A 72,089-nucleotide genomic window follows, 5' to 3' on the forward strand; every position below is an offset into this window, starting at 1 on the left:
AAAAACAAAAACAAACAAAAACTATAATATATGGCTTTCCCTAAATAACTTGGTCTTGAAACTCAGAATTTGATGCATTTACATTCTACATCCTCAGTGAAGAATGGAGGGACTGAATTTTGGGAGATCCATTGATTAGGTTTAGAGTAATTCAAAAAACTTTTTCAGGTCTCTGTAGCATTTGTAAGTGAGAAAATGGTGTTAAGTAGTCTAAAAAGTATTTGGCATTAGCCTATAGATTTAACAAAGCTTGCAAGGAATACTACTGGGTTTCAGAATTACTTTTAATTTTGCATGACCTAGTACAGATCGAGATATTAGAGTTAAGGATCCTGCAAAGCCTAAAACCCACAGATAGAGTGAGTGACAAGAAGTAAGTATCCTAAGAAGAAAAGACAATCCTATCGGGTTAAGAGACTGTTTCTGAAGACTGGAATTGTGCACAGCGGATAAGTTCTAAGGTCAAAATTTGAACAGAGTTTAAGAATTCTGAAGGACAAAGATTAAGTACTTTGCAAGCACTTCAAAGACCTTCTTTCTCCAAAAAAAGAAAAAAAAAAATTCAGAGAGCAACTTGATCTGTTTTTATTTGGTATGTGGTTGCACCTGATTGGAGGGGGAATATTTAAAAGGTTTTGGTCACCTGTAAGAACTTTAGTAAGGTTTTGGTCACCTGTAAGGACTTTAGTTTGCAAGTATAAAAACACCATTCAGGGATTCTACCAAGACTTTGTCTGGGTAAGTGCCAGCATGGTGATATAATGTCTCATCAAGAGAGTTTAGTATAGAGAACTTTTAGTCAAGGTCTTTATTTGTAGCATAACTTTGAGTTATTTTATTTTATTTCTATATGTTTGATTCAATGTAGTGAACACTTCATCCTAGAATGACCATAATTATCAGGCTGCCTGTTTTGTTTTATATTCTAGACAGATTAAAGGATTTCACAGTGTCTGTAGCCACGCTATTCTTGATGGCTCATCTTTACTTACTCAGACAACTGACAGCATAGAAAGAGACAGAGTTAGGTAGTTTAGCTTAATTTCTATTTCCAGACACTGCTTAGCTAAACTAGAAGCTCAATTTAAATTTTGTCTTTAGGTACTGCAATGTTCTGAAAAATTAATCCTCCCTCAAAATAGCATATCAGAAATTTCAACCTTAATTTTTGTTCTTAAAGAACTGGGTAAAGGATCATTAGCTAATTATTTTTTGCATTTGCAGCACACAAAATGCCCCTTATTTGTTTTGCAATATGCTAATGCCTATCTGAGTCTCCAGTCTATTGCTTCTTTTCTAGAATGTTTCCATTCAAACACTGAGACACAACATATATTATTCTTATTGCTATTTAGCAATCAGATAGCAGTAATGATGTACTGAACCTTTATAGATATACAGATTAAATTCTACAATAATCTTCAGTCTGGACTTGATGTTTAACTCTGAAATGAAGTCCATATAGTTATTTGTCATCTAAACATTGTTATGGAAGATTTCTAGTTCTGTAAGATGGCTAACATTGAATTATAGATTAAACTTTGGAGGGTGGGGGGCGGAAATTAAAATATCCCAATATTTTCATTTCTTTCCTAATAGCCTTTTAAACAAATACAGCCTTCACAATGATGAAACATTGTTGAACAGTGTGATACATACTGCATTCCTCCTTTTTGTTACACTGCAATGAGTGTGTTTCCTAGCAACCCTATACTGGAAAACAAAAGATCAAAGGTATAGGGGTCACAAGCTACATTTGACTGTAATTATTTAAATTCTGTTAGTATTTTATGTCTGTTTTTCAGATATAACGTATAAAATTGCATCTACACCCTGACATTCTCCCACTGGCATTGCTCTCTGCCAAAATAATTTAATTAACTTTACCAAGGATAGATTTGGTTTATGGCGGTATGGCAGGGGTTTTCAACCTTTTTTAAGGAGTGTACCCCTTCTGGTGTGTACCCCTTCTACAGTGTACCCCCTTCCAGATGAGGCCAAGGGGAGGGGATACTGACAGCTGGCCGGATGCAAAGCTGACGGCGTGTGGCAGTGTGGGGAAGTGGCAGTAGCGCAGAGTGGTGAATGGCAGCGGCGGGGGTTGGGGAAGTGGCGTGCAGTGGTGGTGTGGAGTGGCAGATGGCGGCGGCAGGGAGCTCACATGCAGTGGCCATTGCCACCATTCACCACTCCACACCGCCACTGTGCACCACTTCCTTGCACCACTGAGCAAACCCCTTGGGGCCATCCCAGGTACCCCATAGAGTATATATACCCCTGGTTGACGATCCCTGGTGTATGGGATTAGAATCAGGTCCTCATGATTGTATTGAGGCAGTAGATGTTGCTAAATAGTTAATTGCATAATACTTTTGCACTATGGGATTGATTTTGAATTCTTACGCTGGTTCTTGATTGGTATTATCACTGATATAATAGTACGAGTTCAGAATTATGGTTTTAGGCATCATTTATGATGTTTCTTTGATGTTGCCTCTGGAAAGCACATTTGTTTCTACTACTCAGCCTCCTTAGTCATGGCTTTTGGTAGTGCTACAGTTTGCACCTCAAGCTGCCTAGTCGCACAGAATGTTTTTATTTCTGTACTGGCATGCAGCCCATACTTTATCCTATTTCCTATCATTTTGAAGGAACATATTTTGCAAATTGAAAATCGTCATTTGTATTCAAATTTTGTGCTGTGAAGTAGTGGCCTAGAGTCCCTGAATTGATTCCTATGGTACTGCTCACGTTGCTGGGTTATATAAGATATGGTATAAGCCCCCTTAACCAAAACCAAATTTCAGCAAAACATTTAGGTAAATGTGTCAAAATATATGCACTGCTCACCATTTAAGAGGGCAATATTTACTAATATCCATGCTGCACAACTGCATCTAGAAGACAGTGGTATTCCCTATTGTCACCATAACTGTTAGCACCTCTAACTCATTAATGATTTTTTTCTATTGCTATCTTCTTTTGCTCTGCCTTAAAAACGTGGTTATTTCACAACACAAAATTCTACCAATGAAATGCTGTAGTAAACTAACATTCTTGTTGACTAATTATATTGTTGTTATACCACTAATACGTTAAGGTATTATATTGTGGCACTAAATCAAAACATTAATTATTAGAAAGGGTGAACTCACTAGACCTGTCAAATTAAATATGCTACATTGTGTGTTATGGTTGTGACATGTAATATTAATATTCTGGTACTAATTCATTCTTTGCTATTTAAGAACTCAAGTCAAGTCAGTCCCAAGGCTGCACTGACTGTTGGGGCCCCGTTTAATGTAGCAATAACTTTCCTCTGTTCTTCCCAGACTTTTGCAATCCTTGTACAATCAGTCAGTTTTAATCCTGTCCAGTCTTTGATGCTGGTGGTCCATCTTGTCCTATGTCTTCCGTTTATTCTTTGTCCATTCACAGCACCCTGCAGGATGGCATTGGTAAGGGTGCCAGGCCTTCTTACATGTCCAAACCACTGCATCTTTCTTATGATTTCAAGTAAGGGTTCGTATTTTCTGACTTCTTGTCTGATTGATCTTGCACAGATTCATTTGTTCTGTGTGCAGTATAGGGAATGAGTAGAAGTCTTCTGAAGCATCGTATTTCAAAAGTCTCAGATTGCTTTTTCACTACTTTAGTGAGTGTCCAGGTGTCTCAGCCATAGAGATTTGTTGAAATAACAACTGCATATAGTACATGGAGTTTTGTTTTCATTGTGATGTTGCTGCTAATCCAGATTTTCTTCAGTTTTGCTAGTTCCCCAATGGCAATGGTTTATTCTTGTTTTTACTTTTTTTTCTGATGTAGCATCTTCTGTGATGGTTGTTTCAAGGTATTTAAAGTTTACTTTTTCTAGCTTCTCATTCTCAATTTTTACTGATGCATCAGCATTGCTACTGGTTGATGTTATCATTACTTTGCTCTTCTCTGAACTAATTTCCAATTCCATATCGCTTTCTGTAGTCTTATGCAGCCCTTCTGTTGTTTCTTTAAGCTCTTCTGCAGTTCCAGCTATTAGGTCAATGTCATCAGCAAAATGAAAGTTGTTAATTTCTCATCCTCCAATTGACACTGTTCCAGTGAAGTTCTCTAAGGCATCTGACATGATTTGTTCCACATATAAATTGAAGAAGCATGGTGAAAGAAGACAGTCTTGGCATACTCCTACTGATGCTGCAAACCAGTCTACAATGATGTTGTCAAGCAGGATTCCACTAATTATATTGTTGTAGAGCTCTTCTATAAGATTTATCAATGTGGGACTGATGTTATGCCTCTTTATTGTCAGCCAAAGTGCTTTTCACCACACCCTGTCAAAAACTTTTTAAAAGTCTATGAAATTATGGTGGAGGTTTTTTTGGTGGTCATGGTACTTTTCACACATGATTCTGAGGTTGAAGATCTGTTCCAAGGTGCTTCTTCCAGATCTGAATCTAGCTTATTCTTCTGCTAATACAGCCTCTATTTATGGCTTGAGCCTATTGAGTATCATTCTAAGAAGCACCTTACTTGGATAACTATGGCTAATGGTGCAGTACTTGGTACATTGGTGTAGATTCCTCTTCACTGGAATAGGGATTGTTATTTATTTTTTGTCTACTGTGTTGGCCACGTTTTTCTTTTCCATATTGTATTGCAGATTTTGTACAGTATGTCAGTTGTCTTGTTTCCTATTTTAACAGTTCTGCGGGTATATTGTACAGGCCAGTTGATTTTCCACTCTTTTATGCTTCTGATGATAGCTTCTTCTACTTCTTCTCTTGTGATGTCTAAGCTTTTATCTTCCTCTACTGCAGAATTACTACCTACTAAGAACTATTACCTACTAATTTCTCACCTGTCAGTATGTCACTCTTTGCCTTCTTATGCACAGAGTATCCCCTCCCTCCAACCTTGTAACTGTTTCGAGAAAGAAATACGGTTTCAGGAACAGTTATATTTTAAGTTAATAGAATCTATCAGATCTGGAATATGTATATGCAAGTATTCAGGTCTATTTTTTCCAGGATTTTGACTTAACATATTCCTCTGTGCAGTAAATGGAACTGTGTTTGCAGGAAAGAGAGTGTGCCTTGTGTTACCTGTTCCCTCAAGAAATCCAATTAGATTTGGTCCCCAAATAAATTTCCTTACTCCTCTTCAGCCACATAAGAGCTAAGGAAAGTCTCAGCAGATATCACTAGACATAATTGGATAGCCCACTGGTAGGGCAAAACACAAAGAGTAGATGTGGATTGGTCCCTTGCCCACCTCCCTTCTCTCTAGAGAAACCTTGGCCAGGGCTGAATAAATGATCTGCAGGAGGGGCAAAATATTGATATTTTTCCTTCTTCCCTGAAGCAATGGAGCACATATGACAGAAGAAACATACTTATAGCAAGAGCCCAGGAAGTCAGCAGTTCTGGATTCTTCTCCCTGCTATTTTACATAGAAGCCAAGAGAGTGGTGTGTGGGTGCTGCTGGGCTCTCCAGGTTTGGGATCATTCATGCGTAGAGCCTTCTCACCTATCGCCACGGTGTTGTGTGCGTAGTGTTCAGGAGCTGTAGACTTCTGGGTCTTGAAAGCAATGCATAATGATCAGTTCCAGCTGCTTCTGCAATACATAACACAGGATCCTGCAATGCTCCTCTCTGGACATCTTGTTTGAGAAGAATATTACTTAATTCTACACTTCCAATATCACAGGCCATATGAGGGGAAGAATAAATTGGGGTAGAGGGGCAGAAAGTCCTTTTTCAGAGAATTTCTTTTGGCAACCAAAGAGCTGAAATAACCAAAAGATGGCTAGCAGTGGCCTGTACTAAAAGAGATGATTGAGGATTTCCAAGAACCAAGTGCCTGGGCTGGCAGCAGGGCATATGTAGTAGAGTACCCCTACAGGCTAGGAAATGATGCACAGTAGGGGAAGTGGCAGTAAACAACATATCATGGACCTCTCAAACTAAGTACTTTTATCCAGCTCAAAGAGAGCATGTAGGGACAGGAGACACAAATTACAGTGCATGCCTCACAAACAACCATTTCTAGTCATAGTGAGGTGGGTTTAAATAGGAGTAATAATATGAAAATACAAAATAGGAATCTAAATCTGAAAGAGGTTATATTTTAAAGGACAGAATACAAAATAGAGTTGGTGCAAAGTTTGGGGGTTTTTTAAGACCTGAGAGAAACAGGGTTGTTTGTCACAGCTGAAGACTGTTTCTGAGTGCTAATAAAGCAGCAGGAAGAAAGGAAGGAAACTTTGAAGGGAAATGGAGTTCTTCCTCAGACCTCTGGAAAAGAGAAAGACTTGTTCAGCTAAGACCATCTTCCAGGTTTATGAACACAGCTGTTAGGTTTCCTCTCACCTCCTTCCTTATCAAAATCCCCATAGGGTATGTGAGCAAAAAGGCCTATGTGTAATCTCCTGAAGGTCAGGAAGAATGATCTTCACTGGATAAACTATAGATAGATAGCTCTTAGATGTGTTAATTGAATGAAGCTGGGGTCCAACTTTAAACATTAAACATCTTTAATGAAGTTGTTTTTCTTGTCTTCCTACAAATTCTGGGACAAAGCACAGTTTGATAAATCTCATGCTTTTTACCTCATTTTTCTGATATGTGGAGTTTTCTAAACAACCCAAGATCCTTACATTTCTAGCCCTTACCATTTCAGAGAGAAGCTTGAAATTTGAACTCTAAAAGTCTGCAAACCCGAGGGGAAATCACAAGAACTCCAGAAGCATTTTAAAACTGTCGTGTTTTTGGGGCGGTGGGGGAGCAGGTGGGGAAATACCTTTATGCTGGAGCATTTCAATGCTGTGAAGTTAAAGCAGGGCTCTTTTAGAGTGTGATTTCTAACTCTAAGTGCCATTATGTAGGGTCTCTGGCTGCAATAAAGCATGTTGGACTTTTTTTTTTTTAATAATGTGGTCTCACGTAACCCCTGATGCCGTGTATCAGCCCTTAGGTATCAAAATATATGCTGGTGCTGTAAATAGAACTAGGAAAACTGTCAAACTCCTCAGGATTGAGTTAATACATTAGAACGGTCTGTTCAAGTGAAAAAGAAAGAACCTACTTAGGCTGCCAATATAATTCACAAAATTAATTTTTGTGATCTGTCAGGGGACTGTTGGAGTCGATATTTGTAGCACATAAAATGTCAAACACTGTGGAACTACACAGCACTATTGCTTGCACTGGTACTCTAGCAAAGGTGACAATTCTTCTGCTCTTTAAAATGACTGTGATAGTTTGAAATTTTAAGAGTTTATTTGTACCAAAGGGTCAGCAAAACATATGATGTTTTTTCCTCCCTATCGAAGGCTGGGCACTGGGCAGAGAGCCAAAAATGCGAGGGCTTAGCATGGAGTTAGAGTAGATATGAAAAAGGCTGAGATGCCAAAAAAAAAAAAAAGAAAGAAATGACCTGAAACTGCAGGAAGAATTACCAACAGGTAACAAACGGCTTAGATTGTACGCTCACGTTTCTGATTCATGAATGGTGATAACCTAATAGAGGAGAATGGATTATATTGGTGTATTAGAAGTAGCCTATTGATCCAGGAATGAGACCTTCTTGCAAAGGTGCATAAGTCTTTGACTCGTAAATATTGCACTTGTCAGAGATAAATGAGAAAGAGGAATCATCTAACTCTGAACAAAAAACACGACTGAAATAGTTCCTGTCCCTCTGCCAAGGCCTTACATTCTTTATTTTCTGTAATGACAAAGTAAAGAAGTAATGACATAGATTAGCTGACAGTATATGATGGTAGCACAGGGTTGCTACCTCTGAAATCCATGCTATCTTTCTTCCAGGTTGTTTCAGATATCTGAGGTTTTGTCGGGTCAGCCTTTCAGTGGAAGAGAAATTGGTGACTGAATGTAGGTACACTCTGCTGTAACTTGCTTTGTTTTAAATGCATCAGTCCAATTCTACTCAGAGCTGAAAGCAAAGAGCAAACCATTTGCTGCTCTTTCTAGTTCCCTGGTTCCCAGAACTTCCTCTACCCCAAAACCTCACATAATGCAAAACAAACAAAAGCATCTTGTGCCTTTCCAAGAGTCAAAACTTGCTCGCCCACCAAGAAAAAGAATTTGAAAGAGTCTGTGTAATAGCTCCACCCATGGCCACCTGCTTTAACATAGTAGTTTATGACGTTCTTTCTTTAATCTATGTACCTCTCTGCTTGCTAATAAGCGCTAAGTACATATACAGAGTATTAACCAGGAATGATGCTTGGCTACTGAGGATTTCTCTTGGTTTTGTAGGTTAATTAGAAAATGTCTATATGTAACCTAATTGTGATAAGACACTTCAGATGCTACTTACAGTAATGTGTTTTAAATGGTCTGTTATTAATACTGTTTTGCAGTTCTTCGTTACCTTAAAACTTTACAAGTATGAATCCTCCTTCTATATAAATCTTAATGTTAATCATTATATATAATCAATATAAAGTCATTCTATCTATAATGACTAACTTGAGTCATACATACAAACATACTTGCATGTATGTATGTATATTATTGACTAACATGAGTCATACATACAAGCATGTATGTATGTATGACTCATGTTAGCCAATAATATATATATTAGTTGTTATATATAGAATGACTAACAATATATTATATATTGAATTAAATTGTATATTTAATCAAAATGATACATAATTAAATTATGTATTTTTATACATTATTGGTTTAAATTAAATATACAATTTAAATGTTGGAAGTGGCACATTGAGTGCGACCACACCCTCCTGGGATATTGGTGGTTGTGTGCTGGTAACAGTTTGTAAATGTTGTTTTATATTTGATAACCTACTACATTAGCACAAGGGAAGGTTCTGGTCATCTTGAATTTATGAATGAGTGTGGATAAGTAGGGTGCGGAGAGCAAAAGATTGTGTATTGTGTGCATTGATTAGTACTGTGTACAGAGAGAGAAAGTGTGGGAAGGCTTACAAGGCAAAATAAAGTAACTATTTTGCCTGGTAGCTAGGCTGAAAAGGCCATGAGCACAGCAATGTGCTGTGTGCACCAAGACTTGATTGGTTGAAGGGATGATTGACATGTGGCAGTTTACAAAAACTTTGTGGTCCTTGTCTTCATGGGGCTTCTGGTCTTTTTTGTCTCCATTGCCTACACGTCTTGTCTCTTGGTCCTCTGCATCTGTTCGAGTGAGAGCCTAGGGTTGTGACTGATCTCATCCCAGTGTGCATGTGTGTGGGTACAGGTGTGATGTGTGCGTGAGTGACACCCTGTCCAGGAAGGGCAGGTATAACAGTTGTGGTGTGTTGTCCTGAGGGCTGAGAAAGCCAAAGGCCATCGCCAAGCTGGGAGTGGATGTACAGAGGGAGCCTGTTGGGTGAGAGTTCCCTTGTGCTCATGTGTGCATCTGTCTGTGAGCAGAGCGAGGGCCCCAGAAGGCCAAACCGCTGGGACACTGACTGATTGAGAAGGTCAGTGTGGAAGGGAGTGTAGCTGCAGCCTGTTGGCTGCATTAGAGACAGAGAGCAACTTTGCTTTCTGGCACCCTCAGGGTTTTATTCTTGTTCAGTGTGGTAGGTAAAGGTTTTGGTTGTTGTTATTGTTGTTATGGTTTGTTCTTAATAATATAACTAATAATTACCCTGTCTACTTGTGTCCTTTGTGGTTTTGGCATGGTTTTCATAGTTAATTATCATATGATAAGTGCAGCCGGGCTGTAGGCCTATACTTAGAGTAGTCTGCTCACCATCTCCAACAATTTCAGGCTAATTAGGGTACTGTTAATCGGTTGGCTTGACTGCCCTGTTAATTGCCCATTAACAGTGTGCAGCTTCGGGAACTTGATCAATAATAAAACCACTGTTGCCTCCATAAATTTGGTTTCTAACAGTTGTATATGTGGAAAGGGCTTATTCTGAAATAATTGTTTTCATTATTCTGTAGATGGAAAGGTGACAGCCATCTCTTATAAAATGATCCTGGGAATAAGTGGAGAAATTTTACAGGTAGTCATTATCTACCTGGGAAAAATGACTTCTTCTGTGCCCTATTCTTGTGCAGAACTTGGGCAACACAGCAGTAGGTATTAAGCAAAAAACTTAGTATTGGTCTTGGACTTTAACCAGTTTGAATGGACCTTGCTGCCTATAAAGGAAACCCACTGACATCAGTGGCACTCTCAGTTGGTCTCAGAGCTGATCCACACAGACATAATTGCAGATCTCTACCTTACAACAGTCAAATGGAGTGAACTTATGCTTCATCTATGTTACTAAATGGATCTCCATTGCCACGAAACTGACAATTTTGGCAAAATTAAAACTGAAAATAGTAGCAGCTAGCAGTAGCAGGTGGGAAAAGAACAAAAGTGTTTTCCAGTTAATCTCTACTTTAAGCACGTGTGTCGTAAATCTCCATTCTCTTCTCTTTCTTCCCTCAGTATTTCTCTAGATGCAAAATGATTTCAGGAGCAAAAGGAGATACAAATGATTGAATTCTCCAGTAGACTGCTTTCCCTTCATTTCTGGTACCAAAGTAATCTTCATTCTTTGGCAGCCAATAATTGAAAACTTAACTCTTGTAGTCTCTAGAGGCATAGCTGAACAACTTTGCTCCCTGAGCAGCCATGTGCCACCTGAGGCTGTGCCAGCTCCTTTAGTGCCAGTCACAGCAATCTAATCAGCTGCCACTGTGGTTACAGGTATTTTTGTCCTGGGCTACTGTCCCAGTTGTTCCCCTCCCACTCCTCCAGTTATACTACTGGTAGCTTCTTTTAACCAGATATTCCCAATTCCCAAAAGTGTTTCCTCTTGAGCACTGTTATCTCCCCTATGGAAAGGTGGGGTGCTGTGCTTTCTTTTCACAGATTAATCTACAGGCAAAGGAAAGGGGTTTTAATATACTTTGTAATATCCTGTTAATGGAACAAAATAGGATTTTCTTATTACTAGAGTTTCTCATATTCCCTTTTTGCACAAAATTCAAGAAAGTTACCCACACGCCCAGATCCTGTAATGAGATTTGAAGGAAACTGTGTAAAGCTAAAGTACAGGTGGCCCCAATACTGATATAATGTGCAGATTTAGAGTGCAGGTTTGCTAGGCATACTAGTTCCTTTTAGCAGTAAGGAACTTCCACTGTATAGAAGCATATTAGCTATGTTACCTTTCTTTTGACCAAAGCTCTGCACTGTTTAGGAGGGGGAAATAGTAGAACATGAGCCACTAAGGTATCTCTGCTTCACCCAGAGATTTGCCTATGCAAGGAGAATCTTCTGCCAATTGTCAAAGGCCATGGTGCCACCAGAAGAGCATGAAAACTGTCCCATCATAAGGGAAGATCTTGATCCCATTGAAAGCAAAGGCAGAGCTTCTAGGGGCTTTATCAGACCCTGAATGTATCTTCTGTTAAAAGACTTTTATCTTTCAAAAAGCTTATCAGGTGTTCTAAAGGTTATGCTTAAAATAATTATAGAAATGCTCTCCGGAAAATCCAATCTGCTATAATAATTTGCATTTTCAAATATCCAGACTAATCATCCTATATTTACATTCCCATTTATTTCAGCAATTGAAGACGCTTAACCAAACTATATAAAGTGCAAAACAGCACTCTGTTTTCTAACCCCAGTCTCCCACAAGGATGGGATTGTGCCTCAAATGTCTTTTTTTTAAAGCACAATTCTAATACTTTTCCTTGCATTATGTAACAGCTGGCTTAAAAATGATGGTCTCTTTAGATTCCCCAGCTTGATTATGGAATAAATTATTCTACATGAGAGGCTGGCAACATTTTTGGGCAGAGTGCTAAAAACACTCACATCCTTGACTTGTAAGATGTTGGCATGCCAGGGGTGGATGTGATGGGCCTGATACTGGTTGTGGCAGCACAGCCCTGACCCCTTCCCCATTGTCTGTCCTGAGGCGCATGTGCCAAGCAAAATACTTTTGCATTCCACACTCTGGCACCCATGCCCTCTTTTAAAGTATTTTGTAGGCTTCAGCATTTGACCTTAACACATTAATAACTTGAGACCATATATTTCTGATTCTCCACTTTTACAGAAGTAGTTGGACTTACCATAACTATAACAACTGTAATTCATTGCGCACATCTACACGTGCTATTATTGCGATATAGGCTTACTGCCCAAGAATGCATCTACACATGCACCCTGTTGGAAGCAAATCCGCTCCCAATGGGAGCAGCCCAGAACAATCTCAAGGTTCCTACAGGGTGCTAGCCCAGGGGCTGGCAGGGGGCATAGGGGCCCATCCTAATGTTCACAGGGCCAGGAGAGCTCTGCCAGCTGTACCAGCAACTGTCTCCTGGCCCCATGCACATTGGGAGGGGTCCTGATGTGCACAGGACTAGAAGACAGCTGCCACTGTAGCTGGCAGAGCTCTCCCAGTCCCATGTGCATTGAGACACATGCCTACCAGCATGCCCCATGCCCATCAGGGCTTCCTCACCCAGCAGGGGGCTTACTGGAAGCTCTCCTACTCCTAGGACACGTGCCAGTGACCCCCAGCTGAGCAAGGAAGCAAAGAGCTCCCCAGTCCCAGTACTGCTCAGCTCCCGGTGGGGAGTTGGGAGCTGAGCAGCAAGAGGATCAGAGGGAACTCCCCTGTCCCTGTGCTAGTACGGCTGATTTGCTCCCGATCACAAGCACTACTGTATTTACAGGTAATAGCTAACTGCACAGTGAATGCCATGTATGTGTAGATGGTGACACTTTACTGTGCAGTAGATTAGTCTACCATTGCACAACAGATTAGTCTACTGTTCAGTAATGCTTCTCGTACAGATGCACCTATTGGGTTAGAGTTGTGGGTTAACATAAAAATGTTATAGCTGTTTTGGAAGGATCCTGATTTTTTGTTGTTGATTTCAATAGATACTCCAAAGACCCACTGAACAATGTGTGTTCTGTACTTTGAAATTGATCTTTGGAGTTTTATATAGATTTGTTTTTTAATGCAAAGTGATTTCAGCTACTAGCAAAATCCAAAGTCATTCCTGTTAGGATAAGAATTCTCAGGATATGGATATTTTAATTGGGCATCAGTAATATACATATCAAAAAAACTTTTCTATTACATAACCAATCATGGTAGAGGTGATATCTTTTTATTAGACTAACTAGATTTTTGCAAAAAGATTTTCTTTAATTGCAAGCTTTTGGGCACAAACACCCTTCTTCAGGCATAGAAGAAAAGATTCTATTCTATTGCATGTTACCCATGCCTATTATGCAAGTTATTGAGGGATATGTCATCTCTTTTCAAAGGACAAATTGTCACTCCACACCAGTTACTTGTGAGATAAATAGCAGTTCTTTTATCTGGATGACTTAGATGGTATATCATTTTTCTTAAAGAAATTGTTGCATGCACTTTATAGTAAAAAGGTTTATCCTAAGCTTAGTACCTACCACAAAGAGCTCCTCATTCTAAGTCATGCTTTTGGGGCCTATTAGATAATAATAAATAATAAAATAATGTAATTGAACTGAAACCATGAAAAGCATACTTGCTTGCATTATTTCCAGTGGCTATTTTCTGGAAGTTCATCCTCAGAATTCTTCTCTCTCTTTGGTGGGCTCCACAAACACAAAAAAAAATATGGATTTCTAAACCTGGTATCTCCATTTAGATTCATAGAAGTAGGGTCGGAAGGGACCTTGAAGATCATCAAGTCCGACCCCCTGCTCTGGGTAGGAGAGAAAACGGGGCTCAAATGACCCCAGCCAGGTAGACGTCAAGCATCCTCTTAAAGACCCCCAGGGTAGGAGCCAGCACCACTTCCCTTGGAAGTTGGTTTTAGATCCTAGTCACCCTGACTGGGAAATAGTGCCTTTGGCTGTCTAGTCTAAACCTACTCTCTAACAACTTGTGGCTGTTATTCCTTGTTACTCCAGGGGGTGCTAGGGGGAATAGGGTCTCTCCCAAACCCTGCTGGTCCCCCCTGGTGAGTTTATAGATGGTCACCAGGTCCCCCCTCAACCTTCTCTTGTGAAGGCTGAACAGGTTAAGGTCCTGTAGCCTCTCTTCACAAGGTCTGCCCTGCTGTCCGCAGATCATGTGGGTGGCCCTCCTCTGGACCCTCTCAATGCTGGCCACATCCCTCCTGAAGTGCGGTGCCCAGAACTGGACACAGTACTCCAACTGCGACCTGACCAGTGTCACGAAGAGCGGGAGGATCACCTCCTTGGACCTACTTGAGATGCATCTGTGGATGCACGACAAGGTATGGTTAGCCCTACTGACCGTGACCTCACATTGTCAGACCATGTTCATCTTGGAGTCAATAACGACTCCAAGATCTTTCTGCCACCGTGCTCTCAAGAAGGGAGTTTCCCAGCTTATAAGTGTGCTGCTGGTTCCTACTGCTCAAGTGCAGCACCCTGCACTTGTCAGTATTGAAACGCATCCTATTTTCATTAGCCCACCCCTGTGACCTGTCCAGGTCCTGCTGTAATCTGTCCTTCCCTACTAGTGTGCCATAATCTAGGTTTGTAAACCTGTAACATATAGCCATAACATGAATGAAGGAGAACAGACAACCAGTACCAACGAAGGACGAATATAAGGATGCAATTTGCTCTGTTCAGGTTCTTATACTATCCTCATAATCATAGCGTCCTCAGAAGTACAATAAGTGGTGTGACTAGCATTTATCACCTGTGATTTCACTTTCTCCTTTCCCCCCTCTCTTTTTCTAAATGACACAGTACCACTTATATCCAGTTGTACAGAGGAAAAGAACAATTTTTGACACATTTTTTAAAGGCATCTAGAAAGCTTTCTAACATCCTGGCAAGCAGAGATGGTTAGAGCATTTATGGATTCATGATTCTGGCTACCTTCCTTCCCCTTCTGGCCAGATCACGTCATGACAGTCCCCTGTGGTTCTCTGAAATTCTGAATGGCCCTTTGGAATTTTATGCAAAAGAAACAGAGAGTAACCTGTCTTCTTCATCCTGCATGGACTTGTAGGTGGCTATGGACCTTTCTGTTGTGATGCTGCACTACAGATGAGAGAGAGAAAGAACTATAAATCACATTCAATGATTATAAACTTAGATTTGCAGCCTTTGGGGTCTAGATAATTCAGGAGAATGGAAATAGGTTTCAGGGGTTTTTTTGGCTCCCATAAGTAAGTCAGAGTGCCTATTTCAGTTGCAGCTGAAGGCTATTTCCATGTGTTAACTGTTTGGTAGCCTTTGTGAATCAGTTGGTGATCTCAGTCGAATTCAGTGTATCACAGAAAACACTTTCAGAAATAGCCCTTGGTATCTTTGCTGGGGTTCTACCACTAAGGGCTATATCAGCTAGTAGAGCATTGTTTTTACTGTTGGGTGAAACTTTTCTTATTTTGATAGCAATGATCATCTTTTCCCTTCTGAACTGAATTTAGAATGCATTCAGGAGAGGTTTTAATGATGTAGAGCAGGGATAAAGGTACTGAAGGTATAACCATAGGGTACTCCATGTTTGATTTACTATTTGTAATGTCTAGGGACAATTTGCTTTACCCATTAAACTGTGGCTAATTCATCCGTAACATTGTTTAATTCAGTGTTATTAAAGACTGGATCTAGGTAGTTCATCTGCTAAAACTCCTGGAGCCGAATACGTTTTGCAGCTTCCTGGGTTCATATTCCTGAGTCTCCAGTGGAACATAAATGAGCAGGGGTTGTAGGGATCATTGATTCTTATGCATTACAGATTACTTTCTAGAACCCATTTGCCATTGAGAGGTATATTAGTAAATGACATGTTCGGTTGCAATTGGAATATTCTCATCTGATCCATGAAAGTCCCAGCAACTATAACAGTGCTAAGTATTTACTTTCAGCTGGAGGAAGTCTCTATTAGCTTGAGTAGTGAAAGTTTTTACTTCTGATGCTGAAGCGTACAAGTTCAAGATCACTAAACATTAATTACATTAATAGTGAGTGCCACCCCATTGTAGGCATTGGCAGTACCAAATAAGGACACTTTATTCAGTCTGACCAGCATAAAGACTTGTGTGAATCACTATTCAGTATTGTAAGGTATATACAACCTGGCCCTACGTTTGAAGGACAGAATTTATGTTTATAACCCATTCACTATACTCCAAGGTTTATCCCATGGAAACTTGCTTGGTATGCATGTATTTCTCCTGGCAAACCAAATGTTTTATCTGAAAGAGCAAATATTCAGACTGGCATGTAGGCAACTACCTATCTTGAAATAAGGTTCTATTATCCCGAGGGCTCCTAAAATCGAAAACAAGTATCAAATGCCAGCTTTTCTTGCATAATGTTTTCCTTAGGCTGTCTTTTCACAGCCTTTATTTTTAATTTCCTGTGAGTCAGTTAGAAAAAGTGGCCTCCAGGTCCCAGTCTAAGAGAGGTCTGAGCATGCTGTTGGGTCAAATAGTTTGTGTCACCTCTAGTTAATATTATATTAATATTTTGCCCCCAGGCAACTCTCTCTCCTGTGAAGTATATTTGAATTACAGAGAGAGAGAACATGACTACAACAGTCAAGAGAAGCAGATTAATATAAAAACATCAGCATCAATACTTACCTGAGAGAGGGGTCTCATAATCACTTTGTTATGACAAGACCTAAAGAGTGTAATTTATTTTTTAAATATTAGAATCATTTTAAGTGCTTGTAAACCATTTTCCCCATGTAGACATATTAAATATACTTTAAAAAATTAAAATACAAGAGATAATACTGGGAAACAGAAAGAAAGAGAAAATGGCTTGAACCCAACGTACCTAAGTTGCTTCCTCCCTTTTCTGGGCCAGCACAATCCCTATAGCCAAGAGAAATACCCTGCAAGTTCCATCTGTGTGCCAAGCCTTTTCAGCAAAAGTACATAGGAAGTCATTTTTAGTAGTCGCTCCTCAGTTCTAAATATCCCTCCCCTTTAAGGCCCACTGGAGTCCAAGCCATCTTTTGTAGGAATATTATAAGATCTTCTTGTTTGGGTAGGGTGACACGGTTATGCTTGGGGTATTATTTAGGAAACGGATTTATCATTCACTATTTAATTTTAATATTTTTATTGGCTTATCTTGTTTTTATTGTAAGCCACCCTGAGCCTTTTTTGGGATGGTGACATAGAAATCATAGAAAATTAGGGTTGGAAGGGGCTTCAGGGAATCATCTAGTCCAACCCCCTTCTCAAAGCAGGACCATTCCCAACTAGATCATTCCAGCCAGGGCCTTGTTGAAACAGACCTTAAAAACCTCCAAGAATGGAGATTCCATCAACTCTCTAGGTAACCTGCTGCAGTGCTTCACCACCCTCCTAGTGAGAAAATGTTTTCCTAATATCCAACCTAAATTTCCCTTGCTGCAACTTGAGCCCATTGCTCCTTGTTCTGCCAAATAAATCAAACACATGCATAAATTCTAAACAAACAGTTGAACAGATTTTTTTTTAAACATGCAGTGAAGTTACAGAACAACGTTCCACAAAACACTACTGTGGCCAGGAGAATAACCAGATTTGGAAAAGGTTTGGACATATACACAGAAAGAAAAAACAGAATTCTAATTTTTGTGCACTAAATTGTGGAATAGGTATTAGTTATCATGCTTCAGTTCAGAAAACTCTCTCTTTGGGTACGCAGGTTATGAAGACTTATTCAATCAAAAGAAATTATTCCATAACTTGAAGGGCTTCATATGCTGTTTCCTAAAGAACCTTGGGCCGTTATAAGAGGCAGAGTAATTGAGTACAGAGATTGCGAGTCTGATCAGGACAATTCCTGGGTTCTGCACTCTCATAGGAAATTCTGTGATGGAATAAAATGTGAAAGTTCAAAAATTCCTGTTTTCAAAACAGTTTTCAATCCATTTTTCTTTTATTTTGATTTAAATATAAAGTACTCAGTATATTTGAAAATAAAAAGGGCATATGGATTTTAAAAGTATAGTTCAGTTCCAAATAAGTCAAAAATAAAAAGTTCAGATAGTATTTAAATATTTCATTTTGACTCTTCTGGAAGAAATGTTGTTGAAATCAACAACTAACAGTAGGAAGATTTGATTTCGATAAAGTGGGATTTTCTGAAACAAATATTCCATCCAAAACATTTATAACCAGTTCAAAGTTTTCTCAACGTGGATGTTGTGACACAGCTCCAAGTAGCTAGAAGCCAAGTCCTAGCAGTAAAATATGTATTGGTTGAATATAACTTCTTCTTTCCTGCTTCAAAGTCTTCTTATTCCTATCTTGATTTTTTTTAATGCTAATTGCTTCACTAGATTGTACTTAAGAATCTGCCTTCCAGTATGTCTGATAGTATTTGACAAAGCAAGCACAGTGTCAAGTACAGTGAACAAAGTCAAAACATTCTCTTGGCTTTTGACCTGAAGCAAGCAAAGTACCACTAGTTACACCTTCTTACTCATCAGGGCAAATCTGCCTTTCGCTACTTCTGTTTTAATCAGACACAGAGGGAGTTCCATTACACAGTATGTTAAAGCACTCAGCATGTCCAACCCCACCTCTCTCGTATGCTCTCCCTAGATCCTATCAGGTTGCAAAGAAGAGCCACATTCATTCTATGGTGCCTGGGGCTCTCTCCCTCCATGATTTAAGGGCTTGAGGAGTTGCCGCTAGCCATTGAAATCAATAAATCAAAGAGAACAGCTCTCCAAGTAACATTTACTAATCTCCCTTGCAGTGAGAATGTCAATATTTCTTGATGAGTTCTGATTTGGAAAAAAGGAAATGAATAACCAAATCAGGCCAGGCCCATGTCCCTACCTCAGCAAAACAACATCTGAACACACACAGCAGAAGCAAATAAATCATGATACATGGCCTTTTTAAAGGTCACAAAATAACAAGCAGTTCTAGACTAATTGGTATTGGCATATCCATTCTAAAGAGGGGAAAAAGTGATCAATGATCAGATGACAAAACAAAACCTACAGAATAGATGCATCATAACATGTTGACAAGGTCAAGGTAGTGACCTCTGATATGAGTGAATGAATGCAAGATTGGGAAGCAATATCACACCCTTCAGGTGGAACAGAGGTATGGGGCATGTTTTGTAATGAAAACTTATTTAAAGAACACATCTTGAGGGAGTTAGGTGGTATTTAAGAGGGAAAGTAGAAGTAAAAACTGAAAGAGTTACAGAGGTGAAAATGTTGACAGATCCTTATTTGAAACCCATCTTAGCTTTGGCTCCAAGCACCTGTTGGGACAGGCAGACCAGGTCAGATCAGCATCTTGGTGGTTGAGGCTATCCCAGCTTTAGGTGGGCAATAGCTGATCAATGAGATCCAATAATCTCTCTCACCAGCAGAGCAAACCCATAGTGTCCCTCTCTTCACCAAATGAACTGGACTTAACTTGCACCTGCTGCTTCCCATGTTAAATCCTCACTTGGAAGATAAAGTGAAGCTGGAGTGACCTCTCCAGAGTGCCAAAGTATCTGGAGACACTGAGTTGCCCATATGCCATCATTCCCCTCTCAGCTTTGCTGGTTTAATCCAAAGGAAAGGCAGGCGCCAGCATGCTTGGAAGCAGCATGGCTGTAGGCACTGCTCGAACAAAGGAGATCATCCATTTATCTGTGTATTGCAGCTCCATTCCTAGACCAGCTGCTGACCAGGGTTAAAGAGCCCATCAATCCCATCATGGAATGGACCTCAGTTCCACAACATTTTGGCACCATTTCCTCCACTGGGATAAGACAAGTACCCCTTTCTAAAATGCTCCTCTGTCCCTAGAGGTTGCCAGATTATTTAACCACAATCCAGCACTCAGCATGAAGAGTAACAGGTATTACTGGGTACTGTAAGTTGCCTGAGCTGACAAGAATGCATGGATAAAGAGGAAATGCCAGTGAAGTATCATTCTTATCAATGATAAGAAATGATGATAATGATACTTGAGATTGGATGCTTGGGTAAAATGATCAATAGGAAAGACATTCCAAGCCTGAGTCTCTTTCTCGGTGTTTCTCCTTCTTACTTTAAAATCAAAAACAGAATGAAGACTGAACAAAAGCAAATGCCAGATTTGAACTAGCTCTGTGCGAGCTCACAACAGCTGAAATAGGACAAGAGCTTTCCATGCATGTTTGCACCCATGTGCTAGACTGATGCATAATCCTTGTCCTCAATGCAAAGCTAATGCTGACAAGGGCAAATTGTCTTTCTAGGCACTTCAAAGAGCCAGAAACCCTAAATAGTCAACCATGCTAGCTCCATGACAGCACACACTAAACAGAATGAAAGGTTATAGCACTTATTACTCTGTCCCCAGCTCTCTTCTGGAAAAAAACTGTGCCTTCTCCAAGCTCTCAGGTAAGACTCCTCTGCATGTATGTCAGTATGGGGGTGCACCAAGAAGAGCTACCCCATCTGTATTAGTGCCCGAAGCTTGAAGAGTGACTGCCATTTTTCCATTGGGAGCAGAAAGCATCTGTGAAAAAGTCAGTGAAATAATTACCTGATATAAGCAAGTTTTTTTAAAGTTGGTTCACATGACTTGCCCATTAAACACTTAAATATTAAATGTGAAGACTTAAATGAAAATATTAAACAAGGTTTTCACAGTACATGCTGAGCTGATCATGATTCAGGAATCTCTGAGGAAGCTTTGATGGCAGCTAAGATTGGATGCTTTGCTGATCACATACAGCTAGCATATAAATTTGTATTCAGTGTATTATTAGTATGCATCTCTTTGATATATTTTCACAGTAGGAATAAAATGAGAGAAGAAGATTGTTACATCTTGCACAGAATATTTCATCTCTTCTTTATATCAATAGCTCCCCTCATCAGACATTATACCTCTTTTCTTTTTCTGTTCATAACATTTTGCCACGTAAGGATATGTACAGGAAACAAAACAAAACAAAAAAAACAACCAAAACCCCCTTGCTTTTAGCACTAAAAGTCGTGTTGATATACAAATTAAGATATTAAACAAGTGACTAGTAATATACCTGCTTGTAAAGAGCAAATATTTTAACAATGATAAGTGATTGTTGCTATGTAATTTTTTGTTTGAAATAGCATGATTATCCCATCTGAGATGGATGTCATTTTCTATCTAGACTTTCATATTAAAATCTTTATTATTTTATTAAGGACACAAAAGCATTTTCAGGTTGCTGGATTGCCTTTTGCATGCCTTGCTCCTGTTCAGTGAAAATGTAGATTGTAGCAAGTTTTTCCTAATGGGAGTTGTACAGATTTGGCCACCATGGATATTAACAATGTCCTAGCAGTGATAGTTCCTGAATAACTATGATTTAATATAGAAATGTGGGTCAAATATTAAAGTAGCTTGGTCAAATAAGGAGTGGAGGGTGGACTCTATGGAAGAAAAGGCAGAAACGCTATGGCAATGCTCCATTCCCAAACATCTTCATGGGCCTGATGAAGGGAGGAGCTATACTCAAGATGGGCTTGGCAATGTGTAAAGAACATGCACTACTTCTGAAGACCCCTCAAATGCTTTTCTTTCAATGCACCACTGAATTATACGAGCCTAGTGCCCAGGCAGCCCTCACCCCCCACCACATACTTGCATAATCCCCACCCCACACACACCCAAACAGGGCAGGGGCCACCGCATGATCTTGGCCTTGCCAGACTGTCTTGCTCCTGAACACCACTCCCAACCCACTCATGGTCCCATCCCACATAGGGAGTTTTGCTGAGTTGTTGTGGCAGGGGGGAGAGGGGGTGATCCGGCCTGTGACAACTCATCAAAACTCCCTATGTGGCTCCTGGGCCCAAATAATTGCCACCCCTGATTTAATAAGCCTTGGCCTTGTTATCTGGGAAATCTCAAACATCCAGATAGTGCCCCCCACCCCAGCAGAATAACCTAGCATCTGATTGTTACAGTAATCTTCTGGGAAAGGGAAGGCCTGAATTTGAATCACCTCAACCAGAGGAGTGAATAGCATATGGCTCTCACTCTAATTGCTAGGTCATTATTTTAAAAGTTTGTACCACCACACACACTCTCCCTCTCCCCTACTTCGACATATTCATGAGTGACTTCTGCTGGGCCTTTGATAGAAATGGTGGAATAAGCTACATTAAGAAGTGAAGTACCTCTCAGGAACCCTGATGGAGGCATAAGGAAGGGTGAGGTATGTGTGTGGGGGTGGGGGGGAGGGGACCAACAACTTTGGACTCGCCCCTCTCCTCAGTGTTTCTGTATTTGATCACTCTAGGCTATTGCCTGCATACTAAATGCTGGTTGGCTTGAATTGCCACACTAAAGTATGTGAGAGCTAACCTCTTACAATGAGCTTGAGAGCAGTACCAGGCATGCCTGTGGTGCCTCATTTCTGGATGGTGCATGTGAGCAGGACTGGTTAAATGAGGCATACTTGAGAGTGGCCCCTGATGGGAGCACTTATATATACATACCTTAGTCTTCCCCAAGTACTGTATAGTGAGCTTCAGTGCCTCACTCAAAGTTGAAGGCTCTCTTCAGAGCCAGACAGCTAATGTAGACCTGGTAGCACCTCATCCTTAGATGCTTAGGTCCTTTACTGGTCTGCTGGTCTTTTTACCCTATCAGGCCTTCCAGACCATTTTTCCCCCTATGTCCTGTTCTTGGCTTTTATGACATCCAGCACTAAGGGGCCACCATTCAGGGTCTTACCTTTACATAAATACTACTACTACTAACTACAACTACTAACCACAGGAGTCTGGTCCTATGAGGTTCAAGGTTGTCATTTATCCCATGCAATTCAATAGACTTTTTCACATTTTAAATAATACAGTTTCAAATTCTTCCAAAGTAGGGCTCTCATTCTGGGATTGTGGGCACCAAAAAGATCAGAACCAAATGAACAGGATTTGCTATGACCCTGTCATTGCTGAGAGGCAAGTCAGTCTTGACTAGATCTGATTCCATGACTGTAGTGTTTCACAGGGACTTCGGCATGAAATGAGAGCCCATGGTTTAGGGCAGGGGTTTTCAACCTTTTTGGGTCAGTGTATCCCCAACAGCCAATCAAGAAGGAAGGAGTCGCCCGATGTCCGGTCAATGAGTGGCAGGAGAGGGGGGTGCAACAGTGGCTGAATGGCGAGGGGGGGGAACGGGGTCCCCCAAAGACCAGTCGATGAGTGGGGGGGCAGGGAGGGTCCCTCAGCAGCTGATCGGCAAGTGTGTCAACAGCACCGTGGTGGCGGAAGTGCTGGCAGCACAGCAGCAGCAGAAATGGTGGCGGCAGAAATGGCAGCAGCACCTGCTGCGGATAACCCCTGAGGCCTTCCCAAGTACCCCTAGGGGTATGCATATTCCCAATTAAAAACCCCTGGTTTAGGGCAGTGGGAACCAACCATTTTGCTGAACATACTACAGATCAGCACCCATTGTACTAATCTGATCCCCTTCCTGTGCTCAACCTGCTGCTCTTCTTTCTGCTTCCTGTCCTGTTTTCCCTTCCTGGTCTGCTTTCTGCTTCCTGCCCTATCTGGTTCAGCATTGCCTGGATGCTCCCTTGATGGGGCTGTCTATGCTACTTGTGGTACTCAAGTTTGGCCATCCCTGTTCTAAGAGATTCAACTGTCTGGCTACCATCAAAAGTAATGAAAATCTCACCTAAAATTGGAAGTTTTGAGCTCTGTTTAGATTTGGGAATCCTCTGTTTAGGATTTCCATTTAATTCAGTCTCTTCTTTGAACTACACAGTTTAGAGATATGTGTTGACTTAGAGATGGTATTTAAAGGTTTCCTTTTTGGGAATTGGCTTATAGATATAGATATATGCATTAGAATGGTTCAGGATGGGCAGCAGGGGTTAACTGATTTGTAAAAAGCTTGGATCTCTCACAAAAAGTCTCACAGCCCTGGAAGCAGACAGGCTGTTTAACACAACAAGGCCAACAAGGACACAGCCTAGGAAAGAGGGTGATATGTACTACACTCTTCCATAACACAAGATAAAGTGGCACCAGCTAACAAGGTCTCAGAGCAGGGACACCTGAGTACCAATTTTAGGGGAACAGACCAAATTAGGAGAAGGTCCAGAAGTCTACGTTTGTGTGTGACCACAGAGAGGCAACCAACCAGAGATAGCCACAGATGAAGAGTCATCAGGAGTCATCAGAAGGGAAGGAGAATACAAAAGAAGAGACTTAAGATTAACAAAGTGTCCCTCCTTCCTCCCTTATCCCTCCTTGTTGCCCTCTGCCCAGGTTCTTTCTTCTCCTCCTCCCTGTGCCTATCACCCGAGAAAGGTCCTCAAGGCTACTGCATACCACCAGCCCATCTCATCCACACCACTGGATGGGGGTGTGGGCCTCAGCATCCCACCTCCAGACAGTTGACATCTGACACCTAAGAGACAGCCTCAGAGTGAAGATTGTGTCCTAGCCAAATGTACTTTGACTGTGATGACAGCCCTAGGATTTGATAGGTATATAGAATTGCTTGATTTTTTTTATTGTTTTATTCCTGTTATCACTATGTATCAATAAATTTGCCTATTATTGAATGGAAAGGCTGTGGTCAGTCTGAGGGTGGGTCCTCCCCTGGAGCAAGGCCTCTGGCGCCTAAATCCAGAGCCAACAAAATGGGAATTTTAAAAAGTAAGATATGATCTAAGAGGACAGTGGTACCAATAATCTTTAGAAACATGAATGTTTTCCTTGCATGATTCCTTGGTGGAGTCATGCAGAAATAGTTCCCTTGCTGCTCTATTAATTTAATGATTAAACAGGAGTTAGAATTTCTGACAGTGTATTAATGAATTTTATATTAACACTAACACAGCAGGAATAACTGACCTGCTACTTTAGCTCCAAGGATCCATTGCATAATGCATACAACAATTTGCTGAACATGGTGGAGATGCCTGGTGTACAATGTTGTCTCCTTGCTTGGAAGACTGGAAAAGCTAATTATTAGAATTTCCTAAAACATCATTTACATGAGTATTTTGCTTTGAAAGATGCTCTTTTCCATTGTTTCTGCTGAACTGGATGCTTTTGAAGAAGATCTGCTATGACCTCAGTGGAGAGATTCAGCACAGCTGTACAAAAAAAGTACAACCAGCCTCAAAATGACTTAACTTGTCACCTTACTTCTGTCTGCCCACCTGTTTGTGTTATCCACCTCTATGCTTTGATTGGAAGATCTTTTTGAACAAAACCATTTCTTCATTTATATTGGTGCATTGCCTCCACAAAGGAGTTTTGGCTCTGCCACAAAACAGAATGACAGAAACCGTTCCTTACATTCAAAGTTTGGAGCAGACCCTGAAAAGTGTAAGTGCAGGTGAAAATCAGTCACACAAGTTTGATAGATTTTGAACTAACTTGCTTTATTTCACTTACTGCCACTGAACAAATCCCACTTGCCCCCACAAACACATCCAAAGTAAAGAGGAGAATCCAGTAATGTGTGACTGAGTATCTGAGATGATTGGAACAAAAGCTGGCTAGAAAAAAAGGGAATATTTGGGGAGGGTTAGAGGAAAGGAAGAAAAAATTCTAATCTCTATGATGCAAACTTCAACTTTTATTTGAGGAGCTCCTTCCTGAATCATTTGCAGGTTTATAAAGCCACTGAGCCTGCCTTCCATTTAATGTAGCTCTTGTTGATGTTAGCATTAGCAGAGTTAGGCTACTGCTAAGTAGGTTGGAAAATCTTATAAAATTACACTAATTTGGAGTTGGGTGCCCTGATATTTTGCTTAAAAAATACAAACCGTGGGAATGATTCTGCCATGTCTTTTATGTTCCTGATACTGGCTGCTTGTGCTTTAGTTCCAGTACAAAGCAAACCATCTGTTGTACACAGTTGTACCTCTATAAGCTGATAGAGGTGACTTGCAACAGCTGGTGAAGGTGTTTAGTCCATAATCAGGTTCTGAGTAGATGCAATGGACCAACGGTGTTTTTAGGTACATAGAGTCATTATAGTTATATCAACCTAACTAGGATTAGGTCAATCTCAATGCCCATTCATGCAGGCATTCAGAGGAATTAAATCAGGAAAAAAATGATACATCTGATCTAAATTAGTTCACCTCAGGAAGTGCACTAACTTAGATCAAGGTCAGATTAACCCAATCTAGGAAAGGGTTAACCCAATCTCATGAATGCCTACACAAATTCGCAGCACAGTCCAGGAGCTGTGCTAATACCACTCCCCCTGACCATAACTGGACTAATTTCAGCCCCCAACCCTCCACCCCATGGATCCACCAATCCCCTTACAATCCTGCCTGCCCCTCTGCCCACCCCACATTAATTACACCAATATCCCCACTCAATTCCTGGTAGTGGCTAATGCATGCACATGCCACTCCCAGGAGCAGTGAACTGGTCCACGTGCCTGCTCCTGGTCTAGGTGTAGGCAGCTTAAAGTAAACTACCCACATGTAGGTCAGGTGAAACGAATGCTTGTTCGCATTCTGTGTTTAGTAAAGTTGGCATTGATAATTACAAGCTCCTTCCTTGGCACTAAAGAGTTCATTCTTGATCTGTCTGAATTTAATTTTCTTTAGCTGCTTAGTGCTGGAAGAGTCAGAAGAACCTACTGACATGTACCATGGCACTAAACATTTTATAAGGATTAAAGATTTTTTTTTTTAAAGAGGGGAGCTCATAGATTAATTTATTTCTAGACAGTTCCACAGCAATAAGATAAAGATATCCTCCCTTCCTGCAAGACAAAAATAAACAACCAAGAAGAAAAGCAATAAAATGATTTTTTTCCCCAGCTAGGAAGGTTTATTAGCTCTTCAAGTGAGTTTTTAGTTCAATAAAGTTTTAAAGAAGTAAATGTTTTCTAACTACATGAACTTGAGTCCTCTATCTTGGAATACTGAACACTTTATGTAACAAGGGTATGAGTATTGAGACCCAATTCAGCAAACAATTTAAGTTCTCATTTAATGTCTATTATGTGAGATGTCTCACTGCATTCATAAGAAACCACCTCATTTGGTTGTACATTAGTAAAAAAAAAAAAAAAAAAAAAAGAAGAAGAAAAGAAAGAACTGGGTTTTCCAAACTCAGTTGAGCAAGGAGCTGCAAAACCTTGGTATCGAAACTCCTTCTATTGCTCTCTCTCATGGATTTGTTCCTTTGCCATTCAGTTTACATAATTTGGCTGACCTGGTGCCAGTCATTTAATTAGTTACCCAGATTCTGATCCTGAAAACAATCAGAAAAGTATTTGACTCTATTTACATTGCAGCCCATGTCAGATTCCAGCAAGTCTGCTAAATACCTTGTCATCAACCATCTCAGACATGCACAATTCTGGAAGAACATTAAGCTTATGACAAAGTAGAAGTAGAAGAACTGTAAAAGTAGGTATAGTCTTAAGAAGAATGCAATTAATTAGATCTATACCTAGATTTAGAAGATGCCTAGAAATCTGTAATTTCACTACCTTCATCTGAAACATTCGGAGAACTCAATTTTCAACTCAACTCAATTTTCAAATGCACTTCAATTATTTCAACTACAAATAGCAGCCTCCTTGTCTGGCTTCATACATATTGTATTGGGGAGATCACATATAAAATTCAAGCATAGTCTTCATGTACACTGGTTGCATAGTTCTCAGAATGAACAAGGACCATCAGTTAGAGTTTTTTCCTTACAGGTTCTGCTCCAAAGACATTGGAAAATTCAATGGAAAATGCTTACTGTTTTGGAATAGTCCCATGATCTATTCCATTAGATTCTTAGTGACACAAAAATCATGTACCAATTTGAAAAAAAATGAGTTTAAATTTCATTGTCTTTTTATTTTCATGGAAAATGTTCCTATTGGTTTTAGGTTTGGTTAAAAGTTTTCAAGTCATAAATTTTGGTTCAAATTTGACTTGACAGTATTCCTTTAATTATCCAAATAGTGCCAGCAGTTTGTTACAATATTAACACACATACATTGAATACCATACTCAATAGAAAATATTTTTCTTATGTAAATTATTTTGGTTATTATGGTATAATTTAACATCATAAATATTAAACCTGAACAAACGAAACCCAATAATTTCAACAATGCAATAGGGAATTGGAGTTATGTATCACTAAGTAAGTATCAAGTCCACAGTAAAAAGGTTTATCCCTTTTTGTCTTTGTGTTTGCATACAGACTAAAGGCAACGAAGCAGGATGTCCTTACTGTGCAATGAACTCTAACATTATCCTCATATTTAAAATGCATGTTAGTAACCAAACTAATTCTGCAACTGGATTCATTTTCTTGAATTTTAACCTAGGTGATCTAAACCTTCAATGTACAATCAAGCACAATTTTGGAGAGAAAATAGTTTGTCAGGGATAATCATTTAAATTACCCTGTAATTGTGTATAGAGTGTGCAACATAGAAATGCAGTCTCTTCCATTTGCATATGGGACAAAAATATTTTATCTTTGTGATTCCCTTCTGTCTTATTTTGTAATTACAAATAGTCTAATTTGCAGTTTGACTCTCTAACCTGTTTTGGGTTTTTTTTCAGAAAATTCAAACCTCCACTTATTCAGATACCATTCTTGGACTTCCAAATGTGCTCAGTTTGATTTTCTTTCGGACTCCACTTATAATCTCTCTGCCCATATACAGGGAGGTCCTAGAAAAGTTAGTGGGAATCATCACGTGGCACCAGTTACTGTAAATGGTCTCACTATATTGTTTCACACAGTGCATAGCACTTGGATTTTGGAGATGTGCTTATTATTACTTACACAATTCTTTTTTAGAAGCATAATTGCATCACTAGGAGAAATTCTGTTCAGCCATAGTTTCCAACTTTCTCATTTTATTTCCTGAAATATGGAACCATTATGTACATGCTATACCAAAAGACAGACCAAATATCTGATTGTTCCATGTGTGCATACTGGCAATTGTTCATAACCTCTGTAGTCTTTGTGTGTGTGTGTGTGTGTGTGTGTGTGTGTGTGTGTGTGTGTGTGTGTGTGTGAATAAAGGTAGTATGGCACAAATGGGACTATTTGCATACTTTTTTTTTTTTAATTCACTTTCATTTCACTTTTACTTCTTTTTAAAAGTTTCTATCAGCCGATTACTGAGCAGGAACCAGTGCATGTGACTATTCACTTACACAAATGTCTGTCAGACTTCGTGAATTCCATCAGATATCCAAAGGCCCTGCCTCCTAGGTGTTCCCCACTCTTGCACTTTTCCATGGCCAGTACACTAAGGCACAGAGATAAACTGTGTAACCTCAACCCTGAGTAACACATCCTAGAACAAAGCTACTCCCAAAAGAGCACCAGCGTGTAAAATACAGGCATCATTCATAATCATTCTCATCAAATTAGTGAAATACTTGCTATCCTAGTTTGCCTAAATAGTCTACATTGTCCATATGGCTGTAAAATGCCACCACTGCCATTTATGTTGAATTTGCAAGCTATTCTTCACACTAAATTATCTTATATCTTTACTTTTTTATTACTAGAAATGCTTATTTGCTTGAGCTATATTAGTAGAATAATTGCAGTTAGGGTGAGGTTCTGATTTCTAGAAGTGATCATGCCATCCATCAACTATATAATGTCCATAAGATGACTGATAGCAAAGCCTTAGATATTGGAACACATCTATTTTTTAATTAATTAAGGCTTGTAGGAGATACCTTAAAATAATATAAATGGTAACTAGCTTGTTCTAGTACATGACTGCAGATACTATGCACCATTTCAAAGTGAATGAACACTTTGACTCAATAATACAGAAGTCACTGAATCTGAAAAGCTATAGCAGCTGGCTGAAAAACACACAAAACTTATTAAATATTTACAAATTTCTAAATGGCAAGTAAGCAGCCTTGTCTTCAATTCGTTTGATGCTTCATGTGCACAGCTTGGAAAGTTGTTACTGGACATTTGTAACCAACAAATGCCCATTTCCTTTGAGAGGTATGCTAATAGTTTACATAGCAAACTAATGGGCCTTCACTGCTTAGCTTACTGAGACAAAGAAGATATCCAAAAATTAGCCACCAGTTCAAAACAACTGTAATCCATCTGTTTCATTATGGCTGAAACCATAGACAAAATTGAAGGCATTTGCTAAAAGCAGAAGGAGCCACAGGGCAATTGATGTAATTGCTTCATGAATCTACCCTAATTGTTTTCAGTAGTAAAACTGCATAATTACATTTGTGTTTGGCCTCCAAAATCTGCCAAGAAAACTTGCATTTCATTCAAAGTTTTTTTTCCCCTTATGGGCAAATATTGTTATTAGCTGTAGACAGATAAGACAAAGTTCAGATTTGAACTTAATCAGGTTTTGGCAATGAGGGATTGAAGGTTTTTGGTTTTGCCTCATTATAACATCCAGTTTTAGATACCGATATCACCATCATTCAATGGTGTTAGGATTTGAAATTTTATAAGGACTGATTAATTGAATTTAACTATAAATAAAACCATTGCCCTGAAAAAGTGAAGCAGTAAGTATAAAAAATGTACATGTAGGGTTCAGACTTTTCTCTATTTCAAATAACCTTAGGCTCAAGGCTGTGATAAAGAAAGTAAATCTAAAATAAAAATAACTGAAAATAATCAGTAAAGGGTGGATAAAGGACAACTTAATCTCTTTGATTATAATAAAAGTTGCTGAGCCTGTAGCAATGCCCAAATGCATGTGTTAAATATTAATATATAAACAGTAATGTGCACACTGTGTAGCATGAAATAAGAATAGGGTCTGATTGGAAAAGGTCAGGACTGATGTATAAGCCTTAAATACTAAAACAATCTTGGGGAATAATCATCTTATTTTTCTAGATTGAGAGATACATTTTAGTGCTTCATATTTCATTTGAAAAACATAGACATTAGCATTAATTCTGCATAACATTGGAGGAAAAGAAATATGCCCTAGTATAGTATTTCTCTACGTTGCATCCATCTTAAATGTACTAGAATATAACTTATTGTTTATGAGTATGTCTGCGGTTCTATTTTTAAGAATGCTTTGCAGTAAATATCAGCTGGTGTAAATTGCAAAACCAAAAGTTAACTGAAAAAGATGCCTTTATGAACATTAGCGCAAGTGCAAATCATAGCATGATGGCAAAATATGACACCTTTCATCATGGCCCTGACAAAACACATTATGATTTAAAAACCCCAACATTTTTTCTTAGTCAGTTAAGTTGGACCAGCACTTAGAAAATGAAGGGAAGAAGAAAGGTCATTCTATCTATTCAAAGGACATCTTAGTGGAAATGCTGCAAAAATTCATAGAGGGTCTTTTATGAGAGACTTGGGGCATGCTTCATATAAACTATGTAGACAGAACGATTTTTTTTTCATAAAGTAGTCTTAGTACAGCAGGAGGCTTGATGCTCCCACTACTTTAAAAGAAGGCAGACTGCAGATGCAGGAGTCAATCAGGAAACCGTGACCTCAGGGAAAACAAAAATCAGTTTCTGCTTTGGCCATGGTTTCCCCACAGCCCTAACTATAGGCCTTCCTGTGTTGGCCTCAGTTGAACAGTCCTTGTTTTCCATAGTTGGGTCTGTATCCAACCTCACTGTTGAATTGGGAGCTCTACTTATTTGCTTAATCTAGGCATATCGCATTCAGACCAAGGGACCTTTTTCTTCCCAGGAAACTAAGTCCCTCTTCACACATGGCCTTCCCAGCCAATGAACCAAAAGTAGAAAGTTTTATTTTGCAGGCATGGATGTGACACCCCTGGTGGCCATGCAACCCCCGCTCTGCTTCATCTCCAGGTACACTCCTCTTCTCACTCCCCTGTCATGCCTTGATGTATTTATTTGATCAAAAAGGACTTATGGGTCCTAGAGTGAACCCCATTTCTTCTAGCAGCTGGCAGGTCCCCTCCTAGACCCCACTGGTCTCAGTTCTGCTTCTCTCAGTCTAAGTAGGTACTCCTGACCCACCTGTACTCCCCAACAGGTCACATTGTGGGAGACCTGGTGCAGGAGGGTGGAGTGGGGTGGGGAGAACCATTGCTGCCAGCATCATGAGGAGTAAGGGAACGGGGGCACCACACTGCCCTCATCTCCTCCTGCCTCTAACTCCAGTTCTACCCTGCTGTCATGACACAGCCGCTGCTGCCACCACCGCTTTCCTCAGGCTGCCCGTACTGCCTGCCACCTCACCTCCCCTCAGGGGTAGAGCCACAGCCTGAGCGGAGCAGCAGTGGCAACCAGGCCATGGTGATCAGGTAGAGCCAGGGCCAGGCATGTGAGCAACTGGCAGTGAGATAAGGTGAGAGCAGTGTCGCCTCCCCCATCTTCATGCTGCTGGTGGCACAGTTGGCATGGGGTTCCTGGTGGCAGCTGTAAGTCTCACCACCCTGCTCCACCCTCCCATGCTGGGTCCTGCCCAGTGTTCAGTCTGGTCAGTCTGCAACCCCATGCCTACTGTGTGTGGACAAATTACCCCCTCATCCCTCCCCCCCCAGATGCATCACCTGTGACCCTCTGCCCCCAACGTGTTATCTATGCACCCCTCACCCCACCCTGTAGACTTACATGCGGGAGCATGTATTCCATGCTGCCTGGCTGCTGTGTGCATGTGTGCGTGTGCACATGCACATGGCACCCCCTGCTTGATTGCCCTTCTTGTGCTCCCTGCAGCCCCTTGCAGGCTATGGCAAAGAGAAAACCCAAATCCCTATTTATTAATATGCACAGCATTAACATATGCTGAAGTGTTTTTTGGTAGTGTTTAATAAAAATTAAAACATCTGTGAAATGTCCTCTTTCATATAACTACTGACTTCAGCGGAGCCACATTAAGAGTGGACTTGACAGAAAATGTTCTAAAGAAACAGCCCCATATTATTTCAATCTGTTTTGTACTTGAAAGACTCATGCCCTTTGAACCATAGCAAGTATATTCAAAATTTGCCCAAAATCAAGCTATGCTTATATATAACCAAAAGACAGAAACCCTATTCTGCCTCTGTAAAATTTTACTACCCTATTTTTTTCACACAGTGATGTAGCTCACAGAGGTTTCCTGACATGTAATGACCTGGTAGTAGCACTTCTTGACTCAAAACAGAACATCCACATGCTGAAAAACCTGGTCTGTACAAGCCACCTATCCCTAAAATGCATAGTGGCAGGAGCATGTTGCAGTATAGATTTCCATTTATTTTCAGTCCCTCAAAGAAACAAACACATCCAGTTTGGAGCACTCGTGCAGGCAGGATCCTTTTTACAAATACAAAGGAATAAATCATTGTGTCTTTTAATAATAAATAAATAATGATAAGCCACTGGTTAACTAATTGCTCTATTCATCAACTTTACACTCATACGAGCTTATACGGGCTTATCTTTATGACATTTCTTTTCTTGTGCCAGACATGTTTGTTGCATTTGTTTTTAACAAGAAATCATATCTATTCAGCAGCACAGTAGAATATAGGCAAGACGGTCGAGGTCAAAACTATCCTCAGATATGGCTCAAAGCTATCCTTCTCCTTATAATAACAGAACTGTGTCTGGCTTGCTATAGAGGGAATAGTTTGCCTGCCAGCAAAGAGATGGTCTCTGGAAGAGTATATCAGATGGAAATACACTTACTTACCAGTCTTTTATTGTGGTAGAATCTCCACATTATGCTACATTTTTACTGATGCCTTTCACTATGCTGGTAAAAAGAAAAATGGTTCTTCTATATAACTTAAGACATATTCCATAACAAAGAGTGTATCTACACATGCCCTCCATGGTGCCATTGTTCCTGCACCATCATTTAGTACTTCCATTCAGGTGGTGCAGTTATTTTCAGATGTTATGTCACCATAGCAACACATTGTAACAGGGCAGCTCATTGCTATGCCAACATAGCGTTGGCATCACAGTTTCTGCCCACCGACGCTATATCGCCGTAACAATGAGCTATGTCACCATAGTGCATCACTACATTGACATAACATCACATGTAGACATGTCCAGAAAGTACTTAGAGCACGGTGTAGTGAGCTGGACTTCTGAGTTCTGCCCCTCAGTGTGACTGACTCACTATGTAGCCTATATCAAGTGGCTTAAACTCTCAGATATTATTATTGTTATTATACTTATGTTGTTATTGATAAACTTACTGAATATGATGCAATGCTACAAGATAGTAAAAAGAATACTATTTACATGCTATTAGAGTATATAAGGCCAGAAGGAATCAACAGATAATCACATCAGACCTACAGTATAACATTGGCCATGAAATTTAAGCCCCTTCTACTCATTAATTGATCCTAATAATGTGTATTTGATTAAAGCATACTTTGCAGAGTGGTATCCAATATTCGTGGAAGACTTGAAGACTTGGTTTGAAATTTTCTTTATAATAGTACTGTGAAGTTAATGGCCAAAGTTTTGATTTCTACAAATTTTGCCTGACTATAGACTTCAAGGTCATATACTAAGCAGTTAATATTTGCAAGGCCTTGTGACTAGATCCTTGGAGAGAAAGAGATGGTCCTGTGATCAAGGTGATTCACTATATCCAGATTCATTTTCTACATCTGTCAGACTTTATGTAACCATGGACAAATCAGTTAATCTCTGTGCCGCAGTTCCTAGTCCAAAGGATGTACTAGAATGGAGCCTTGATGATGGTATTTTAGCCCTGACTTTGTCTCATAAAGCTGCTAATCTTGTAGGACCAGATTCTGAAAGTCTCTTACCTAACTACTACCTGCTCAAAATCTTATTAAAATAAGAAATTTCCATCATGGGTCAGGGTATCAAAATCTGATCCTCAATCAGCTTCCCATTACATGATTCAAATGCTTTTACAACATTTAAAACCACAGTTTCAAAAAACGAAAACAATCTCTGCAAAAGCTCTATGCTCCAGTGCTAATTAGCTGCAGTCCATCAGGTTCACATCCTCTGATCCTAATGAGATCTGCAAGTCTATAAGAAATAGTCTGAAAATATGAGCTCTAATTCAATCCACAATTTACATTCTTCCAACTCAGTTCTTCAAAGGTGAGTTATGAAATAACTACAGGTTCAAAATATCCTGCACCAAGCATACCAAATTAATCAATTGTTTTATCTTTTACAATAGGGTGCTCATTGTGCAGTTTGCCCCTTGCAAAATAATTTAAGAGGATTACAAAAATCCATGTACTGCATCTTACCTTTATAATTGATATAATTATTCACATTGTATAGTAAGTAATGTTTCCTGGAACAACTGAGTCCAAACATTTTTTCCTTTGTTCACCAATGTACAAAATGTTAAATATAAATTGCAACCCACTTAATGGAATTTCTAAATTGATAATAATTCTTTCTATAGCAAGGTAGCAAACTACTTCGGGTTTAGTTTTTTCTTTTGAGTCTGAATAAAAGATTGTTGTGTGTGTTTGAGCCAGATCTCAAGAGAGTTACCACATATTTGTTTACTGAAGTCTTCCTCCAGAATGAACGTGTTTTGCTGAGTGCTTATCCCATATACCCTATTGAAGAATATCCATGGGTATAAATGGCTTGGAGATAAGTCTTTTAGTTGGTAGGTGTATTTAAAAGTTTGTTATAATGAAGATACCCTTCTCAGAATTAGCTACTAGGATGGTATTGTTACCCTGAGGGGTCAGGCCAACTCTCAGGATCTCAATATTGCGCTGTAAGACAGGAGGGTGTGACACAAATGCACATATACAAACACACAAATCAATTAGGTGCATACACACACACACTACCAGCTCAGGTACATACACATCCAAACCAGCCTAGGCACATGTATACCTATCACCAATTCAAGCACGTACACTATACACCCCAAAAGTTAGACACAGATCACTAATTTGTATATGATGCACACAATGCCATACACACACACACACACACACTCATACTAGCAACTCAGATACACACACATTCAAAATAACTAGTTTTGGTTCATCCACACCTATCACCAGTTTAATCCCATACACACTACACACACCAAATTTAGACAGAATCAGTTACCAGTTACCAACACCTGTACATCCAATACGCATACGTGGATTATTAATTCATATACCACACACACACAATGATATCTATATATGTATATATATGTGTATTCACTAATTCACACATATACCACCCACCTACATATACACACAAGTGAGTTCCTAAATTGGGTATTGTGATGTGTATGTATGTATGTTTGTGCTTGGTGTACTTGGGATACCTGGGGAAAGGTTAAGGACAGAAAGTAGAAGTGTAGGGAGTGAAAGTTGCTGGGAGTGAAAGTCACCAGGACCGGGATTAGAACTGGCAGACTAGAGGGGCCTGGGCTAAAGAACTGAGGCTGGGGGTAACTTTAGGTTAATTGATTAAAATACAACACCCAATGCCTACAGAACAGGGGAGCAATGCCAGCACAGAAGCTGAGGCTGGGACTGGAGCCAGAGCTACAGGGGAGCTGAAAAGGTAGGTGGGGAGAGGGAAAATGGGACTAAGGGAAAGTGTGGGTGTTAAAGAGGGGCTCTGGGTGTGGGGAGCCAAAGGATGGCTCTGGGGCACCAGAGGATGGCTCCGGGGCAGGGAGCGGCAGTAGGTGCTGGGAGCTGGAGAAAGGCTCCAGCTGCTGGAGAAAACTGCAGGACAGCCACGAGGAGCTGGGAAGCTTCAGGGGTGGAGTGGAGGACTACAGAAGGTGCAGGGGAAGCCTGAAAACAGAGAGACGAACAGCAGAAAATCACAGGAAAAGCAGCAGGAGAGACTGAAAGGCTGCAGGGGCAGCAGGAAAGCAGAGAAAGACAGCAGAAAGTCACAGGGAAAAGGCAGTAGGAATTGAAAGGAGATCAGGAAACTAGTGGAGGGGGGGTGCTGGAGCTAAGAGAGAGAGAATAAGGCTGGAATTTAAGATAAGGAATGGACTGGAATTCAGTAAAACATTACCCAACTCGGGGTTACAAATGACAGTAGTTTTATTGAACAGGGGACATGGTGACACAATGTCTTATTGGTTCCCTTGCACGCACACACACACACACACACACACACACACAATCGTAGCAGGGGTTAGAGAGGCTTGGTGTAGGGGTTGAAGTCCACTGAAGTCCAGGAGGAGAGAGAGAGAGAGAGAGAGAAAGTCTAAATTGCAGGAAGAGGTTTGCAAGTAATATCTACCTATCCAGGCTGGAAAGGGGTCCTTGTCCAGTAGGTGTGTCCAGAGGGGGGTAGCCAACAGGGCCTCTGGGTAGATAGGTGGTGTGGCATGGTGCTGGTCCAGATGGAGAGGGCATCCCACTGAGTCTGTCTTCACTGCCCCTTTTTATTGGGAGGCATTCAGACCCTCAAGCTCATTTGGGAAGAGGAGGGTTAAAAAGTAAGTGTTTTTGTTTTGCCACATAATTTTGTCTCTTTCCCTAATAAACTAGGTGAAGATGTAGGGCCGTAGGGATTTCTCCATCTGTTCAGCCTGGTCAGTTAGAGGGAGGACGCAAAGAATGAGAACATGAGAAATAAAGCTCAGCATTCCTCAGGGAGCGGGAATACATAACTACATTTCCTTCTCCTCTTCCCCACCGTCATTCACTCAGTAGCATAATTAAGGGTGGGACAGTGGAGCAGCAGTCCTGTGTGCCAATTTAGATGTGGCACTAGAATGGCAGCCCTTATTTACCCCACGCCATGGCAGCGGCAGCCAGGGTCTTGCAGTTTTCAGGATCAAGTGAGACTTTCCAGTGCTTGGCATCACCCTCCCATCCTCCTCTGCAGCATGTCTGTCAAGGGAATGAAAACTTTTTTACTCTTATTTACTCTTCTAGCATTGTTGCTTACAATTGTGGAAATAGCCTTTTCTTTTTTTTAATCTTTTTTTCTCCTGGTGCACCCAAAACATGTGTCAAATGAATAAGTCATCCTGATGGCTCCAGAACACCTCTCCAATGAAAGTAGCAGAGGAAACAACCTGACTACAGTAAAATCTTTGTTATCCAGCATGAGTGGGGAATAAGGGGTGCTCATTATATAAAAATTTCAATTATCTGAGAGTATACCTAGCAAGGAAGATGGTACCATACTGGTAGTGCAAATTTTCAAAGAATTTGTGTACAATACTTTACAGTATAACATACTGTATAAAGAATAAAATAGTATCCAGGTACTCACCACCCAAGTAGTAATAAAGCAGCACTGGAGTGAAGAGAAATCCTAAGGCAATGATGTACAGTACAGTACACTAAAGTTACATGTAGTATACTATTGGTGGAGCATGGCATACACCTAGATCATTAAAAGTACAGTACATTTAACACTACAACGTGTGTCCTGCCACTGAAAGCAGTGCAGCAGGCAGCAAAGCGATGCAACGCTGCGTGCGTCCCGCCACTGAAATGCTGGTTAATAGAGTATTCTGGTTAGTTAAATGCCGGATAACAGAGATTTACTGTAGTTTGAAGATAGAGCTGGATTATTTCTGAAAGGCATTATATGACATGATAACAAAGGACAAGATAACAAGAAGGTCCCTCCCAATCCTATGTTCTTATCTTGTCCAAGTATCATCTTCAGCTGGACCTGAAACCACCATGGAAATCACCATCAAATATATACACCTCTATCCCTTAAACTACTGAACATTTTTTTCAGCTATGAGAAACTAACAAGTACTATGTAAGATAAAACATGGAAAGATTGCATATAGTAAACCAATTTTTGTACGCTTTTTAATAGGCTATATAAAGTTGACGATGGCACAAAAGTATTGGACTGCAGTGTTGATCTGTAAAATAAATGTTTAATTCCCCTTTCCACTTCAGTTTAACATCTCTTACACTGCATACAATATTCAGATTACAGCTATCCTTACTAGCAAAATAAAAATATGGGTAGAGATAGATTCAAAAGAGGATTAAAAATTCAAGTCTTAGAAGTTCATCTTTGGCATACTACTGAATTTCTATAGTAAGGTCATTATATGAACTTGCATGTAACTAGTTAAAAAATAACGTGTTTATCACAGAGATAGACATGCACTGAGAATGTATATACAAATATCCCCATATTCTGAAATGCAAACACAGATCCTAATTTAAAATTTGTAGATGTCTCTAAAATGAGTTCAACTGCAACCACTAACTTCAGTGTGTTTGACATCTAGATCCAAATTTTCTGTCTTGAACCCATCTCAAAATCATTACTACCAGTCACAGCATTTTCTGGCAAGGCTATCACATAAACCAAGGCGCTTTTAGAAAGGCAGGATGTAAAATGAAGAAAAATGGTTTATGTTCTTGGTAGGTGTGACTGGCAAACCATTAAATGAATGTGAATTTTATGAATTTTAACTTACAAGAGTCTAAGGAAATCTGACTGGTATGCGCATTTCCTATTAACTCAGTGCCCGCCTGCTTTTTTGCTGGGAGTATCAATTTCATTCATACTTAAGTAAACACAACTTACATACATATTTGGTATGTTTTGAGGAAAGCAACTAAACTCATCTGGATCTATTTACTCACAGTCCTCTTCTGTCTAACAGCAAGTTGACTGCTATTGGATTTTGAAAAGAACATACTTTATAACTGATATTGTTTGCATGTTCAGTTTTAAAGTGTCTTGTTCTCTCTTTTTGCCGTCTTTCTCATAGATTATAGGAGAAAAAAATTCCAAAAAGACGAGCACGCAGATGCACGAGAACATAATTTGTGCACAATGAGGTAACTGGATGTACAAAAAGTTATTTATGTGCATTTATTCACACAATCTTCTGGCTCTTAAATAGACTTATAGAGAGGAGGAAAGCCTCACACCATTGTTTCCATTCCTTGAGCTAATAAATAACTGTGAGCACCCTCTGAAACTGCTTCACTTCAGCTTCACTGAAGTCAAATAGAATCTTTCCATTGATCTCAATGGGAGTTAGAGAGCACCTCAAGTATATCTGTGCTCGTTCTACTTATGATTTGCAGAAAATAAAATATAGTAATGGAACCATATTTTGCAAATGGGAAAATATTTCTAAGTTTATATTTGCATTCGTCAGACAGCCACAAAAGATGTGGCAACCTACGTGATTTAAGAAAGAGAAAAAAGTAGATCTTCATCATTGACTACTGCTGGCATGTAGTTCTGAAGTCAATTTAACTATTAGGGTCAAATCTTCTGTAATATAGAGCTTGTAGCAACTTTTTACATAAAACGTGTTTCTGTATAAAAGTTGGTTTTCCACCAAATACTACTCCACAGAATACTAATAAACAAGTTTTCGTTTTGCTCAAAATCTCCTATTGCTTGCGCCACACCATTTTTTTCAGCAGTGGTTTTTCGGTTTTTTTGTTTTGACACCAGGATCTCCTGGTGTAAAAAAAATATGCCATACTGCAAATTAGCAGCATAGCCAATGGGTGCACATGCACCATGTGTACTTTGCAGTGCCTCCAACTGCTTTGAGTTGCTGCAAACTGCACGTGTGCGCATGTCGGGACACGCACCATGAGACTTTTTATTGCTGTGATGAAAGTGTGCATGTAATGGGAGGAGGAACTAAAAAAGTTGCCAATACTTTTCCCTACACAGCGATCCAGGTTGTTCTCACCTATAGATCCTGACCTTAACACCTCCTCTGGCCTCCCCTACTTCCAGACTCATTGATCTCCAAGGCAGTGCTGTAGAAAGTAATTCATGATCTGGCTGTCCTTTCTTTTCATACTTCTAAATGATTTGCCCCTAATGAGCTGTTGAGCCCTCATATAAAATATTGATATGAATCCTACTGGGAAATGAGTCTGCTTAAATTTAGATTGTTTTGTAAAACTCATGTGATTATGCACTGTATATTTCTGGAATAATGTTATAGAACCTGTCTGGAGAAGTAATAGATAAATTATAATTTATTTCACAATAACCAAATACACTAGGTATATAAGCTTCTACATTCCTTTCTATTTAATGACATAGTAAATTAGATTTTTGGTTCCTATATCCCTGGAGTTCAATTAAACCAGATGTTTGAAAAACAGATAGTAAAGTAATTTTATTCGAGCAACATTCAAGAACATTTTCCAAATAAACCAGAAGGCAATTTATCTAAGGCTCTGTGTACTGCATACTAAACCTTTTCTCATTGTTTACTGTCATCCTAGAATTAGTTTGTATGTGGGGTACATTTTACTGTATTTCAAATACGAATGACTACAAAAGCACATTTTTTTTAATGCCAAATGGTTGATTTTATGCTGCAGAATCATAGTCTGACAAATCTGCACTATGTCATAACAGTATGTCATGATACAGATATTTTTTCTTAATTATACAGCATTTACTATATTCCCTGATTATGACAGTTCACAGCTACCTGAAACTATCCCACACTGCATTGTTTTTAGGCTTCCTTTTTATTGTTGATTAATCTAACTCAAACTATATAAATAAATAGTTCCAGAAGTCATTTATAAATAAAACAGATGCCTGTTTTAAATACCGAGAAGTTCAATATCTTTTTCGCTATGTCTGCTTCTGCCTGTTTAATGTGCGTTTCACCAGACCCTTGTGGGAATCAATCTGCCACCTTTCCTCGAAATTAATAAGCATCTCAATTACATGTGAAATGTTACACTGCATTAGCATGAAGGTATGATCAATAAATGACCAATTCATTCAGCGTTTGGAGAGACCTTGCAGAATGTAAGGTCATGCCTGATGAGAATACAATAGCAAAAGTGTCACCAAGCAATTGCAGTGATTTGACAACAATTAGGGTGTTACTTTTGCTTAGACACAATGCTTGAACAACTCGGCTGCACTAAACTATCTTTGGCAAGCTCCACAGGTTTCAGAAGTGCAGCCAACTGCTCTCTTTTAAAAGTAATGAAAAGGAGCTTTCCCTTGCAAAATAGAGCCCTGGATCATGTACAGGAGCAGTGGCAAAGGGTGTTTATTGAGCACCCAGGACAGTGGGGTAAAAGGAGGGGCAAACAGTTCCTGGTACCCAGTGTGTCCCCCCACCCCACATACATTATGGGAGCAGGACTGTTCCTACTGTGGAAAAGGCTGCCAGGGGTGGTAGGAACACCATTCTGCTTACCCCACTCACCTGCTTGCCCCCCGACCTCCCGGTCTAGTGACTGGTGCGGCAATTCCTTGCCTGGCTCCTGTGGCCAGGCAGTGGAAGCACAGTTTCCCCTACCACAGAAACGATTGTGTGTGGAGAAGGTGTTGGGGGGAAATTTTAGCACCCCTTGTAGTCAGTGCCTGGGGCATATTGCCCCCCTTCCCCCACCCTACTTATGCTACTGTTTCAGAGAAGTAATATGTATCATTTATCATGCAGCTCACTTTTGTCCAGGAGAAGTCATTCATTACTTTCCCCAATACAGTTTAAAACCCTCTAAGAAATATATAATGGCATGATATGAAATACCGTAAAGTCTGTTCAGTCCTGAAGTCCTTGAATAGGAATGTAATAACATTTCCAATATTGTCCCACAGAGGGAGCAGAATATCCAATCGTTTGGGACCTCCTGCCCAGGAACCTAAGGTTCAGCTCATTGTGAAAGAGGACTAGGATGGTGAAGAGAAAGCTGGAACCTGCTGAGAGTTACTTTCTGTAGCATCACACATGTAGAAATCTACCTAAATTTTCCATGTGTCCACCCATGTGATTGCTCTTCTGTCTGGCCTTTTCCGTGAAGAAAATGCAGGGGAAACCCTAGGAGAACTCGGCTACACCTCCTGTGGGATCTCTCTAAACCCTATCCTCTTGCTATCCGTAAGTGCTCAATAACTGCTCCCAAAGTACCTAGTTTTATATCGAGCACTGCCAGTGGGACCTATACGCACACCAGTAATCCCACTGAAGGTTAGAAAAAAAATCTGCCTGAAAATCTTGTCTTGCAAAAAAATGAATAGCAGTTTTCTACGGGAAGGTGAATAGTTTCATCCAAAAAATGTTGTGAGAGCTAAAATGGAAAGCAACATATTGCTTATGATAAAAGGCTTGTAAAAATCTAAGTCAGCACCAAAGATCTCATGAGGTGAAAGCAATAGTTTCACACAACTAACCCCTCTCCTGTGCTTTTCTTCTACCAATAAATGATAAATCAGCTTTTGTGAAATCTCTTTTTTCATTGTGAAGTAATTGCATGCAGTTAGATTATGACTGCCTCTGCTCTATGCCCTTCAAAGTGCTTTACTCTCTAAGGGATCTCATTGGCTTTACACATAAGCTTATATATTTTCAATGGATAGATCTTTTCTAAGGCTTGAAGAATCATTGTACTATCTAGTCTGGTTTGCTCAAGCACTGCATGAGTAAACATAACCTCTAACCAGGGGAAAGTATAATTACAATGCTCTTTTCTGAACTGAGTAGTGCTGATGGGAGGAACCCCAGGAAAATAACCAAGAAACATAGTTCTTCAGTGCAGAGCCAGTTTCCTCCCTGAAGTAAGTTTTTTTTTTTTCCAAATTCTGAAGGTGAATGAAAAGTCTTTCCCATTTTTTGCATATTTGTATGTTAGATTCCTTCCCTCCCCTCCCCCTGCAGTCCCAACACCAGAGAGAAGTTTTCTGTACACTTCCAGCTATAACACAAGATCTTGCCCTTGAGAGTTCAGATGAGTAACTCAATACCAGCGCTGCTCCCCAACCTCCAGACCCTTCCATCCGAGTTAAGACAAGCAACTGACAATTTGGAAAAATTATCGTTCACAATTAGCAGTCAGAGCTAATAAACTCCATGTCAGTGTGGGTTTGCTCCATTTACCTTGTAGGAATAAAACTGTGCGGGCACTAATCTAGATACACAAAAGAAGTCTCAAGAAAGGCATGTTTTCTTTGGCTTTCAGAATTCTTTACTTACTTCAGTAACAAGATTTACATTTTGCATGAAAAGGAGGAATGACTAATTCAGGAGTGTTGACAAGTCGGGATGATGTTAATCAAAACTGACCGCTAGCTTGTTGCATCTAGTCCTTTATAGTATATGTAAGAGAGAAAGAGAGGAAAAACAAGCAAATGAAGAATGTATTCATTTGTTTATGCAAGTGGCAAGGCTTTTGTGGATAATGTATTTTGTTGGAACAACTGCATAGTTGGGATAGACTGGAAAACTATTAGGTATTACTGTATCCTTCCTCAGGTCCCTGGGAGAGAAGCAGACACCACAGAATTAAATAGCAGATAGAACAAGGACTGGTGTAAACCTCCATGTGTTTACTCATTCAAGTAAAACTAAAATCATTTTCTCAGAACCATATCTGACACAGGAAGAAGGTAACTATTACATGGGAAACAAATTTAAGTACATATGCTGGTAAGATTTATATTTATTTCCTGGAAATTATGTTTCATTAAAATTTATAAGGTGCTCAAATTTTAGTAGTCTGCAAAAAACTTGAAGGGAGGTCCACAGAGTTTAGGAAGCATCAGGAAGTCAGTCTGTCTGCCTAGAATATTTGTCATTGCAGCATCTTTGAATGCTCCACTGAGCGCCAGTTCAGGTTTAGAAATCTCAAGTTCTCATAAAGAGAAATATGTAGAGATGTTGCAGTCACAACTCGCACTCTTGCCATTCAGTTTAGTGAGCCCGCCAGAAAGGAATACTGTGCGATTAACAGGAAAATAAAGTAACTTCTAGAAACAAAGCAAGCAGACGAAAAAGAAGGATTTAAGACACTGGAAATACTTGCTATGCAGACAACTAATCAAATATGGGAACAAAAAATGAGACTATACAAATATGAAAATAGGAATAAAGATGAGAAAATGGAAGTACCATTTCTTTACATGTACATGAAGAAGAAGGACAGGAAGTGAGCAAGTAAGACACTCTTGCTAGGAATGCCCAAAGTACTTGGACAGGTGATTAAAGTTTTAGAAGACCTGTGTTCCTAGTTAAAAAGCTGGACAAACACAATTTTCTTTTCTTTTCATGTATTTAATATAGACTCAAGAAGCTAAAGAGCATCTTAAAAAAAAATGAACTGTAATCTTCAGACACTTCTAGTTCTATTGCTAAAGAAACATACCTGACTTCAATATTTCTTTCATTTTGGAAGCTAAAGTTTAACAAGGGGTTCCCAAAATCTCTTTCCAGTACACCACAGATTTGTCAATGATTGCTAGTTTTCAACCAATTACTCACTTAGCCACAGTAAATATCTAATTTGCAATTGAAAACAGCACTGTTTGAAAAGGGGTGCCCTCTCTGAAAAATATCTTACCCTTAGAAAATTGCAATGACAAAGTCAGATATTTGCCAGTTCCACTTCACATGCAAACTTTTCCATGAAACTAAGAAAGAAGTTCACCAGTATCTAAAGAAATGGATCATTTTGTAGACCAGATAATATTTCACATTCAAAACATTACTGTAACAGCTGATTGAAGGCAGGGTTATCCTGCATTTTGCTACTAAAAAAAAAGGTAGAAAATTGTAGCCTTCATTTTACTTCAAGTGAAGCTCATGACTTTCATACAGTTTCTTTGATTTTTCTCACTCATGGAACAAGTAATAGGTGTGTATTATCAGTGCTTTACATACAATTATCTGTTCCCAAAGCTTAAGCAAGTTTAGCTTTTAGGTCTTTTGAAAAAGAAATTGATATTTACAGCTGATTTCAAATAGCAAATGTTCTATCCTCAAAGAATACACGAAAAAGATATTTCTGTCACGAAATAAAACAAAGAAACCAACGACTAGTACAGTTTTCAGATATATATTCCTGAAGTTCAGTAAAAGTAATGTTGATTTAGGATGTAGTTGTGAGCTGGAATACATGCAGCTAAGGGGAGTGAGCAGGGGTGCAGCTAGCAGTAAAAACACCTGAGCAGTGGCTTTACTCCCAACAAGTGGAAGCCTGGGTGCAGTGCATTCTGGGATTCTAGAGGACTGCAAAGTAGTTATTTTATCTACATGGGGCAGATAAAAGTCACCCTAACACAAGCTAGGCAGTAATGGCCCAGAGATAACCCTCACCTGAATTTTGAGTGATTCAGAGGGCACTTAGCACAAGATAAAAAACAAATGGTGCAGGTGCTCACATTTAAGTGCTCTTAGTATTGTGCTAGTGTAATGTGTAAGTTCACCATTAGTATGGAGTGGAAGGCAATCTGTGTTAGAAGACTACTCCTCACTTGAGTTAGAGAGAGAACAATTTTAGTGACTTGTTATGCCCTAGGCTTGAATGGCACTGTACTCAGAGCTTGCCATCACGTTTAGGGCTGGCTCTGTCATTGCTTTCAGCTACTGCTTTGCTCACTAGTGTAAACAATCCTGTAAAAGGCTTCAAATAAATTCTTGGCCATTACTAAGTGTTTGCAGGGTCAGCACCCTAATTAATTTGCATTGTGAGGCTTTTTGCAAAGCTCATTCATAGTCAGAGATTTTTTAAAAGAATGAAATAATTCACTTGAACACGAAAACAGAAATAAGTAGTAACGATAACTCAATATTAAAACCCTTTAAATAGATCTATTTTAATTCAGCTGGGTAACTATTCTGATTTTAATTTTTTTAATTATTTAAAAAGACAAACCTGGTACAATTCACTTAATTAGGCATGAGTGCAGTGGCAATACATTCTAAGGCTTTTATCTTGAATAGATTCATTTCTTTTAAAAAAAAAAAATGAAATCACAAAATGTCTTTCCCTCAGACTTGAGAGCCCTTGTCCCAGACTGTCCTTGCATGGAGAAAGGAACAACAGAAAGAAAACGGAGGCTTGCACTTTGCCGTACAGTGTGTTTTCAATTTGGAATCTCAGCTTACAAGTGATTGAATTTTGTGGTTTATTTTGCTGGTGCCTTTGTGAGTTGGAAAGGTTAGTTTTAGTTCCTTTTATGTACCCTGTTTTCTGGGATGTATAATTTATCAGAGAAAATTTGTAGTCCAAACCTGACATGTACATTCTCTTTCAAATACCAGGCTGTGGGGCAGGAGGGAATGAAATCTGTCTTCTATTAGTTTATGCAAGGCATATGTAATTCCAGGTTTGCCTCCCACCTGCATAGGAACAACTGCACTTGCAAATGCTCACTGTAAAATTTAATATTGATTGTATCCAGAATATGCCAGTTGTGCAGGGCCAAATTCTCCTTCCTCACATTGAGAAGTACCTTCCTCTGCAAGTAGACCCATTCTAGCCAATGGACCTGCTTTTAGTGTGTCACATCTGCATGATACTCCGAGAGAGCCAATGCATACTGTCCCTCAGCAGAGCCGATTACCCTGCTCAAAGCATCACTCCTACTCAGCTGCTTCTGGTTTAAGAGGCAGCTTAACTGGAGAAATGAAGCAAGGGATGGCAAGTTTCCCATGTAGACACATCTGTAGTAATCTTTGCAGTATGTCACCCAATTGTAGGAAATTAAAACATTATATGTAGGCTGGTTTCCCCTTGTCATTTTGCCCCTCCTGTATCTTTGCCTTCTTTTCCCTTTGCCTCTTTCTACCTTTTCTTTTCTGTCGCTATCAATCATCCACTTTGGGGTTTTGTTTGTTTGTTTTTCAACCTTTCTGAACTCCTGCAACACATTTACACATGACGGCCATGCAAATATGGCCTACCCACTTCCTCCTACTCCATGAGCATAAAATGAAAAAAAGAGAGTAAAGAAGCTGCTGCTTTGCACATGTGCCTAGTGTGCACTCAGCACCACACTCAGTCTTGATTATGCGTATGAGAAAAGCTACATTTCTTTGCAGGCAGCATAGGTGGGAGTATGTTCACAGTTGAGTGCCTTAGTGTGGTCTGTTACTGTGTAGACACTGTCCTTTTTCCACACTTGACCCCCTCCACTGAAGTCAACCCTCCCTCTACTTTCCCTTGTTACTACTTTTTGCTAACTAGGAAGGTATACAAAATACATTTTAAGTTGCATAATTTTACAACTTCATTCAAATTCTTAATTTGTCTCTTTGTTCTCACTGGTTTTACCTTGCATTCACTGGTGCAGATCCTTCTGTGTGACTCAACGTTTAATGCTGTAAACAATTGATCTGGTCTCAGAACAGTACCCATAGCAGGAGTGGCCAATATGCAGCATGCATGCAACCACCCTGCAGGCAGTCTGGGTATGGCACACAGCAGATCAGGGAAGGAGCAGGCAACGCAGCAGCTGATAGGGCAGGAGGCAGAAAGCAAAGCAGCAGAGTGTGAAGAGAGTATAGATCCTGAAGCAAAATCAGAGCAGGCAGAGGAATGGTGCTCAGGAAGTGTATAAGGCTGACTTGTGGCACACCTCCCAAACAGGCTGGCCTCCACTGAACTATTTGTCAATAGTTTCCAACTGTAGATGGTTGTTCCTAGTGTCCATATCCAATATAGTCTGAGACACACATCCAGCTACACAACATTAAACACTGGCTATAAATACTTCCTTGTGCAGGAGGAGACACTGGAGAAATGAAATATGAGGGTCACCTGAATTAGAAGTGAACTCCATTACTAATCTTTTATGTAGGGCTCCAGATAAGGGAATGGTGGTACCTGAGTGGTCTCTTGTAATGCTGTAGAGCCCTGATGTAATCACCAGAGCTAAGACCATCTATCCACTTCATCAATGGCAGAATCAAAGCCAAATGATTAACTTTCATTGAAAAGAGTTACTGCAAGCCTCCTTGAGAGTAGAAAAGTTACAGGAGCGTGATGGCTTTCAGATACTATATAGTTAAAATATTATTATTCAAGAGAGTAATAATCATATGTGCATGAAGTATAATACTACTCGCCCTGCATCTAAGTGAAAATGGCAGTCTTTTGCAATCATTTGTTTACTGTATTTGCAGTTTCTGGCCCCAATTTTGAGATCATCCCAACGTGTTATTATATCAACTGTTACAAGCACCACAAGTGATAAAAGCAGACTGCTGTAACAAATTTTAAATACTTCAGGCTCCTTTCAATTTAGTCCTGCAGCCTCAGTATTTATGCAGTGTATGTGTTATAGATGCATTATGAAAAGTAATTCATGGAGACATAGAATGTCAAAATATTAGGAATGTGTTTTCACTCTGATCCTCCTTTGTTAGATTCAATTTCAGTGGACTTTGTCCCCAGATGAATTACTTTCACACTGGGATTCATTACAGAAATGACTCTACAGGCCTTGGGCATTAAGCCTTGGAGAATTTGCTGCTGGATGAATTATTGTGTATGTGAAAAGTGGAAAGGACTAAACAGATGCTGGGCTTTTTTGTGTAAATACAAAGAAACCGTGTTGTGCTTCTAAATCTCTTAAAAGACACCTGAAAAAGTCCAGACCAGTAGTTTATGCTTTTCCATTATAAATACATCAGGATGAAAGGAGAATCTACTTGGTAATCTTGTCAGTCTTGGGACAAATTCTGCAGTTGCAGAATAGGGCAGGTTAACAAATCTAAATGATTTAAATCACCCATTTTAACTGTGATTTAAATCGGCAAGCAAAAAGATTTGATTTTGATTATTATTTGCTTTTTACTGTTTAGCAATTTTGCTTAAGAAAAGCTGATTTTTATTTGTTGGTAACAATGAAGACATGCTGATTTACAACAAAAAGTATCTTTTATTCTAAATTTGTTATTACTCTTTGGTAACTATATTAATTTTAAAACAGTTTCACAGCATAGCTCAGATTCATTCAGATCCTTAATTTCTACAGTTCATTATATCAGTAAAAGGTGAATAACATTTCTTATTTACTAGATGATTACTACTTTACTCATGATTTGTGTCAAGCTGCTTTTGGATGAAAATTAGAATTTGATTCAGAAAAGGCAGCATTTTCATTTGTTTGATAAAAATATCATAAATGTGCTGGATAATAAGAAAAAAGGTCCATCAGCATATGCTTTAATATTAACATTAATAGATTTATTAAATAAAAGATATATTATCTGTAGCTGTTGAATTGAATTACTTGTTTCTTGTGACCATGTTCTTCAAGATTTTAGTAGACCTCAGCCTCTTACATCTAGATTTTATTCATAGATTGGAAAAAGAAAGCAAGCTTGCCTGGTTTTTTCAACTCCTAACTGGTTTCCAAACTTTGAATGACCTAGTTATTGAACTGAACTAAACTGAATAAACTGAAATGAAGAAAATATTCTCTCTGCACCTGCAGAAGAGGCTACAGCTGCCAAAATCTGGTTTATTACTTCAACAATTCTGGTGCTAGGTGCTTCGCCACTTCAGTGGTTTGACTTTCTTTAAAACTTAGGCAGCAAATAATATATATTATCTGTGCACTATTTTTACTTCATTTGAACGATAGAATTAAAATAAGTTTGGGCATAGATTTGCATACTTCCAAAGTTAATTAGGTTTATTTTTAAAGAGAAAAAGTGTATTTAATTGAAATAAAATAAATTAATTTAAAATTAAGATTATCAATGCTAGTTGGAACAAGGCCAAAAAGGAACTCCAAGGAAATTGATGAAGTTACACCAGATTTACCTGAATAAAGAACAGAATTATTATGGCATAACACGTATCTATATCATAATTAGGCACATAATGTAATAAGACAGCACTAATTAATATTTTGTTTATTCTTGTTCCTGATAAATGAGAAATCTTAACTCTGGCCCTAACTAGAAAATGTGTTCTGTGTGAGTAATATTGTATTTTCACTAAACAGATGACTTTATCCAATATAGCTGAGAATATATATATAATATCAAAAGAATCTGAGTCCAAAGGAGAGAAAAATAATTTACAGTTATTATGATAAGCTTTTAGTCCATTACGCATCTCGGAAAATCAACCATCTTCAAATATCATGGCAAATGTTTTCTGTTTTTCATGCACATCGAATTATTTAAGAACATTGAGGTCTTTATATTCAATATGTATATATATACGATGATGAAAGTTACAGGAAATGCAATTAAATACTGCAGTTGTTCAGAAATGATTTTTTTTCAAGTGGATGTGTTTTTGATAGGATGAGTTTAAATGACACCAGTGGGTCTCAACTGGAGTGCTGCAATCCCCAGGAGTGCAGCAAGAACCTGCCTGTAAAATATCCAGTCAAAATATGTTGCTATACTAAAATAGTTTTTTTTTTCAATAATGTTGAGATAAAAATGAAATTAAATTCAACATGGTAGATATTAAACACTTCATGTTATCAGAGGCAAATGAGAAAGTTTTTCTCTCTCGAAAATTTTGTTAAAATCTACAAAACTTTTGGATGTCAGTGAAACTGCATTTAATAACAGCAAACTTCTCTCATTATCATATTCAACCAGTTCTAGCATGATAAATAAAAAATGTGTCCTAATTAAGGTACCTCACAAAAGTGGCCTCAATTCACCAAAATGGTTGCGCACATTCTTCATGTGGTATTCTATTGACTTCAGAGACACTATTCACATGTTTAGATATAAAGTACTTTCCTGAATACAGGGATTAATACTGGGGTGCAAAACAAAGCATACCACTACAACAGTTTCCTTTCAAAAGTGGGTGGCTATCGGATTATATATTTTTAAACTTTCCTAATTCCCAGAAATGACTTTAAAAGTCCATCTTTTAGAGAGAGATTTATTTGTTACAAGCATTTCAATCCCTTCCCAAGTCATCATGTTCCCTGCAGACTTCCTATAGCAGCATTTTATTCTGTCTGCTGTGATCAGAAGGAAAGATAAAGACCAGTTTGAAGTTAAAATATTCAACAATGTTTTTCAGCCAGTTTTCACGCATGGACTTCCATTGCTATACTTTTAACTATATCTTTTTCTCAGTCTTTCCCAACAATTTGATGTGGATTGTTAATGGTCTTATGAAATGAAAGAAATATTTAAATGGTTCACCATCATTTTTCATACAGACCAATTACCCTCCCCTCGCCTGTGCACAGCAATAGATTTTTAACTTGTTTTAACACTTTGTGTCATTTAGGGCCTGACTCAGGGTCTGAAACAATCTATTCCATTACCATGGTGTGCCATTACTTTAATTAAATGTAGCACTTATTATAGAAATGTATAAAGTTACTTACTGTTTTTTTTGCATGAGCTTATCTATTGATAGTAAGAGACATGCTTGAAAAAACAAGGGCCAGATTCTACTTGGCTCATATGTAGGGGTGCCTTGACATTGGAGGGTACAGGGAATGTAGAGTTGTCTTTCTAGTCTTGCAGGTGGGAGGGTGATCTGTACAGATAATACAGGAGGAAGTAATCTGTAATCCATAGATTGGGTGCAGAAGTTGACATGCAAGTTCAGAATACAACATGTCCAGAAGACCCATCAAAGTGACGGTATGGTGGTCTTGTCAATAGGCCAACAGGAGACAGAACATCAGCGTCTACCTGTACACACTGGAATAACTCTGTTGGCTTCAATGGCATAATTTCTGTTGTATACCAAGTAAGAGCGGAAACCAGCCAAAATCTTTACTCTGAACTCTAGTCCTGTCAATTCAACATAACAGATACAACAGTGGGTTTTCTGCCATGGGATATGATATTGAAATACTATCCATGATGATAGCTGTTGTGTTTTACATGCTAAGCTGTGAAAAATATCAGGCTAATTCATGAGTTCTCAGTAAATGATAGAAACTTGTATTTGCAGACAATATTGTTCAATAGATATATTGGATATTAAAAAAACGGTATTAAGTATTCCCTCATCAAGCAATAACCTTGATTTTAATTATTGATATTAAATTTTGTATATTTTTCTGACTGCACTATTTATGTTTCTAGTCATGGCTGCAGTGTTATAAATCTCATCTCTTGTTTATGTGGTTAATTTTTCCACCCTTGGTATCCTTGGGAATTATGCCACTGTTGCACTGACTTGAATTGAACAAATTAAAACCTTGGACTGTAACAATAAAAACTTGCCTCACTGTTTCCCAGTTTAAAGGAAAACTTTTATTTTTTTCCATTTACAGAAGACATTGTGTTTTCTATGCCTTAGGATACACTTCTGTATTTTGGCCTTTGCCTTTTAGTGATAACTATAGGTGTGTGTAAAGCTGCTGGATGACTATGCAGGACTGGAAAGATAACTTGTGTCCAAAAAAACAAGGGAGTATAATGGAGAAAATTAGCCAGCCACAAATATTTCTGATCATAACATAAGATACAATTCAACATCAAGTGTAGTAGAGTAGACCTCTTGCCAGAGAAAGTGTGATGGGAATAAAAGACCGAACTTTCTCTGTCTCACTCATGACTGCGAAACTCCTTCCCCAGAGAACCAACAATTGTAGGTAAAGTACTGAGATGCAGCAGATTTAAATTATGTAGGAAATCTGTAGCAAACTGAGGGATGGAGCCCTTGGCAGAGTCTCATGAGGGTACTTTTATAACACAAAAAGGTGATGCTTCCATTTCATCTCTTTGGCAGGGTTTTCCCAAATATCAACAACAATAGCTGTAGTGGTAACATTAAGATTCAAGAAAGAAAAGCAAAATCATTTACTTTTGCTGAAAATATAAAGAGGAATAAGAAAATACAAAGGGAACTTATGTTTAATATACTTCAGGATTTGTCAACCAACATAAACCAACATATACCTGGGGTTTATGTGACAGATCTCTGAATGCTACTTGAAGGCAGGAATGGGAAAGAAGAAGAGAAAGGAAATATAACTGAGGGACATGAAAGGAGGGGTGGGGAAATGAGCCAGTCTACAATGTTTGAGAAGTGTTTGGAAAAGCACCAGTAGAATTGAAGTAACATAAAGCATTCTTTTCTCAATTCTCCACAATATAGAATTGCAGGCAATATAACAATTAAAAAAAAACCCTGAAAATGGGGTCCACCACCCAAACAAGTTTATGAATCACAGATCAGTCAGTGGCTAAATACACGTTGGATTTATTCTAAAAACCACTCATCTATAGCAATAATAAAAATGGGATGAGTTCCTGGAACACACACATGGGTGGTTGCATGGGCTAGTTTATATAATGATTGCACAGGGGTTTTACCTTTTTTCTTCAAGCCTGTATATCATTCACAGATGCCACTGAATTACTAAACAATCTGAAACCTCAGCAAGATTTCTCATTGATTTTCAGCCACCTATTCTATGTGTGATTAGTAATCTAAACAAATGCAAGAACACTTTAAAAGAGGCTGTTTTTGTATGGCTGGACTACAACGTTGATTATTATTAGCTTCTAGTCTTCTTTTCCTCAGTCAGAAGTACATGTGGGGAAAGACATTTTTTTTTCATTTTATTTTTGTATTGAAATGCTTATTTGAAATGCCACAACAAACTACAAACCTTCTTTTTTCCTAAGTGGCCTTGGAACACATGCTTATGATTTCAAAAGCATTTCAGTTTCTGGTTCAAGATAATTGCTTTCCTAAATTGAATTAGTGACAAAGCTTTTCACAGCCGAAGCCTGTTAAATGCAAACCTACAATATTGTTTTGTGATCCCACCTGATACCACCACCTAACAACATTTGGTTTGGTCAGGAGTTGCCTATGAGATCTTTAAAGGACACACCGGCATTGCAGGAAATGGTGTTTGTGTTTCAGTGCATGCCCTACCCCTATGCCATATTTTTACATCTTAAACCTCACAACAGCTGCTCAAAAAAATACCCAGAAATGTCATTTTTTCATTAACAAGGCTATTTCCATTGGTGTCTTTCTGAGAAACAGTAACACCCTGAAATGTTCCAAAAAATTAACCCAAGGCACAGACTAAGCACAGAAAAATTCAGCTCACACAGGAAAATAGATCAAAGCCAGACACAATTAAAAACAAGGAGGTTATATCTGAAAGGAGGCTACTTTTATAAGTCTGTCATTGCCACTTCACAAACAAACCTGCACACAGAGACATGTGAATGTGCTTACATCACATTTAATTTGATTCTTTTCAGGAAAAAAAAAAACCTATACAGCAAAATGTTTAAATCTGCAATTCTCAACCAGGATGCCACAGGGTGTCTTTCAAGAGTATGATGGTGTGCAATACATTCTGATCACTGTTAGGTGTGCAAATATGATTCACAAGATAAACCCAGAGATTTCAAACTGGAATCCACAGTGTTAAAAACATTCTGACCTGTTGTGGTCCTTCTGAGTTTTCTGCAACAAAAGAACTGCTTTATCATTTTTCTGTAGTCAAAAAGAAGTGAAAACTAAGAGCTGGCATCTTCTGAGGGATGCCTTGAGTTTAATACAGGTGCCTTGAGTCTCAAAAGTGATTTAAACACACCTCTGTCATAGAATCATAGAAAATTTGGGTTGGAAGGGACCTCAGGAGGTGATCTAGTCCAGCCCCCTGCTCCAAGCAGCACCAACCCCAACTAGATCACTCCAGGAAGGGCTTTGTCTCCCTGGGTCTTAAAAACCTCCAAGGGTGGAGATTCTACCATCTCTCTAGGTAACGTGTTCTAGTGCTTCACCACCCTCCTAGTGAGGAAGTGTTTCTTAATATCCAACTTAAAGGTCCCTTGCTGCAACTTGAGACCTGTGCTCCTTGTCTGTCCCTCTATGGCACCCTTTACTGCAGTGTCTGAGTCACTCTGAATTACTGTATTCATGTTTGAAATGCCTCTGGGAGGCAGAAAGCATAGTGTAGTCCCTTTTCATAAATGGAGAATTGAATCCAGAGACATAACCAGGCAGCTCAGTGCACAGAAGAGTAGTACACATGGGGAAAGGGTGGCTCCGGGTGCCAGTGCCAGTGCCAGTGATGTGGTCAATTGGTGATAACAAGGGCTGTTATTCGTCCTTCTCTCCCTACCTTAAGTTGGTGCCCAGGGCTGCTTCCCCTGCCACTCTGCTTTAGTTACGGTACTGACAGAAGCCAGTTCTCCCAAGTTTCAGCTTCGTTCTGGGTCATGATTTCTCCCATGCTAAATATATATATACACAAAAATTAAAAATGAAGGGGTATAGAAATAAAGCCGTATCATTTATTTCACTGTCCATGTTGTTAACAAAGTTATACATAAATGTAATGTCATTATAATCTTCATGAAGAAAACCACAATTGCTTAAACATGTCTATTTCTTTAAATGGTTTTTGAGAGGGTTTATCTATTTTAAAGAATGTATATTGAACCCCATGGACAAAAACAAATGGGATTCTTTTTATTGGTTAATTTCCCATTTTACTTTACAATTTTGTTCACAAAGGAGTTATTCGTTTAACAAGAACATTGATTCTTTATCAGGTAATTTTTGTCTATCTGTAGCAGAGCTATTGTGAAATATTTACTAGGGTTACAAATCTTAGTGACAAGGTTATAAGAAGCAAAGTTACTGGAGGTAGTTCAAAAACAACTGTGATACTGTAAACTGTCTAAGTCTGTTTCAAAGTGGGTATTGGCATTCCTGCAGAATAATTTTAGATTTTTTTAAACAAGAACTGCACACACAAGAAACCCTCGTAAATGTTAAGTGAGCCAAAGACTTAGGTCCAGAACCAGAAATGTATACAGGTGCCTAACTCCCACTCATTTCAGTGGCAATTAAGAATCTGGTAGTTGGGCACCTAAAAGCACCTCTGTGGACTAGGCCTTAATCTCCTACTCCTCTGCATCTCTCCTAGGAGAGGTTGAAATGGCAGTGGAATTCCAAGTCTGGAGTATGTTTTGGCACGCCATAACGTCTTTCTTCTCTTTTGCACTCAATCTCTTACCAGTTTTCAAAAATGCCTTCACAAATACCCTTCATATTAATTATAGACACACTATTTATTTCATCCATATCTTAATCATCCAGCTGGTGCAGTAGGGAAGTTGTAAGAGCAATGGGGGCAAAAATTTGAATATTTTATCCAGATGTGAAGATTCCACAGATTTGTTTGAATTAGCCCTAAATGTTAAACTGTTCTGAGACATGCCCAGCCTAGCAGATGGATGTCAGTGAATGGCTAGTAATCAGAAGAGTAGAGAATTAGCTTAAAGGAGCCTAGAAAATGTATACATAAGCCTGGTCACTCAAACAGAGGTTAAAACATATATCTGGTATTCAATGTGGCTTGATATCCCTTTGGTGTAAATGAACAATTCTTATACTCAAATATTATATCATTGTTATACACCTTTACATAGCATTTGATAGTATGTGTGCGTGTGTGCGTGTGAGTGTGAGAGATAGAGAATTACTGCATTCATGCTCAGAATGCCTCTGGGAGACAGAAAGTGCAATGTATTCCCATTTCACTGGCGACAGAGACATAACCAGACAGCTCAGCATGTCTATCTATGTAGGACAAAAGCTAATTATGGGCAAGATTCTGCTTTGGGGTCAGGCTGCAATATTTTATAGCAGGACCAAGTAATCCTATGATTTATACCAGATTCATAGCCCCAGGAACCTTAGGGTGATTAACCATTTGTAGCATATTCATACTCTACATATACCTAGCCCTGCATAGAGGTGCATAGATGGAAGATGCTCTAGTTCAGAAGGGAATTAAGTCATAGCCTCATCCATACCCTGCCTCTCAATGATCTCTTAAAGAAAGCTAACAATTATATAATAGTGCTAGGAAGAAATGGGAATGAGATGAGCAATTATTAGATCTCCAGATAATGAAGGCAACGTAAGATTTGTAATAGAAAAACATAAAATAAAATTCCCAGAGAGATTCCTGGTTCTGTGCATAGCCCCATGTGTGTTTTATGTATCCCCTACACGCTGATGCTGGCAAATTGTTTCCCTGTAAAGAATGAGTAACAGAGTATTAATAATGTAAGGCTAGTACAAGATCATATTGGACCAAGTGTGGATTGTTAGATGGCATCAGTGCTTCACAATGTATTGGTGTAATAACACATTGTGTCTTGTGGAAATCTGGCAGGAAAATGAAAATCAAGTTAATTACAAGCTATATAAATCCAATCTCTCTCGAGCGCACTCTTTGCTCAGACCTTATTTAAAACTCAAAGGAAAACTTTTTGGCCTTAAGTGCTTAATCACAGTGTAAAAGTACAGAATGTAGAGATAAATGAAAAAGGATTATTACTTTCATAGTAAAAGCGCCATGGGACTGCATATTATTTTTTTTCAGAATTAGACATTTTAATATCCCCTATTTTTGGCTAATTTTCTAGAGGAGAGGAGGTTGGGACAATTTGGATCAAATGTTCACTGTGTCCTCTTGCCAGGTTTCCAGGTAAATTTGAAGTCTTTATAACCATCAGGAAAAAAACGAAGATACTAAACTGAGTATGGAAGACTCCGCTGCATCAAGAAAAAAAAAAAGATTGCTCAATCAGTTCTATCTGCATAGCTAGGCCTAACTACTACATCATTATATAGTAAATAAAATGGATCACAAAACAGAGCTCTCAGCATTTGCAAACAGTAGATAAAAATAAGGAACTTTATCACCTAGCTTTGTTTAAATGCATAATTAATCTTGAAGTCAATATACAGAATTTATAAAAATGTAGGGCCAAATCTTGGTCCCACTGCAGTTATTGCCAAATATTTGTAGGCATCTATGAAGACAGGATTTTTTCCAGATTTCAATCCATTTGCATTAGAAGCATCAGTGTAGTAGTAGATACTGTGACTTAGGGGATTTTGATCTCTGATTGATGGTATTGAAAACTACAAAAGAATTACTCATATCCTATGCTATACCATAGGGCACTGGCTTTCTAACTGAGGTACTCATACCCTAGGGGTACATGGCACTTAGCCAAAGGATACATGCCTAAATTTTAATAATGATGGTGGAGCTTCTGATTACTCACTGTGCATTATCCAATGGTGTCATCATCAGCATGCTTTCTAAGCAATGAACATGCAGAGACTTGTCAGTTGTAGGGAATATGATAAGCAGCAACATTTTGCAGGTAAAGGGATATGAAACCACACACATTTGAAAAATGGAGTGAGCAAGCAGTGCTCTAATCTCTCAGTTAAAAGCAAAACCAAAGCAGTCAAACAAATAAAAAATATGCCGTTTTAGGCATTATTCATATGAAATAATCTCCACTTCAGTAATGCCTGGGTGGATGTAATCTGTCAGTGGCATCTTTCCAAAGCAGTAGTAGTTAAATGTGTGTAATTATTTGAATACCTTAAAAGTATAAAGTTGAAAGAAAAGAAAAGAAAAGAAAGCCTCACAAATAAAATGAGATGACTAGAAGTTAATTGTCAAATGTTTGAATTAGAGGAACTTCTGAAACATCATATATAGTATCAGTATCTGCATAGCTCTAAAATAATATGACCTCTTGATTAGACTGACAATTTTCAGATTTCCTAGTACATAAATCAGACTGAAGTTTTAAAAGCAATGCTATCTGGATTACACAAGCCAGTGTTACAATTGACACACTCTGTATGGCATTTTCTTTCTTTACTTCTGTACCATCACTTCATTTTCTCCCTGTCATCACCTTTTTTTCAAAAAAGAAAATGACATACAATTTTCAAGCTCTATGTCTACACAGCAACTTATAACTTATAGCTGAACTGAATGGATAAAAGATTTAAAGATCTTGGTGCTAAACAGATGTTGTGCTGAGGGGGAAAAAAAACATGCTAGGTATTTTTAATGTAGTTGAATATAAGAAGTAATCCTCCAAACTAACTTTGGGAACATATTTTTAAATCATAATAGATCATATTTGTTCTACGCTGGTAAAAGTTTTAGTAATAGATATTTTGGTGACTTTTTATTAGTTATATCTAATACAAGGATCGCATATAACCAGTAGAATTCTCAACAATATCAAAGACGGAACATCTGTTCAAGTTATAGCTAGCAGTTGAATACTTCCACTCTCACAGATAAGCCCCTTTTCAGTTTACATCTTTTAGAACAGGGGTATGCAATTATTTGGGCTAGAGGGCCACATGAGGAGTTTTGGTGAGCTGCAGAGCCACAATCTACTCCCCCATATTTCCCTGCAACAGAGGCTGCACACAGAACTAGTGCCTATCATATGGATGTGAAGAAAGTGAATTGTAGTTCTGTCCTGGCCCCCAGCCCTGTGCTGTCCCTGCCCTGCAATCCTGGCCCCAGAACCCAGCCCTGACCCTGACCCTGCCCACCCATCCTGCTTCTGAACACTGCTCCCCACCCACCCATGGCCCCATCACATCTATCCAGCTGACCACACCCTGCCCATGGGGGTACTGGATTTGTTTCAATGGAGACCCTACCTGCCCACCTGCCTGCCATGTCTAGCACCAGTGGGTGCAGGGACGATGGGACAGGGTGCCTGGGCAGCAGGGCTGGGTCCAGCGGCAATGACAGAGATACTAGCAGTGGCAGGTGGAAGTGTGAGGGCAGAGCAAGCCACCACCATGGGTAGTGCTGGGAAGCTGAGTCTAGCCCATGTCACCCCTGCCCTGCTGCTGTGCCACCTGGCCCCATGAACTACAGCTCCCAGGGTGCCCAGGAGCCGCACCAGGCAGCACCTCTGCACCTGAGGACAGCGGGGCCAGTGGCATGTGTCACAGCCCAGCCTGCCCCCCATGGCTGGGACCTGCTGCAAGATGGATAGAATTGCTTGGTGGGCTGGATCCAGCCCACAGGCTGTATTTTGCCCATCACTGTTTTAGAACATATGGGACACTATTGAACTGTTTACTCAGGTAAATACTCTGGAAAAATGGAATTATCATAATATGTGTGAACCCTATATTCATAATCAAATATTCATAATGCACAGATAGTCATAATTATAGTCATATATTCATAATGCACATAGAAAAATTATGGGTATAACAGTAAATATGTTATTAGCAATATATACTTGTAGATATCAATGAAAATGTCAGATAGCAACCTTGACAATAGATGTACTTTATGGGAAAAGATGTGATTTATCAAGGGGTTGTTTTGGGTGACAGTACATGGATGAAATAGCAAACAAAAATAAAAATAAATAAGGTCAGATATACCCATCTAATAGGGGTGTCCGTGATTCAATTTGGAGAAGATTTGGCCCAATTTGGAGGCCGGATTACCGAATCTGAATTGAACTGGGAGAAGGGAAAAAACCTCTGAATCAATTCAGAAAAAGATTTGGCGATTCAGAGATTCAGAAGGCAGTCTTTCAGGGGAACAGAAACTGAGAAGAGGGAGGGGGAGCGGGGAGGAAAGACTGACATCTCTATCTGGCCAGTGACTGTGATCTCTCCCCGAGTCTCTGGTGCTCTGGGGGAGGGACGTATCAACAGCGTATAAGCCTCTGTCTTCAGGCTTTCTGTGCCTTTTGTGAGCTGTTTCTGCTTGAGCAACTATGTCTAAAAAGTACTGGACTGGCTTGGCTTCCTACCTAGTCAGTCTCCTGCTACTTTCTCTTCTTGGAAAGGATTGGATATAACTTGCTAACTAGAATCCCTCTACTTATCCCTATCCAACCCATTTCTTTCAATTTATATTTGTTCTTGGGAGGTTTTTTCCCCCACACTTTTAAAAAAGAAAGCTGTGTTTTCCCTGGCAATGAAACACTGGCACCTATCTCCTTGAAACTTAGCAGGCCTCATGCCCTCAGAAGGGGCTACCATCCCTGCTGTTTTCATCCAAATCTGCTTTAACACACACATGACACAAGTTTAGCTTTCAGCCATTTAAGGTACAGTTTCCCAGAATGCCCTGCACCTTGAAACTTGGCATACTTCATGCCCTCAGAAGGGGCTACCATCCCTGCAATTTTTATCTGAATCAGCCAAAAAAGGACAAAGTTATAACTATTTCAGTGATTCCCCATTATAGTCTATGGCCGAATCTCCAAATCTCTCTGAATCAGCGCCAAATTTTCCAAAGCAGATTCAGCCAAATTGATTTGGGACAGTGATCTGAATCTCTGAATTGAATCATTGTCCTCTGAATCAGCTGAATCCAAATTCAAATATATTCCCCTGGATTGTTTTAAGTATTTAGTCAAAATTAATTATTTTAGGTAGTCCCCACTAAAATGGGCAGCTTTTATCAAACTTTCTAAATACTGGCATTTTTTCTATGGGATTTAGAGAGGAAATCTGATGAATATAGAATCCTACTTATCTGAAGACTTCAGAAAACAGGTGGTTGATAAGTATTTACTTGTATTGCCTCTTGTGTATGAAGAACTATGTATGGCTCTATCCCTCTCTGACTTGAACAGAGAAGGAAATAAGTTACATTTCCTCTAAGGTTGTTATGCAGACATGTTGGTACTCCACTAAGGAAGATTTCTGCCTGAGACTTTCTTTAGAAACTAGTCAGTTTAATAACTGAAAGGCAGAATATTCTGTTCCTGAGCAAAACCTGCTTCCAGTTTTACAAGCAGATGGAATGCAAGTCACTTTCCCACTTCAGAAATTGATCATCATTGACTAGACAGATATAAAAAGATGATTTAAAAATAAAAAGACCACTCTGTCTTAGCAAACTGATCCAGTAAGGGGTAGCCACAAGATTATGAAAATGATAACCACTATAATCAAAGTAAAGCAAGGGATAGTCACCATTTCCTGATAAGCAAAGTTTATTAATTAGTGAAGTAAACTGAATGTTAAACAGATCATTATAAATCTAATCTGTATCTTCTGCACGCTATGAATTGTCAGTACAAACTGGTCTAAAAATAATTTGCATTCATCTGACATGAATTGAAGTGCTGCATTGTGGGACTAATATTTGTGCCGTCAGAAATTATTTAGTAAGGCAGTGATTCCTAGGAGGTACATCATCTTCATCTGCTTTCATGGCAGCTCTTCCCCTCCCTACTTGTCACCTACAGTAAGTAGTTCAGAGATGGATAACAATTTCTACCGTCATCTTTCTCAAAAGAAATTCCGTTCTCTTTTATCATCCAATTCTAAGACAAGCAAGCAATCACTTTCTTTTCTGTCACTGACATAAAGGACAACAATTTTCCTTCTTTTTCTCACCTTTGTGTGATTCCTCTTTTTTAAAATATTTTTAAGTGTTAAGTTCTACTTAACATTAGAGTCTAATCCACCAAATTAGTAGCATTTGATTTCTTTTCTTGAGCAGTGCATACTGTCTTGCACATTCATTTTCAATGGAATTTGGGAAACCAATAATGCCAAAAGTGCCCATATAAGCAAAACTAGATTATAAACTGTCCCTCAGTTCTTAACTGGCAGGAGCTGAGTAAATTGAGATACGTTCTATATCCAAGAGGCAGAATCATATTTTACTTTGTTCCCAAATGGCAGCTTTCCATCTGTGTCTAAATGGCATTTTTTGGCACTTTCACACAGTCTGTGATCCTATTCCACATGTAATAGTCTGTGTACTGACTGGACAGGTATTTAGCTCTGTACACAAAGAATTCTACCTGCCAAAACCCATGACTTGGAGGAAAAGACAGAAGGAAGATAAGGATCCTCCCATTCTTTAGTTCCAAAACTAAGTGGTTACAGTATTCATTTGGAACACAGAGACCTGGGTTCTAGGTTCCCCCACCTTGGAATGGGTTTCAACTTGTATCTCTTTGCCTTTCCAATACAGTGTTCAAGTCATGAGGACATAGGTAAGACATGTCTAATGCTTACTTCAGCCCTCCTTTTGAAGATGGCCTCCTAGGCAGTCAAGGAAGAGAAAAAGGTCTATGGCTAAGCGACCAAGCTAGAAGGTTTGGACTGGAAGCAGGAATTCCTTTGTTTTTAACATAGACCCAATGTACGTGAGTGTGTAGAGTGAAATAGGGTTCTGCCCTAGGTATTTTACTACACTCCAGAGTATATACTAAACCCAGAAACTCAGCTGACATAAATCATCAAAGAACCACTGGAGTCAATTGGCTCATATTAATTGGGAATCTGGAAATCTGTGGTTTACTATCGCAGGTACTAATAGGATTAATGTAAACAGGGTGCATCTACACATGCATTTGATCTGAGAACAGTTTACTCATGAGCAAAGTACTCGCGAGTAAACGCTTCCCAGCAGGCATCCACACTAATGGCAGCAAACTGCTCCCACTTCCTGGGGGCCTGCAATGGATTCCTGCCACCACCAGGGGGAGCCCCAGCAGCAGGGAGCTCCTGTCTCTGGCTCCCCAATCAGGGGCAGGGGATTTGGAAAGAGCTGCAGGGGAGGAGCAAATGCACCAGTGGGGCAGCTAGCACTGAGCTAGCTACCCTACCAGTAGATTGGGACAAGAAGCTGGGACATATCCCATTCCTGCAGCCCTTTCCAAGCCCCATGCCTCAATCACTCAATTGGGGCATGGGGCTGGGACTTGCCCCTAACCAAAACAGTTCCCAGCCCCTGCCCCACATGCTTCCCAGCCTCCACTAGCAGTGAGCTCCACATAATAATCTCCCAGTCCCTGCTTTCCAATTGTAGTCTCAGAGCAGGGGTCTTGGAGCTCCCTGCTGCCAGGGCAGGTGGTTATAATCCCCACCCGGGCTCAGGTGGTAGAGCAGCGGTGGGCAAAATGCAGTCCACGGGCCAAATACAGCCCACCGGGTCATTCTATTCAGCCTGCGGGGCCCCTAAAAATTTAGAAAATTAATATTTATCTGCCCCTGGCTGCCTGTTATATGACCCTCGATGGCTTGCCAAAACTCAGTAAGCAGCCCTCTGCCCCAAATAATTGCAGCTTCTGGAGACAGGAAGCAATCTCCTGCCCCCTGATGGAGCAGATATGCTCCTGGTCAGTCGTCTACACAAGCACTGCTGTACTGTTACTAATTGAAAGTAAATTTGCTACTTGCATTTGCAGATAGTATAATTATTCAGAATTAGCGAGGTTTACTGCGTAGTAAGCATGTGCATGTGTAACTACTGCTCAGTTAAGCATCTTGTGTAGACATGCCCACAGTGTCCTTTCATAATGCCGCAATATGTTCTTATTGTCCAGTCATTTATTTTTCCATTGCTTGGAAAGGTCTGAAGAACTGAACAGGGTTATTAGAGAAAAAAAAATTTTGCAAACATGTTCATGAAATTAAGATACCAATTCAATCTCGATATGTCCAATATGCCTTTGGAGTAGCTACAAACCTTCACATGGACAGAAGTTGGGTAATTAGGCTACTTATGAAAAATGAATTATGATATTGTGGCCAAGATGTGCTTCATGTGAACCAAAAATCATTTTGGATTTAGCACAGTTATCATTCCAAGTTTTTTCTTTTCTTCTGCTTTTCTTTTTTCTTTGTGGGATTTTCTATAGACAAGAAGACAGGCAGAAATCCTGCAAAGCAGCAGTTATTGTTGTGGTCAAAACTGACAAAAATAGAGTCTTTCCTAAATCAAGATCTTCCTTCAAAATGACTTTGTGGGGGCATCTATGAGGAAGTTAGGCTAGTTTGAGTATTAGGAGGCACCTGTACATTCTGGACCATCATGATAAAATAATTCAGAGCAGGATACTAGCTTCTACCACTTTTTACAAACTGGATGCCATAAACTGGCATTCCCATCAGGGAGGGAAATCCTTGTCCCCTATGACCAATTTAAACCTACAAATCTATGGTACATCTTTAACAAATCATGCTTTTGTGCAGTGTAGTCCAGTGATTTCTGAGACTGAGGGAGGAAGACAAACTTTCATAGTACATAAAGATCTTGACTTATAAAAAAATATTAGCCTTCCATCCTCTGTACATGGTAGTAATGAAACCAAATCCTCCTGCAAAAATAAGCCTAGATGTTAAATGTACAATTCACTTGCAGAATCCTAGCCTGTTACAGAAGCAATGAAATAAAAAGCCTTTCCAAATTAAATATTCTCTAATTTTCCATTCCAGTTGCATATTTTAATTCTGAATCTAATGAACTGTAAATGTGACATCAGAATTCTTGTCTAATGTTAAGAATTTGGATTTAATTAAAAAAATAAAATTATACTAAGCAGATATGTTTAACGATTATAGTGCAATTAAAATACGCAATCAAGCTTGCATAAGATACATAATCTTAGGATATATTTACAAAATGTTCTTTTTGTAACTTACCCTGTATAATAAAACTGTCTCTGATATACTTCTTAACCGCAACCTAGAAAGATCAGCTTCTTTTTCTAACTGTTGTCTTCTATGGCATCTTGAGTGATGGTTCCAGAAGCCAAGCAGAATACAGTTTGAACTTCTAATTGCATCCAGTGTGACAGCATCCTTTTTATCTTTCTATTCACATCTTATATTGTCCTCGTAGTTTTGCCTTTTTCACCTTTAACATCTCCTGCATAACCTATTTAGCAATGAGTGACAGTTCAAAGTAGTGTGAATTTACATTAGATACAAGGGAGGTTTTTGTAGCATAAATATTTTTTTTTTATTTAAAGCTTTAAAAAGTGAATTAAATTATTACCTTGGAGTGATGCAAACAGGTTTTGCATTAGCATAAAAAGGGCAAATTAATTTGCATAGCAGGGTATAATGTTCCTACCCATATTATACGTAAGTTGTATTTCTTTCCTAGGTTGAAGTCCCCCCTCCCCCATTTTTTATGCTTATCCTGAATAGCATTTTAAAGCATTACTATAATAATATTGGTGTTAGTATGGAGTGGAAGAGGAGGGATTGAACAGCGGGATTTTAATGAAAGGAGTTTAGATTTTTACCAAATTAATGCTGTCACCCACATTCTTTGGAGAGGGAGAAAATAAACTCAATCAGTACAAATCACAATCTCCTAATTGGCTTCCCTTTGAACCTTTCAAAAACAGAGCTCTTTCAGTGCCTTATAGTTCCCTAAAGACCTATTATCACAATCTTCATAAAATGTTCAAGGTTACAGCTGTAAGATATCAAGGCAGATTCAGTTATAGAGGTATCCACAAAGACCCATGGGGAAAACAGGCTCATGGAACTAGATGAGTTTTCCGTAGTCCCTTGTGTTTAAACTGAACACTTAACAGTACAATAAATGATGACTCAACCCTGGAAGGCATAGTATCTCAATGGGAACTGAGGTCAGTCATGACCAAATAAGATTAGGTCTTGATAAGCTGGATGTAGACATCCTTTATATGGTTCAACCCAACACAAGAGAATTAGAAAGCAAGTACTATTATTTCCATAGTTTCATATTCATTTTTCCCCTTGGTTTATATGGATTGCTATGCAACCGAATCTACTTTTATAGTTAAGTGACCTTGAAAGTTCGATGAGCATTGTGATGATATACTAGTTAGGGCATTCAGCAGTTCTCCAGAGGTACTCAGCATCTCCTGGGGTTAGGTTCTGATGAATTAGATATAGATAAGCCCTTGCAATGCATTTTTATGCCTCCAAATCCGTGATGGCAAAACTAAAAAGCTTCAGAATTCAGCTATATATTTGGAAGAGAATTGAGAAGTAAGGATGCTCATCAGAGTTCTTTGAGTCTCTTGAGTCTAGCCTGGAAACCCCCAGAAGAATGAGCTCTTTTCCCAGTCAGCAATCTGAAGTAGAAAATTATAACATTGTATATTTCAGACTCTTACAAAGAGCTAAGTTTGGTAAAGTTTCTGCTTCAGAAGAAACAGACCTCTGTCTTTCCAAGCTATAGCTATGGATTCAGAATATCTGGACTCTCAAGCTATAATTTGTCTCATGCAACCACAAACCCCTCTATCCCACTCTACATCCCTTCTTAATAAATCTTTCCACATTTCTCTCACCTTTCCTGACCTTAATCCTTGTCCTTTATCTTGTCTTGTCTGCCTCTGTGGAATTGTTAGCTCTTCAGGAAAGAGAACATGTCTTGCTCTGTGTTTGTAAAGGGCTGTGCAATTTTACAACCCCTTGATAAATAATTAATTGCATCATTAATAAAATCAGGAATGCATTCATTTATGCACTCCACACTTTAAGTCTGCATAATCGTTAATGATAGGCAAACTGTGACAGTCCCCCTTTCTTCCCAGCTTACTTTGAATAAACAAATATTTACCAGATGTTCATGCCCATGAGTATAAGGAAATTAAGATTAAGACAGGCTGATGCATGGGTTTGTCCTGTGCAATATGGCTTGAGTAATATATTACACACGGGCTAAAGTTGTTAGCATGTCATGTACTAAAATATACCTTAAAATGCCATGAGATACATCAAGAATATTACATTATGCCACTGTCTGTACAGCATACTTAACACCCTTAGAAACAGTACCTCCAAGACTGCTGAGCTATTGCAGTCTACCTGCATCTGCATGGCACTCCTGGCCTGATGATTAGACCTGCTGAGTGCAATATCAATTAACTCACCTCCAAATCAGTTAGGTCACTTGTAGTACCACATGGACATAGCTATACTGCTTCCAGTTTGGGAGGCAGCCAATCCAGAACAAAATAGCAGGGCTGAGAAGGAATAATAAGTTTACTGTGAAGTGCATGTTGTCCAAAATAGATCACACAGGACTAGAAAACTAGAAGTAGTCTCCCATACTACTTAATTTTTTTAAAATCTGTCTCGTAATTATGTTAGATAAAAGAATGAGTGGAGTTTTAATCTTCTCCCTAACATCCAATTATTTCTTTCATTAGTCGTCACCCATAGCGAGTAGGAACATATGAATAGAACAAATTCAGTTACACCATTATTTTTTACTTTGAATCCCCTCCTATAGTTACAGCACAAGATTGCAATCCCTGTTTAGTATTGATCTACTACTACTACTATTACCACTATTACTAGGCTGAAAAATGGGAATTCTTTTTAACTTTTTTTTTACAATGAGCCCTTGAAGAAATGTCACAGACTTTATTAGAATTGAGACTAGAAGGAGCCATTGTTATCACCATCTAGTCTGACCTGCTAATAGAACAAACTATAGACTTTCACTCCATAATTGTTGCATTGTGCAAAAGGGATGCAAAGATACTTATTTTCCTTCAGAACCTCGCTCTTCTCCGTGTTTCAGATTCTAATCCAATAATCTTTTTAAGTACATGACTAGTTTAAAAGGAGTGCTCTTGTTGTTTAGTCTAGAATTTCAAAAACACTTAAGAGTCTATTTCAACTTTCAAAAGAGTTTTGGTGAAACGCTGGCTCTCAAACACTTACATGCTTTTTGAAAATAGTACTTAATTTTAATGGGAACAAGGGGCCAAATACCTTCAAAATCTGCCCATTTTCATTTCATGTCTCACTAAAATGATTTTGAAAATTTAACTCCAGTTGCATGGTTAAAAATCTTCTTTTACTTCATCTGTTTCAATTTCCACTTTTTATTTTCATGCCAGCTAAGAAGAATATTCATTTTCAATCCTGAAAAGAGCCTTCTAAAAAGGCAAGACTTGGTCTTGTACTTGGACTTTAGAGCTAGCTATCATTCCCTCCTGATTATTTCACCTGCCTGTTTTAGGAATGCAGTGACTGGACTCCATGTCAGCCAGTCCAGTCTCTTTGCTAAATGCAAGCCATTAAGGAACAAATTTCATAAAGGGGCTTCAAGGGGCTTATGTGGAGAACCAAAAAACCTCTGATCAACTTACTTGAGTTCTACTGAACAGCTTCACAATAATGGCTGACAGTTTCACACTAATATTAGCAGACGGATGCTGGAAAAGAAGGGAGGGTCTTATTACGTAGCATCCTTAGGAAAGTAGAATCAATTTAAAAGAGCATTAATTAAAAAATCTGCATTGTCTAACAGTATGTGAGGCATAAAAGAGGTGCCTAAAATTTTGTAAAACATGGGACTCTCACAAAAACTAACCACTTTTTTTTCATGTAATATAAGCTATAAGTTCTCTGGAAAAATGTGTTGCAATATGAGATGTGCAATGATTTCCATATTTCTTTTCCCCGCAACAGCCTGCCATAAATCCTGTGTAATCCAAGATGAATGACCGCATAGAGCATAATTCTGAAGGGTCTTGTCCAGCATTAGTGTAAACCTAGCTGAGAGTAAAAAATATATTGGCAGCTGCCAAAGAATCTGCAAGGGAGAAATAGCAGTTGCAGCATAACAATGGAAGATCTGGGTTTGAGATTACAGCTGGAGGCTGAAGAGAGACTAAAGTGCATAACAGGAGTGATTTACATAGCTGCCAAGGGACAGAACTACTCATGTTGTTCTTAGGCTTTGAGCACCCCCTTCTGGAATCACACATACCCAGAAGGTGCCCATTTCATTTTCATTCTCAGCCTCTGTTGAGAAAAGAGCAACTTTCCTTCTTGGCTGCTAGTGAAGGCAGCAAAGCTGAACACAAGCAAACACACACAAGATGAGGATTAGAAAAATGTGAAAGTTAGAATGGAGAGGTTCTCATTTTTGGGAGAAAACCACGCACACCAGAAAAGTAGTACACAAAGTTAGTGATAGAAAAGCGACAATAGGTTATTTAATCAATAGAGTTTGCAGTCTATCACACACTTTGTTCCTTGCTTCTTGTCTATGTAATTTGATTGAAGATAGGGGCCTGGATTTTGTACTTACAACAGCTCTTTTATAGTACTTGGCACCATTGAGTAACTCTCACTCACTTCTTTGTGCTGCCAAAGAGCCCCTAAGTAAGATGTAAGTAAGATATACATTTTGTGGGGAAAGTCCTATTCTTCCCACAGAAAAGGAAAAAAACAAGTTTTGAGGTCTTATGGCAGGGGGTGGAAATTACATCACTATTTCATGTTTACTGACCAGGGATTATAGGAACACCTAGGATTCGCATTCTCCCCTAAATGCAACTGCACAACTCAGAAAAGTCAAGTACATGGAGGCCCAAAGGCCCCAGCCCCACTTGGGAAGAGGGCTGGCACCTTAAATATGTAAACCATCTCACATGTCCATCATTTTAGTCCCTCCCCCACCCCCAGCAAAAATAAAAGTTGACACCTATGGCACAACTCCAAATTATTTCAGGGACCCAGCATGGATATAAGTGAAAGCAGAATGTGCCCCATTATTTTTCTCTGCCTCAAGGACAACATGGGCTTTGAAAGGTAGGTAATCAGAAAGCTTTTTTTTCATGAATTAGCCCTGAAAGTGTGAGAGAGAACTGAATACCTGCAATCTGTTAAAGAAGAGTAATAGAAAAAATTAGTAGTTATCGGAGGCAGTTACAAACTCTTTGATCTTCCTAATTACATAATCCAAAGAAACTGATTCTTGACCGTTCAAAATAATGACCATCCAAATGATTAACTGTCAACCTCAGAAGATTTGTTTTAACCCTGTTTGACTTGGAGACACTTTGCCTTTAGCTTGGAAAGATTTCCCGTTTTCCTTCAAATTGCAGTTAATTTTCATTCTAATTTATACCATTTCTTTTTTCATTATTAGTTGTTTGGTTTAATAAGGGACCTCAACAGAGATTTAACTGGGAAGTTAAAGGACTGAGACAAACTTCACCAAGTGGCCATTTAGCACATTATAGCATTCTAATTTATTTAAACAGATCATTTTTAAACATTCTGCCAAAATGAAAAAGAGCCATACACCAGGGTTTTTACTATATAAGCTCAAAAATGCAATTACAGTTTGAGCTAAGATTGTAGGAAGGTGCTCCTAGTTCCTGTACAGAGGACTCTGATCCTGATAAGATTTGGAAGCCTGACTAAATTTGTTTCTATTGTATCAGACTACATCATGATGACATGACAGCAAGTGTGCTAAGCAATAGTTGGGAAACACACCTCTTCACTATTAGAACTGGAGCCAAGCAAGGATGTGTGATTGCACCAATGCTCTTTTCAATCTATATCACAACTTGTTCCTCATTTCATTGCTGATAGACTTCCATCTGAAGTCAGCATCCAATATTGCACAGATGGGAATCTCTTTAATATCTAGTTACTTTCCAAATCCAAGATAACCAACACTTTCTTATGCTTTTATAGTAAAATCTGCCAGTGCTACCTTTGGATATTTCTGAAATCATGTCTTTTATGATCATGACACCAAGACCCAAAGTACAAACACCTCCATTACTGATATTCAATATGTCTGTGTCGTGTGCACACTCAACCGAAACGCTCCATGTAGCTATTGATTGCTTCTGGGAAGCATATGAAATGTTTGTACTCACTGTCAACTTCATAAAAACCACTTTACATACTACTTACATAATACCTTACAAACCCACCCCAAACCAACCCGCTGCTCATCCACACATTACAATTTAAGGGCAAACCTTGGAGAATACTGAGCATTTCCCCTACCTGGGTAGCCACTAGGCCTGTGCAAAATTTCACCAGCTGTTTCATTTTGATGCTGTTTTGACTCATTTCAAGTTTGAAACAGTGAAATTGAAATGAAAGGAAGGGCTTTGAAACAACCTCAAACGAACCAAGGGCAGTTGAAA

This window comes from Alligator mississippiensis, chromosome 7, assembly GCF_030867095.1.
Source record: "Alligator mississippiensis isolate rAllMis1 chromosome 7, rAllMis1, whole genome shotgun sequence".
Taxonomy (NCBI): domain Eukaryota; kingdom Metazoa; phylum Chordata; order Crocodylia; family Alligatoridae; genus Alligator; species Alligator mississippiensis.